Source organism: Hibiscus syriacus, unplaced genomic scaffold (genome assembly GCF_006381635.1).
Source record: "Hibiscus syriacus cultivar Baekdansim isolate YM2019G1 unplaced genomic scaffold, ASM638163v2 tig00013040_pilon, whole genome shotgun sequence".
Lineage (NCBI taxonomy): Eukaryota > Viridiplantae > Streptophyta > Magnoliopsida > Malvales > Malvaceae > Hibiscus > Hibiscus syriacus.
This window is the reverse complement of record NW_024062296.1, coordinates 510,275-582,363: the sequence shown is the minus strand read 5'-3', so window position 1 is coordinate 582,363 and position 72,089 is coordinate 510,275. Positions and strand designations below refer to the sequence as shown.

General features: G+C 32.3%; 2 protein-coding genes and 1 pseudogene across 2 annotated transcripts; 1 reads left to right on the top strand and 2 right to left on the bottom strand.

Moving 5' to 3' along the window:
- Positions 1 to 43,004: 43,004 nt before the first annotated feature.
- On the bottom strand, positions 43,005 to 44,886 carry LOC120205761 (annotated as a pseudogene).
- A 1,166-nt stretch (positions 44,887 to 46,052) lies between these two features.
- Positions 46,053 to 48,475, top strand: LOC120205796 (zinc finger protein CONSTANS-LIKE 14-like). Its single transcript, XM_039205598.1, has 4 exons — positions 46,053 to 46,879; positions 47,730 to 47,822; positions 47,968 to 48,203; positions 48,284 to 48,475. Exons 1-4 carry the CDS (start codon positions 46,112 to 46,114, stop codon positions 48,390 to 48,392), a joined length of 1,206 nt encoding a protein of 401 aa, XP_039061529.1. The 5' UTR covers positions 46,053 to 46,111; the 3' UTR covers positions 48,393 to 48,475.
- A 1,021-nt stretch (positions 48,476 to 49,496) lies between these two features.
- Positions 49,497 to 56,607, bottom strand: LOC120205774. The gene is made up of 4 exons (XM_039205587.1): positions 56,284 to 56,607; positions 56,022 to 56,124; positions 49,727 to 50,148; positions 49,497 to 49,575 (listed from the first exon to the last, which is right to left on the bottom strand). The coding sequence occupies exons 1-4, from the start codon at positions 56,605 to 56,607 to the stop codon at positions 49,519 to 49,521; spliced, it is 906 nt and encodes a 301-aa protein (XP_039061518.1). The 3' UTR covers positions 49,497 to 49,518.
- Positions 56,608 to 72,089: the final 15,482 nt, after the last annotated feature.

Below are 72,089 nucleotides of genomic sequence, written 5' to 3'. Positions count from 1 at the left end.
TGTATTGGTTACACTGTATTTATATTATTATGGCTTACTAAGTGAAAACTTAACATGTGCTGGTTTCACGCGTAGGTATTAATAATAGCAGAGTAAGGAGTATAGTTGGTATCATCAATCAAAGGTTTCCTCATCAGTAACTGAATGAAAAATATGTCTACTTTTGATATTATTAGATGGTATGTAATAGACTTATGATGATGCTCTGAAACATATGGGATTTATAAATGCTTGTAATAGTTAATAAGTTCCAACTTTAAAATTATTTTACATATTAAAAGTTAATGGATTCTTTATTATTATTACATTAAAATGGTTTATTTATAGAAACAAAATTTTTTCTGGTTTACAATTACAGAAATGTGTTAAAAAGTCATGTGACACCTGTGACTTGTGTACGAAAAAGTATATAGGAAATGAGTGTTACATTTATTGGTATCAGAGTTATAGGTTTAGCCGATTCTTGACTGAAACTAGGAGTATTTTACTTTAAAAGGGGGTTTACATGCCAATAAGATGTCAAGGTTACCGATATGGTGTCGTTAGAATATGATTGATTTCACCCCTTACTAACTTGTGTTGTTATCATTATGTATGTTACATTAGATGTTGGAATCTACAAATTCACGGAGAGTGATTGAATAAGAAGTCAGAGAAGGGTCGGGTAGCGAGAGCAATAAAGCTAATAGTGAACATCCGATCCAGTCTAAAAATACAAGTGCACTGCTACATCAGGGTACGCCAATGCCAATGTTTGGAGCTTTTATGCCAGCTCTCGAAGCAATTTGACTTGATTTCAACCTCCACCAACTCCCCCTACTCATCCAACACCACATATGATAATCCAAAAAGTGATAATAAGTTTGGGAAATCCTGAGTTTCAAGGAAAAGAGGATGAAGGTCGTATGGATGCTAATTTATGGTTAAACGATGTTAAGGTGATGCTTGAAACTCTTCACTGCTTAGATTCTGAAAAGTTGGGCGGAGCTATATCTTTACTTCGAGAATTAGCTCAAGTGTTATGGACAAATACTACGATGTACACACCACCTGAGCAAATGACCTGGCAGTTCATTCAAGATGAATTTAAGAACAAGTACATCAATGAGAAGTTTAGGCCGGTGATGCTACTGAAGTTTCATAATTTGAAACAAGGTGATCGAATAATATATGAGTACGAGACTAAGTATACTAAGTTGAGTCATTTTACTAATGAAGCAGTTCCCAATGACAAGGCTCGACGTGATTCGTTCATCGAGGCATTTAAGCCTAAGTTGAACGAGATGATGTTGGCTTTAAACTTGTCTAACCTGCAAGAAGTCATAAACCGAGCTAAGGCCTTTGAAAGAGCTCAAGAGGAAACTATAGTAGCGAAGAAGGATATGTTGACGGGAAAAAGAGTTGGAACGTATTTAACTTCCTATCATGCTAAGAGAGGTAAGGGTTCGAGTTCCCGATACAATAATAGAGATGGTTCTGTTGTAGATTCATATAAGAATAAGAAATCACAATCTTTTGGAGAAAGAACTACTTCATGTCAGACGTTTGGCAAATTTCACCGTGGAGTATGTAGATTGCTCAGTGGAGCTTGTTTCTAGTGTGGTGAAAATGGTCACTTTACTCGAAATTATCCTAAAAGATTCAGGGATAATCCAGTGCCAATTGAGAGATTAGTAGCAACTTCTAATAGAACTAGAGAAAGAGGTAGATCCAGAGGGCAATCTGAGTCAATTTCACGATAAGAGAATCGGGGAGTAGCCAAACTTTATAAGATTAAGACTAACGAGGATCGGGATGACCCGAAAATTTTAATAGGTACATTCCATCTTTTTGATGAACCTGTATTTTTTTGGTTGACCCTAGTTCTATGCACTCTTATATTAGTACAAAAGTTGATTAGAGCTATAACAATTCCTTTAGAACCAATCTTTAGTGAGATGATAGCGGTAAACCCTATAGGTTATAGTGAAAGGGTAACTCAGGTATGTAGAAAATCCCCGATCAAGATTTAAGGGGTTGTGTTCCCAACAAACTTTATGGAATTACCTTTCGATTATTTTTTAAGGATGTAGAAGGCTCAGAAATCATAGTGATCGGTGAAAAGGCTAAATCACCATCCAATGTGATATCAGCAATGACTACAAAGAGAATGATGTCGAAAGGGTGTATAACTTTTATGGATAACGTAATAGACAATCAAATGTTGGAAGCGATATTAGAGGATATTCCAATAGTTAGGGAGTTTCCAGATGTTTTTCCAGAAGAATTATCGAGTTTACCTCCAGACCATGAGGTGGAATTCAAGATTGATTTTTACTTGGGTACTGAACCTATTTCTATGGCTCTATATTGAATGGCTCCAACTAAGTTATGGGAATTAAAGGCCCAATTGCAGGAGCTCGATAAGGGATTTATCAGACCCAATGTTTCTCCTTGGTGCACCTATGCTTTTTTGTGAAAAATAATGATGGGTCTATGCGATTATGCATAGATTATCGATAGTTAAAAAAGGTGGCAATAAAAAATAATTATCCTCTTCTCAGGATTGATGATATGTTTGATCAACTAAAAGGCGCATCAGTGTTCTCTAAGATAGACCTTCGGTCATGATACCATCAATTAAAGATTCAATAGGAGCATGTTTTAAAGACAACTTTTCAGACTCGGTATGAACATTATGAATTGTAGTGATGTCATTCGGCTTGACTAATTATCATGTATCATTTATGTACTTGATGAACCGAGCATTCCAACCTTACCTGTATTAATTTGTGGTGTATTTATTGATGATATTTTGATGTATTCAAATTCAAGAGAGTAGCATGAAGCTCGCCTCTGTATTGTTCTTCAGACTCTTCGAGGGAATAAGTTGTATGCCAAATTATCCTAATGTGAATTCTGGTTAATAGAGATTGCTTTCCTTGGACATATAGTCTCTACAGAAGGAATAAGAGTAGATCCAAAAATGTCCAAGCTATAGTGGATTGGAAACCCCAAAGAATATTTCTAAAGTTTAGAGTTTATTGGGGCTTGCTGGTTATTGTCGAAGGTTCGTGAAGAACTTTTTCGATGTTAGCTTCACTGCTAACAAAATTGTTACAGAAATATGTACCTTTTATATAGTCAGAGAAATGCCAAGAAAGTTTTGAAATGCTAAAGAATAATGTAACAGATGCACTAGTACTTGTACAACCTAAGTCGGGTAAAAACTATGTAGTTTTTAGGGATGAATCTCATAATGGATTGGGATGTATGCTTATGGAAGAAGGGAAATTTATGGATTATGCCTCAAGATAGATGAAGACTCATGAGAGAAATTACTCGACACATGACTTAGAATCAACAGCGGTCGTGTTTGCTTTGAAAATTTGGTGTCATTATATGTACGGTGAGCGGTTCCATATTTACATAGATCATAAAAGTTTAAAGTACTTGTTAACTCAAAAAGAGATGAACTTGAGGCAGAGAAGATGGATTGAGCTTTTAAAATATTATGATGTAATCATCAATTATCATCCATGGAAGGCTAATGTGGTAGCTGATGCACTTAGCTGAAAGACTTTTGCAGCTTTACGAGCTTTGGATGCGCGTATATCATTAAAGGTAGATGGCGCCTTAATTGTTGAGCTTAAGTTAAAGTGGGAACGAGTAACTATGGATTTTGTTTCAGGGTTACCTTTGTCACCCAATAAAAAGGACTCAATATGGGTAATTGTGGGCAGATTTACCAATATAGCTCACTTCATTCCAGTTCGAATGCATTACTCGATGGATAAATATGCGGAGTTATGTATAAAATAAATAGTTCGGTTGTATGGAGGCCTATATCAATAGTGTCCTGTCGAGATCCAAGGTTTACTTCTAGATTTTGGAATTTTTTTCACGAGGCTTTGGGTACTCGATTGAATTTCAGTACGACTTTTTATCCAATGATAGATGGTCAGGCAGAGAGAACTTTCAGGTATTGGAGGATATGCTAAGAGCATACGTGATTGAATTCAAAGGATCATGGAAATGATATTTAGCTTTAGCAGAATTTGCCTATAATAACAATTATCAATCGAGAATTAAGATGGCTTTGTATGAAGCATTGTATGGGAGGAAGTACCGAACACCATTAAATTAGTTTGAGCTAAAAGATCGAGATCTAGTTGGCCTTGATTTAATGAAAAATATGGAAGATAAAATAAAAGTTACCCAAGATAATTTGAAAATAGCTTCTGATCGACAAAAGTCTTATGTTGATCTAAAGAGAAAATATATTGAATATCAAGTGGGAGATAAAGTATTTCTGAAAGTATCGCCTTGGAAGAAAGTGTTGCGGTTTGGGCGCAAATGAAAGTTGAGTCCGAGATTTATTGGACCTTATGGGATTTTAAAAATGGTTGGACCAGTAACTTATCAATTAGCTTTTCCTCTCGATATGGAAAAGATCCATAATGTTTTTCACGTGTCGATGCTTAGGAAGTACCGACCATATCCATCGCATATTATCACACCAGAGGAAATACAGATCCGATCATATTTGAATTATGAAGAAGAACTAGTGCGGATTTTGGCTCAAGAAATCAAATAATTGCGTAATAAGAAGAATCGTCTAGTTAAAATGCTTTGGCAAAATCATAAAGTTGAGGAAGATATTTGGGAAAGAGAGGAGGACATGAGGAAGCAATATCCACACCTTTTTGCATCTGGTACGTCTTATAATTCGAGGATACTTTTTCTTAAGGGGAGAATTATAATACCCAGAACATCGGGTCAGTGATTATAGTAGAAGGATTTAAAATTTGATTGGTTAATTTAAATCAATTAAAAGTACAAAGATTGATTAGGAAATTGTGTTTAAGGCTTATTAGTAAGAATTGAATAATAGAGGAGCATTATGGTCATTTAGGAGGAAATGAATTTAATATTCATTTTTAGAGATATTTATTAAGTGTTGTATAATGGAAAAGGGATAAATCTAACAGTGGTACTATTCTTCTTTTTTCTCATCCCCATATATTCTATTTCAAAGGTAAGATTTATGTAAGTTGGTTTTTCCTTTTGTTTTTGGGTTGGTTTTGAAGCCTTAAGTGATATAGAGGCTTAAGGAAAGTTTAAGGATGATTAAAACTAAGAGATTACTGATTTGTTAGTGATTTAATAAAATGGGGTTTTAAGTGATTTGATGAAATATTGTCAGTTATTAGAGTATAAAAGCATTTTGACTTGTCAAATAAGTAAATAAGAGATTTTGAGCCTTAAAAGTGATTCAAAACATGTTTGAAATTTTGGTGTAATTTTTAGTTTTGAGTGTTATTTTGAGATTTTGGATGTTATAAGGAGATTTATGGATGTAACTGAGTCTGGATAAGTGATAATTAGTTTAATGGTATGTTTGGAGATAAGAGCAATAGATTTAATGGGAATTTGTGTAAAATTCGAAGTAAAAGAGATCAAATATGGGTAAAGGTATCGATACTGAAAGAACAGTACCGATTCTATAAGGTTAAATTGAAGAATTCAGATGAACAATATCGATATTAGTTTAAAAAAGTATCGATATTGAGGTGTAGGTATCGATACCATGATGAAGGTATCGATACCATAATCAAAAATAAAATTCGAGAATGCTAGAATGGCATCTAAACCGAAGTGGGTATCGGTACCATAGAAGATAATTATCGATATTGTAGGATGGGTACCTATACTATTCAGTCTGAAAAGTTAAGTTATGATGAATTTTATTAGAATTCGAAAATAGTAGTACTTTGAATATTATTATTTTGTATCAATTTTAGAAAGTATACTAACATTTGTATTGTATTGTGACGATGGATACTTGTGTAGATCATAATCAAACTCTTGAGTCAAGCAAACAGAAAAGCAGGGCTAAAATAGCAAAATAGTCGGACATAATTAAGGCATAATAGTGAGGCATACCAGTTGAGTGCATTATTATGTACTTATACAAGAAGAGACTGACTTGCAATGAGTCAACCTCGAATGTTTTTATAAAAACATGTTTTACATTATTTTGAAATATTTTCATCGAGTTTATGAAAATGATGTTACAAATAATTTTAGAGTATGAACTGCTCTAAAATAGATGTATGTACTTCTATATTATTTTCACAGTTATCGATGTTCAAATAAATGTTTAATCTATAAATTTGACTTAAAGGCCCATTGTATGCGCATTGAGATTCATAGGTGCATTTCGACATACTTTGTGTATGATGGTTATCAATTGATTTTGTTTAATGCAAAAGTTGCATTTTTGTATGATGATTATCGATCGATTTTGTTTAATGCATAAGTTACATTTTCGTATGATGGTTATCGATCGATTTTGTTTAGTGTATATGTTGCCTTTTCGTATCAGTACTATATGTACTTTTGGCACTATGTTTTCACCCATGTCATTCATAATGAGTTTATGGATGACCATTTTGGTACTATGTGTGTGTCTATGGAATTCATAATGAGTTTGTGAATTACCATTTTGGCACTTTGTAATTCATGCCCCTTGCATTATCATTCAGCATACATTGGGAAAATAAAAAGGATAATTTGAAAAATTACTGATTGATAAGTATGATGGGCATACTAAATATATTTTCATCAGTTATGTGAAAGGAACTTGGTTTACTAAGCTAGTTTTTAGTATTATTATGATTTTTATGATTTAATTTGTATTTTGATAGTTTATGATATAATTATGTATTGGTTACACTGCATTTATATTATTATGCCTCACTAAGTGAAAACTTAGCGTATGTTGGTTTCACGTGTAGGTATTAGTACGAGCGGAGTAAGGAGTGTAGCTGTCATCATCAATCAAAGGTTGTCTTATCAGTAACTGAATGAAAAATATGTCCACTTTTGATATTATTAGATGGCATGTAATAGACTTATGATAATGCTCTTAAACGTATGAGATTTATAAATGATTGTAATATTTAACATGTTGGAACTTTAAAACTATTTTACACATTAAAATTTAATGGATGCTTTATTATTATTACATTAAAGTATTTTATTTATAGAAACAAAATTTTTATTGGTTTAAAAATACGCAAATATTTTAAAAAGTCATGTGACACCTGTGACTTGTGTACGGGAACGAGTACGGGAAATGGGTGTTACATGGAGAAAAGTTTCATCCGACCAAGCATCTCTCCTTGTGGAGCAACGATCTTGTTTGTTAAAAAGAAGGTTGTGTTGATAAGGTTGTGCATCGACTACATCCATCTAAGCAAGTTAACCGTCAATAACTCTTACCCACTCCCCAAGATAGAAGACATTTTCGAGCGACTGAGAGGAGTGTGCATCTTCTCAAAGATCGATCTGTGGTCAGGCTGCTATCAGTTGAAAGTCAAGGATGTGGATGTGTTGAAAACAACTTTTAGGATACGATACAGTCATTATGAGTTCCTAGTAATTCCGTTTGAACTCACCAATGCACTAATGACATTCATGGAATTAATGAGCTGAGTCTTGCACCTATTCTTAGATCATTTTGTGGTGGTGTTTATGGATGACATACTAGTATACTCTCGATCAGAGGAGGAGCAACGCCCAGTGGTGTTCATGGACTTAATGATTCGAGCCTTTCACCTTTACTTAGGTTGGTTTTTGGTGGCGTTTATAGATGACATCCTAGTATATTCCCAATCAAAGGAATAGCATGATTAGCATCTCCGTATCGTTCTTTAGATGTTCAGAGACAAACAGTGGTATGCTAAGTATGGAAAGTATGAATTTTGGCTTTCAGAAGTGATATTTTTAGGACATGTCATGTTAGGAGAGAGTATCAAAGTTGACCCCCAAAGATTCAAACCATAGTTGAGCGCGAGCCACCTAAAGATATGTCGTAGGTGTGCAGTTTCCTTGGCTTAGTCGGGTGCTATTTTCGATTTGTTCAAGGTCTCTCGATGATAGTTGCCTACTTACCAAACTGCTTCACTCCCTTCATTTGGAATAAGAAGCAACATGATAGCTTCAAAGAATTGAAGGTCATATTGACCTGAGTCTCGGTGTTGACACAACCAGAGTCAGGTAAGGACTTTATAAGTTTCAGCAATGCCTCATTGAATAGTCTTGTATGCGTTTTGATGTAGAAAGGTAAGGTGGTATCTTATACATCCCATGAGCTTAAACTTCATGAGAATAATTACCCCACTCCTGAATTAGAGTTACGGCAGTCATGTTTGCCTTGAAGATTTGGAGACACTACCTCTTTGGTGAGAAGATTCACATATTTATATATCACAAAAGCCTCGAGTATCTACTCACTCAGAAAGAGTTGAACTTCGATAGCGTGGATGGGTCGAAAAACTTAAGGACTATGACTGTGTGATAGATTACCATCAAAGAAAGGGTAATGTAGTGGCTGACGTGTTGAGCAAGAAGTACATGATAGATTTGTGAGCTCTTATAGAAAGTTTGAGTTTAACCCAAGAGGAAGGGTTTCTAGCTGACTTATGATTTTAACTGGAATTGATAGGTGATACCAAAAGGTTGCAGAGTTAAAATAGTAGGTTAAGGACTCATATTAACCAGGTTAGTCAAGATGAGGACCCAGGTTTGAAGCTTTGTGATGGTGATGCATTGTACTTTAGGGATCAATTATGTGTACCTGTAGATGTTGAGTTACACAGTAAGATTCTCTGTGAGGCACATTACAGTCCTCTCTTAGTACACCCAGGTAGAAATAAGATGTACTAGGAGTTTCATCAGTTTTTTTGGTAGTCGAGCAAAAAAAGGGATATGTCAGAGTTTGTCGCTAGATGTCTAGTGTATCAGCAGGTTAAAGTAGAACACTAGGTTCTCTTAAGATTACTTCAGCCCATTTTGATTCCTCAGTGGAAATGAGACAGGTGTTTCATGTTGTGCGTATTATAAATTAAGTAGAGAAAAATAAAAAGACAAACATAAACACTTAAATCATTCATTAAATCAAACACTAAATTATCCATAAATAAACCCCACTAAATAAGGTTCAGTTCATGGTGGGGTTTGAATCATCCATGAAAATAATCCAAACATACAACCCAAATATTAAAGGCATAAGGGTGGAGGAAACTTCCAACACGCACTGTTGATTACTCTTTGGGCCACCACGAACAACACCTTAGTGACGCTATTTCCTATCAGACTTCTAGCTCGTCACTCCCTTGAGCTTGGCTATGGAGGAACCCTTTGAAAATATGAAAGGAGAAAAAAGTCACAAGCTTTCAGCCGCCTCTAACTCTTGCTTAGTTCACTATTTTCCTAGAAGAATCCTCTCTTAATTTTTTTGGCCACCATTTTTATTTATACTAGGGTAATGTCCTAGGTTTTAGTACAAAAACTCCCATAGTATCATAAGGTACATTCCCCTCAGGTGAATATGGGTACAAAGGTGGCAGTGGTACCCTCCTAGATGGTTAGCAGAAAAAAACACTAGCAGCAGAAAGAATAGAAGTGTTGGACAACTTGCAACTCACATAAAAATATCTTCTTCATATTTTTCTTTTTATGATCCCGAAAGTCATCCAAAATTACCTTGGAAATTTTTCTTTCCTCACCATCTGGGAATGCTACAACAATTCTTCATTCTTACCCTTTACTTCATCAACTTGCACATCATCAATAAAACACAACCTTCCCTATAAAACGACACAATTTATAAAATATTATGCCACAATAAATCAAAACCACCAAATGCAATAATATGCTCCTAAACTCATCTATATAAACCTATATGTTCTTTAAGATAGCTAATAACTTAAGTGAAAAGACCCTAATTATAGCCTTTTTATGGAGTTATCACACCCCAAAACTTAAACTATTTCTTCTCCTCAAGCAATGGATAATAGTTAGCGAAAGAAAAATGTCATGGCAATGTTCAGTATCAGGATAGTCATTTAGGATAAAGTTTAAGCCATCAGAAATGTATTGGCTTCAACAAGTTAGACAATTGAAGATTTCAAGAATATAACCCTAAGACAAGGTCTTTTGCGAGTGTGTGCACATGACTATATCCAATTTATGCTTAGTCAATTTAGAAAAATTCTAAGGAAGTGTATATCTGCCATAGCATGTGTTTGAATTTAAGAACAAGTTCATTACTCCCATTCCCTTAAAATTTAATATTACTTAGTTAACTTTTTAAATAACACTGCTACGAGGGGAGTTAGCATATTACAACTATTATTCCACACTCTAGATGAACTAGAGTGAACATTCCTTCCCCGAGCTAGTTAGTCAGAGTCATCCTATGACTACTTTCATTCACTCATATGCTATAGGTGCCATTTATTGAAATATAATATCCAGGCAATTCCATAACAAAGAGGAGTGTCCCTCTATAGTTATGTCGAAGCATTTATTTATAATTAACCACATTTTACAAAATTAAGCAAGTTTAATTTAAGCAATTAAGTTCATTCTCATTAATACACAGTAAGGTAATCAAGCTTTCTTTCCAAAAAAAATTCTAAAATTTCTAAGCATATGGAGCATACAATCGTGTAACAATTAAAAGAAAAAACAACCAAGTCCTAAAGCAAATACTAATGCCACTAACACTATCATGTAAATGTTCTAATAAGAACACCGCCTCCCTTAAACTGGAGAGATGCATTATTCTCAATGCATAAAATAAACTAACATAAAACTAAGCCACATGATATGAAAATGCAATGCAAGGTACCTCAACTTATCTAAGATGGTGGTGGTGTCGTGGTGGTTGTGTTATGCCTTGTGTGCCTCTTCAACGGGGGTGTGCTCAGCTCTGAGTATGATGCATGCTCAGTGGGTGGAGCTTGACATAAACAAAAAATATCCAAAGATCACCCGATAGAGCTTCAAGTTGTTCCTTTTTCAGACTTAAGTCTCGACAGTAGCATCTAATCTTATTGCGACACCTACCATTATTGTTGTCTCTAGCTTGTTCTTATAGAACCCTAATAGTGCCAACATATTTTCTTTAATGTTTCCCTTCAAACCCTTTAGGATTTCATCAAAATCATTTTCAATGATACCTTTCTTTTGATAGAGTACCATGATTAGATTTGGAAAGACTAAACCACTCGTCAGTCACTTCAAGTACGTATGTGTTTGCTCCACAATGATCTTTCCCACATCGATTGAGTGTCTAGTAAGTATTGAGTGTAACATCATCATCCTAGGTAGCGAGATAGTGGTGTTGTGGGAAGCTGGTATCAACTTGTGCTTCATGAAATGGTTTCATAACTTAGCCCTTGGTTGAAGCCATTATCGATTCATTGATCGATGACTTACTTATGTACCATTCCGTTTAGAGTTTACAAAGCACAAGCGTTCCATAACACCTATATAAGTCTCGTAATAAGCCTCCTACTCAAGCTTTGTTTGTTGATCAATACCCTGAAGTTTAAAGTAACAATTAATGGCAGAAGATGAAAAGTGAACATTTTTAACTCGGAAAAAAATAGACCTTTCGTTTGGGTCAGAGATGTTTGCATAAACCTCTCTAACAAGAAAGACATTGATGTTTCTTGAGTTCCTTGCAAACTTAATCCATTTATGCGGGTTAACAACATCCATTACGTCTGGTCCTAAGTTACCATTGTTTTCACCGGAGAAGATAAACCATTGCTCAAATAAAATCTTTCGGTTCTTAAGCTTTGGAACCGTTCCTTCATCGTGTCATCCTTGAATTGTTGGGGAAAATAAGGGTTGGCATTTGCTTGACATGAACGAACCATGGTTGCTCGAGCAGAAAAAGAAGAAGGCAAAAAGCTTGAAGCTTTTTAAGCTATATGGTTTCCAATTTGCGAGAGAGAAAAGAGATAAAGTGTAGAAACTAAATAAAGGGGTAGAGAATAATGAAATAAAAAAATGATCGGGCTTTAATTTGGGAAACCTGTGGAGGTGGTTTGGTGGATATAAGAGGTAAAAGTAATAATGAGGAAATAAAAAAAATTGAAGTGGGTTTTGAAAATAAAAAAATAACCCCCCTTTTTTTATCTTTTGCAGCCCAAAAGCTTAAAGTAGGGTTTTGTCCTTTTTATCCCTGTGTCCTTCAGCCGCCACTTTTAATGGATAAAATAAAATATTTACTTAAAAGAATGAGAAAAATAATTAAAACAAAGAAAGAACTAAAAAAATGTGTTATTTACGAACATGAGTACAAAGATGGCATGTTTTTCCATAAACCAACATAAATAGGGACATCCCCAACGGAGTTTTAAATGCTATAAGATAAGCCCAAAGTGATTCATCATGATTTGGTGACCAATCTTTCCTTTTGGGGATCATAACTTTTTCCAAAATATACATGATCTCACACTTGGAGACTTCGATTTTCCCATTGGTTTGGGGGTTATATGCCATTGCAATTTCATGTCGCACCGCATAACTCTGTAATACCTTGGTAATTAACTTGTAGTCAAAGTGGGTGCCTTCATCACTGATGATAGCTCTAGGTGCACCAAATCTAGTGAAGATGTATTTGTGAAGGAACTTAAGCATAGTCTTTGAATCATTCCTTGGTTTCACAATTGCTTCAACCCACTTGAACACAAAGTCCACTACTAGCGAGATATATAAGTCTTCAAATAAATATGGGAAAGGTCCAATAAAATCTATGCCCCATAATTAAAAGCGTTATATCTCCAAAATGTTTTTCCAACGACATTTCATGTCTCATGGAGATGTTTCCTGTGCTTTGACATCTATCGCATGCCTTGTAAAATTCATGGGCATCCTTGAAGAGGATAGGCCAATAGAAGCCTGATTTGAGGACCTTGACAGTAGTCCTTGCACCTTCAAAGTAGCCTCCACATGAGGTCGTGTATTGTGGTGGATAAAGCTAAAATTGATGTGATCGAGAAGTTACCTCCACCAACCATAGTGAAGGGCATTAGAGTTTTCTTGGACACGTTATATAAAATTCTTTTTTGTCTTCTTGGGACACACCTTCGGATCATCTAGTTGGAATAATGCTTGAATAAGTATAATTCATGCCAAAAATAAAATATTGCATCGTGCATAAATTTCCTCTTTCCCTAGTTGTTCATATCATAAGGCAAAATACTACTGACAAGAAAATTAACAGTGTTAACGTACAACGAAATTGCTGTGGCATATACGGTTTTCTCATCATGGAATTTCTCTTTGATTTCTGAATTGTTCTCTAGCCTAGAAAGATGGTCGGTAACTTGGTTCCTAGAACATTTCCTATCTACAACCACTAATTTAAATTCTTTCAATAGTAGTATCCATCTAATAAGTCTGGCTTGGCATCCTTCTTATTCACTAAGTATTTGATAGCTGAGTGTTTAGTGTGAACAATAACTTTGGTGCCTATCAAGTATGCCCTAAACTTATTGTCCAGAAGATAAATTCTATTCAGATTTCACCAAATTGCATTTTCAACTTATTCACTAATTCTATTAATTCATAAATTGCACATATATGCATACATCACAAGTAACATAACATTTTAGGAGTCACCCCTTACAATAGTAACTCCTTCACTAGCTCATCACAAGCCAATGTTTTTTCGATAACATAAGTACAAATTAAATTTGCACTCGCCTAGTGTCCTTAGCTTGCAAACTTCCCTTAGGATTTCACATTCCATCCTTAAGCTTTTCCTTAGCTTTGATATCGTTTGATCTTGATTTCAAACACTCAATCTAAATGAACATCATTACCAAACATACACAAATTCAAACCAATTGTTAGAATCTTACTAACATAGGTATACTTTGGAAAATAAATTCCTAATAAATTTTTCCGATGCTTATTCGATACAATTTAAATGTCACAATTTAAATGTCACAACATAAATGTTGACCTTAATACTTCTGATTGATCATTCAAGTTCCATTTAATCCAAATTCACCTAACATTTTCACTTGAATTCCCAAACTTTCCATATTTGTGATTTAAACCTTAACTTTTACAAGTTTTCCAAAATAATCCAATTTCACATCTAAACATTTATTTTAATTCCCAAAATAGTAATTTCCATCATAATAAATCAACTATTAGGCAATTACACAATCATTCATAACTTTTACAAAATTGTTAAATTGGTCCCCCAAATTTTCAAAAATTATAGAATGGTCCTCAGAATTTTCTAAGGCTTGTAACATACTTCCTACATCATTTTCAGCCCTTATATAATTTTCCATAATTTTTTTCTCACTCAACAATACCATATCTGAATACTTTAAGCTTTAAAACTAGGTTTTCATGATTTTTCTTGATTTTGATTCGATTTAAGCATGAAATCAACATCCATTCAACTTTACAACATCTATACAAATCAAAGCCCTCATCAACTCTCATCAAAACACAAAGTTTTCCCCACATCATAGTTTGGCTGAGACTTAAAGAACAAGTTCTAGGAAGATTGAACATGTTCTAATCATCATACATGTAAGAATATGAATCTACAGCCTCAAAAACATCAATAATCATCATTAATTTCAAGAACCATAGTGTGAACACAAACCTTCATATTTGAGGATTTTTGAAATCAAGCATAAATTGTACTAAAAGATAGCGTTTCTCGAAGAACAAATTTCTATTTCACGGCATAATCCGAAATCCAAAGGAAATGACTCAAAAATAGAAAACAAGTTTTTTTCTTACCATTGGGAGGAGCTCACATCCATGTTGGTGAAGATGAAGAAATTCCTTTAAAAAAATTTCATCTTTCTTTATTAAATAATGAATTAAAAATTTATTAAATACTAAATTACCAATTTACCCTTAAAATTAAAATATCTATACTAATTTACCCTTAATGAACTTGATATTTACCTTAATACCAAGCCAAATAAACCTTATCATCTTACAAAGTCAAAGATGAACAAAATACTTTCCCACTTTATAGTTTTACCCTTGCAATTTCCAAAAATTATAATCTTGTCACTTTAATACAACGGTCCAAATTAAACATGGAATTATATCCTCAAATCCAATATTTTATATTATTTTCCATCATTTTAAAATGTAAAAATAATATTTTTAAGCCTAATTTATCATGCTTCAATTTTTTCCAACATTTCTATTCGACCCGATTTACCAAATTTTTACTAGACTTTATCACTTTAAGGCTTTTAATACCAAATCCGTAAGAAAAATCTGATTCCCATAGAAACATCATTCTAGGTGTAAACTACTCATTTACAGGGTCGTATTATATAACTTTTTATAATTACATTTTAGTCCTTACACTTTTCCAAAGTTTATACTTTGGCCACTTAACTTTCAAAATTTATAATTTAGTCACTAGCCAAATCCATTTTTAGAATATTTTTTTGGAAAATTACCACTTAGGTCCTTAAATGTTTCCCGATTTTCTACTTTATCCATCAAACTTTCAAATTTACATTTTGGTCACAAACCAAAATTTTTGAGATATTACAATTCTCCACCTCTTTAAGAAAATTCATCCTCGAAATTTCCAATATATACTTGATGTAAATAGACAATGATTTTTCTTTTTCACTTTTGATTTCTTTTTCAAACTTCAATAAGTACTAGTTATTTTTCATAAGTCAAATCTATCCGAATCTTTATTTCCAATCGATACCTTCTGATTATCGACACATGAAAAACATTTTGGATCTTGTCCATTTCCGGATTCACTTCTAGTTGATAAGTCACTGATCTAACTTCCTTTACTTTCCTTTACGTTTGAACCGTAATATATTTTATTTTTTCCAATGTGATAATTTAAGAAATACATCTTTATCACTTTTATGTAATTCAATCTCTTTTCGCTTCAAGTCTACTTAAGACTTATGCCGATCAGATGCTATCTTCAGATTATCCTGAAGTATCCTAACTTTATCCTCAACATTTTTAATTAAATTAGGACCAATAAGATCCCGACCTTTTAACTCGAACCAATTTAATTATGTTCAACACTTTCTCCCATATAAAGCTTCGTACATAGCTATGTTCATGCTCGATTGATAACTCTTTTCATACCTTCTTTTAAAATATTTCCTTGATAATATAAACATTCATCAGACTCAACCTTAAAGACTTTAGTTTCAACTTTTTCCACTTGTTCTATCTTCATCAAAAACAACAATTTTCATATTTTCTTTGAAGATACTTCAATTGATCTAGCAATATATGCTTTAACTTTATTCTACAATAAAAACACCATAATTCTTTAAAGACAATCACACATTCAAAACTCTCAGAATATAAATGTCTTTCAACTTTATCGTATTAGCCACCACATTAGCCTTTCCTATTTGCAGTTAATAAGCACTTCATCATTCTTTAAGGACTTTAATCCATTTATTTTCATTTCATTCATTCGAGTCAACACATACTTTTGACTTTTGAGATCCATATAGATATAGCGTCACTCACCATACAGATAGTGGTATTATATCAACAACGTAAACACAACTTTTTCCAACTCGAGATCATGAGTCAAAAAATTTCTTTCATGATTCTATAATTGCTTTGAAGCATAAACCAAAACTTTACCTCTTGTACGAAGACGAATCCCAAACCATTATGAAACACATTACTATAATTCACATAATATTTTCCAATTTCTAATTATATTGACCTTGGAGCTTATGTTGTTTTCTTTTAACATCTTAAAGTTTCTTGGCACTTAACAGTCTAATTAAATAACAAGTCTTTCCTCAATAGCTTGGTCTGATGGAACATAATCAATGAAAAGTTCTTTATGAATCTTCGATAATAACACCAAATCTCAAGATACTTTGAAATTCAAAAAATTCTTTGGAATTCATCTTTCAACTATATCTCATGTTTCCTTGATATATATATTTATCCCCTTAGCTGAGTCCACATTGCCAATGAATACAACCTTATACAACCAAAATTACACTTGGTCAACTTATCATGCCATTTTTCTCCCGAATAGTTGGAAAAACTATTCCAAACTAGACATAATGTTCTTCCCTGGTCTTACAACATATCAGAAAACATCAATGAACACTACCACCAATTAATCCAACTATAAATGAAACACTCAGTTTATTTCATCTATTAGTGTCGCAGGAACATTCATCAAACCAAACAGCATTATTGCAAACTCATAATGTTCATATTAAATTTTGAAATTGTCTTAGGAAGATCTTCTTCCTCATCTTTAACTAATAATATCCCTTTAGGAGATTCGACTTCGAAGACACCAATGCACTTTTCTAACTGATCAAAAGATTATCAATCCTCGAAATAGGATACTTGTTCTTCTTTGTTACCTTATTTAATAGACAATAATCTATACATAATTTCATATACTGGTCTTTCTTCTTCACAATAACACTAGTGCATCCCATATGACACGCTTAGTCTGGTAAATCCCTGGTGTTAAACATTCTACTAACTATTCCTTTAATTTTCTGCGCTCAGTTGAAGCCACTTGATACGGCTATAGAAATAAACGTAATATCATAAAACATTACTATTTTACTTTCTACATCTTAATCTAGAGGTAATCCATGTAACTTCTGCAGCTACACATTTGGATACCCTCGAACAGTTGGAATAACTTCCAACTTATCCTATAAAGTTTGAATATCCACATCCTTCACTAAGAATGTTTAACAACCTAGTAGTGATAACTCATAATAGTTACTGTCAAAATTTCAGTAGGAAACGTGTTTACTCTCTTTCCCAATCATTAATATCTCGAAACTTTTATACTTCTTTAAAATCAATCACTTTAAGCGATAATTCATAATGACATGCTAGGGGAAATCAATCCATTTCAAAAATTACCTTTGAAAGGTAATTTTACAAAGTCTATTAAAACTCAACACTTTGAATCTTTACCAGACAATTACTGTTTACAAATACTACTAACCCTCGCCGTCAAGTCTAAAGGTTTAAGAGCACACGCAACACTTAAGATCAATTGTAGTAGAATGTTTCATTCTTTCCTTAATACTCTACTTATCCATACACAAGGTTTTTCTTAATCCAACATTGGCACTTCCTATTGTTCCAAAGCATCATCTTATTTAGACTAAACAGGAGGAGGATGGTTAACAACAGTACTATCACTATTAACTTATTTTTGAACCTCTTACTTGATCACATTCTTCAAACCCTCAAATAGACACTATTTTTTACACAATATTTATTCACCTCTATAAGTAAGGAGAGGCATCAATCGAACCTTATAATCACTAAATAAGTAATATTGACATTCTAGTGGCATGTATACATTTTTAACACAAAACAAGCTCGATTTAGTCCTAGAATTGGCTAAACCTGTAACTCTGATACCAATAAATGTAACACTCATAACCCATATACGCGAACCAGTACGATTTACAAATGTCACAATAAAAATTCAAAACATTTGTTTAATTGAACTGAGTAAAATTTTGTTTCAAACTTGAAACAATTATTATAAAATAATTATTCAGAGAAAATCATAATTTTTATTATTAATTATATTTAATATTAATTATATTAAGAAATTTGAGACATTTCATTCTCGTATACATGCCAGCTAGAACATTTAAAACACAATAGGAAGTCATCATTGTTACCTGTAAATATTTCTTTATTGATTTATGCCAAGCTCAGCTCCTTACTCTTTTTCTTCCATTTTCCCTACGTGTGAAAATCTTCCACGCTAAGTATATAATTAGTGAGGCAATCATAATATTTAAAACAATGCAACAAATAACTTTAAATGAATAACCATATTCGATCCCATATGATCACTTTACCTGTATTCCAACCATGTGACCATATATTAACATGATATAACCGGATATCAAGTTTCTTACCAATATACTTGCCATTTATCACATAAGCTCGTAAGCTTATTTGCATGTTTACCATTTATTAACCATTAAACCATAGCCCAAAGTATAAATGTATGAGGACCCCCGGTATAGGAGACAAATATTGCACAATAGTGCTGAGGTCGAGCTTTGCTCACCTAATAATGCACCGTAGTGCTGAGGTCGGGATTTACCCACCTTTATACTGTAGTGTTTTGTACCGTGTCTTTGTTAGACACTTTGAGGGCTCCACTATGTGCCTTCTCTAGACACTCTGGTGCTACCTAATATGCAGTTGCTAGACTCTATGGCATGCCATTAATACCACTAACCCTCAATAACATACTTGGGCATATAGTATACTTTTATTTTATCCATCCATGGCAAATTATATCAATATCATTTAACAATGGGGAGTTCATACCCGAAATATCATTCATGATAAATATAATATATGTTCATGATAAAATCCTATGTAACGATCAATGATCAATACATTTTATATTCAACCTTTGACATATTTAGAATATGTCAAATATATGATAAATTACATAAAGATCATGTCAACCTAAACAAGGTAGACTTATCGCAAGTCCTACCCAATGATGTTTAAAACATCCATGTATAATGTTATGCATTGCACTCATTTTTACATTATATGCAAGTCAAAATATAAGCCTCACTAAGCTTTTACTGGATCATTTGTTTCTAATTTGTTTAAATCCCAAAATTTGGCATAATTTCATATCCTGGCAGTTTGAATTACCTTTAAAGAAATATTATTTTGTATTAATATACTCCTTTAAAAAATATTTTGTTATACCACTTGAAACTAGACTCAAATAAGAATTTATCCATATAAAGAACTCCTTCTAGTTCATTTTTTACAATTTATGGTTAATTTTCAAAGCTGACTGACAGAATCTGTTTTGTGCAGAATCTGCTGTCTCATTTTTTCTGTGCTTTCCTCGGTTAAAAATTCATATCTTTTTGTAGACACCCCGAAATCGGTTTCCGCTTATTATAAATAAAACTAGACTAATATATTAGTCCAAAGGAATAAAATAATCCTTTAATCATTCTTTTGTTGTGATTTTCTAAACTTATTGTCCAGAACATAAATTCTATTGAGATTTCACCAAATTGCATTTTCAACTTGTTTACTAATTCTATTAATTCACCAATTGCACATTTATGCATAAATCACAAGTAACATAATGTTTAAGGAGTCACTCCTTACAATAGTAACTCCATCACTGGCTTGTCGCAAGCCAATGGTTGTTCGAAAATATAAGTACAAATTAAATTTGAACTCACCTGGTTACCTTAGCTTGCCAACTTCCCTTAGGATTTCACATTTCATCCTTAAGCTTTTCCTTAACTTTGATATTTTTTGATATTGATTTCAAACACTCAATAACATCATTAACAAACATACACAAATTCAAACCAAATTTTACAATCTTACTAACATAGGTATACTTTGGAAAATAAATTCCTAATAAATTTTTCCAATGCTTATTCGATACAATTTCCATGTCACAACATAAATGTTAACCTCAATACTTCTAATTGCCACTCAAGTTACATTTAATCCAAATTCACATAACACTTTCACTTGAGCTCCCATACTTTCCATATTTATGATTTAAACCTCAACTTTTACAAGCTTTCCAAAATAATCCAATTTCACATCTAAACACTCATTTTAATTCCCAAAATAGTTATTTCCAACATAGTACATCAAATATTAGGCAATTACACAATCATTCAAAACTTTTCCAAAATTTTTTAATTAGTCCCCTAAATTTTCAAAAATTACATAATGGTCCTCAGATTTTTCTAAGGCTTATACCATACTTACTACATCATTTCCAGCCCTTATATAATTTTCCATAATTTTTTTCTCACTCAACAATACAATTTACGAATACTTTAAGCTTTAGAACTAGGTTTTCCTAATTTTGCTCGATTTTGATTCGATTCAAGCATGAAATCAACTTCCATTCAACTTTACAACATATATACAACTCAAAGCCCTGATCAACTCTCATCAAAACACAAAGTTTTCACCACTTCATAGTTTGGTCAAAACTTAAAGAACAAGTTCTAGGAAGATTGAACATGTTCTAATCATCATACATCCATTATTATGAATCTACAACCTCAAAAACATCAATAATCGTCATTAATTTCAAGAACCATAGTGTAAACACAAACCTCCAAATTTTGGGATTTTTAAAATCAGTCAAGTTTAGCAAGCATAAATGGTACCAAAAGATATCGTTTCTCACGTAGAACAAATTTCTATTTCACGACATAATCCGAAATCCAAAGGAAATGGTTCAAAATGGGAAAAAAAATCTTACTTTCGGGAAGAGCTCACGTCCATGCTGGTGAATATGAAGAAATTCCTTTGACAATTCTTCATCTTTCTTTATTAAATAATAAATTAAAAATTCATTAAATACTAAATTACCAATTTACCCTTAAAATTAAAATATCTATACTAATTTACCCTTAATGAACTTGATATTCACCTTAATACCAAGCCAAATAAACATTATCATCTTTTAAATTCAAAGATGAACAAAATACTTTCCCACTTTACCGTTTTACCCTTATAATTTCCAAAAATTACAATCTTGCCACATTAATACGACGGTCCAAATTAAACATGGAATTAAATCCTCAAATCCAATGTTCCATATTATTTTCCATCATTTTAAAATGTGGAAATAATATTTTCAAGCCTAATTTATCATCCTTCAATTTTTCCAACATTTCTATTCGACCCGATTACACTACTTTTTATAATTACATTTTAGACCCTGTACTTTTCCAAAGTTTATACTTTTATCACTTAACTTTCAAATTTTACAATTTGGTCACTAACCAAATCCATTTATGGAATACTTTTTTTGGGAAAATTACCACTTAGGTCCTTAAATGTTTCGCAATTTTCTACTTTATCCATCAAACTTTCAAAATATACATTTTGGTCATGAACCAAAATTTTTGGGATATTACAATTCTTCCCTCCTTAAGAAAATTCATCCTCGAATTTTCCAATACATTCCTGATTTAAATAGACAATGATGTGGCTTTTTCACTTTTGATTTCTTTATCAAACCTCAATAAGTACTAGTTCTTTTTCATAAGTTAAATCTATCCGAATCTCAATTTTCAATTGATACCTTCTAAGTATCGATACATGAAAAACATTCTGGATCTTGTCCATTTCCGGAGGCACTTCTAGTTGATAAGTCATTGATCTAACTTTCTTTCCTTTCCTTTACGTTTGAACCGTAATATATTATATTTTTCCAATGTGATAATTTAAGAAATAATTCTTTATCACTTTCATGTAATTCAATCTCTTTTCGCTTCAAGTCTATATAAGACATCTGCCGATCAGATGCTATCTCATATTATCCTGAATTATCCTCACTTTATCCTCAATATTTTTAATTAAATTAGGAACAACAAGATCCCGATCTTTTAACTCGAACCAATTTAATTGTGTTCGGCACTTTCTCACATATAAAGCTTCGTACGGAGCTATCTTCATGCTCGATTGACAACTCTTTTCATACCTTCTTTTAAAATCTTTCCTTGAGAATATAACCATTCTCAGACTTAACCTTAAAGTGTTTAGTTACAACATTTTCCACTTGTTCTATCTTCATCAAAAACAGCAATTTTCATATTTTCATTGAAGATACTTCACATGATCTAGGAACATAGGCTTTAAGTTTATTCTATAATCAAAACCCCATATTTCTTTAAAGACAATCACACATTTAAAACACTCAGAATATAAATGTCTTTAAGCTTTATTGTATTAGCCACCACATTAGCCTTTCATATTTACAGTTGATAAGCACGTCATCATTCTTTAAGGAATTCAATCCATTGATTTCCTTTTTGCTCATTCGAGTCAACACATACTTTTGACTTTTGAGATCCATATAGATATAGCATCACTCACCATACAGATAGTGGTATTATATCAACAAGGTAAACACAACTTTTTCCAACTCGGGATCATGAGTCTGAAAATTACTTTCATGATTCTATAATTGCTTTGAAACATAAACCAAAACTTTACCTCTTGTACGAACATGCATCCCAAACCATTATCAAACACATTACTATAATTCACATAATCATTTCAACATTCTAATTATATTGGCCTTGGAACTTATGTTGTTTTCTTTTAACATCTCAAAGTTTGTTGGCACTTAAACGTCCAATTAAATAACACGTCTTTCCTCAATAGCTTGGTCAGATGGAATATAATCATCGAAAAGTTCTTTATGAATCTTCGAAAGTAACTAACAAATCCCAAAATACTTTGAAATTCAAAAACATTCTTTAGAATTCATCTTTTAACTATATCTTGTGCTTCCTTGATATATATATTTATCCCCTTAGCTGAGTCCACTTGGCCAATGAATACAACCTTATACAATCAAAATTTACACTTGCTCAACTTATCATGCAAATTTTCTCCCAAATAGTTGCAAAAACTATTCCAAAAGAGACATAATGTTCTTTCCTGGTCTTATAACATATCACAAAACATCAATGAACGCTACCACCAATTAATCCAAGTATAAATGAAATACTCGGTTTATTTCATCCATAAGTTTTGCAGGAACATTTTTCAAACCAAACGACATTATTGCAAACTCATAATGTCCGTATTGAATTTTTGAAATTATCTTAGGAAGATCTTATCTCATCTTTAACTAATAATATCCCTATAGGAAATTAGACTTGGGAGACACCAATGCACTTTTCTAACTAATCAAAAGATTATCAATCCTCAGAAGATGATACTTGTTCTTCATTATTACCTTATTTAATAGACGATAATCTACACATAATTTCATACACTCGTCTTTCTTCTTCACAATAACACTAGTGCATCCCCGATGACATGCTTAGTCTGGTAAATCCCCGGTCTTAACCATTCTACTAACTATTCCTTTAATTTTTTTAGCTCAGTTGAAGCCATTTGATATGGCTATAGAAATAAGAGTAATACCGAGAAACATCACTATTTTACTTTCTACATCTTAATCTATAGGTAATCCAGGTAACTTCTGCAACTACACATTTGGATACCCTCAAACAGTTGAAATAACTTCCAACTTAACCAAGAAAGTTTGAATATCCACCTCCTTCACTAAGAAGGTTTAACAACCTAGTAGTGATAACTCATAATAGTTACTGCCAAAATTTCAGTAGGGAACTTGTTTACTCTTTTTTCCCAATTATTAATATCTAGAAACTTTTCGACTTCTTTAAAATAAATTGCTTTAAGCGATAATTCATCATGACATGCTAGGGGAAATCAATCCATTTTAAAAATTACCTTTGAAAGGTAATTTTACAAAGTCTATTAAAACTCAACACTTTTAATCCTTACCAGACAGTTATTGTTTACAAATACTACTCACCCTCGCCTTCAAGTATAAAGGGTTAAGCTCACACGCAACACTTTAGATCAATTGTAGCAGAATATTTCATTCTTTATTTAATATTCTACTTATGCATAAACGAGGATTTCCTTAATCCAACATTGGCACTTCCTATTGTGCCAAATCATCATCTTATTTAGACTAAACAAGAGGATGATGGTTAACAACATTACTATCACTATTAACTTGTTTTTGAACCTCTTGCTCGATCACGTTTTTCAAACCCTCAAATACACACTATTTTTTACACAATATTTATTCTCCTCAAAAAGTAAGCAGTGGCATCAATTGAACCTTATAATCACCAAATCAGTAACAATGACATTATAGTGGCATGTATATATTTTTTTTAACACAAAACAAGCTCAGTTTAGTCCTAGAATCGGCAAAACTTGTAGCTCTGATACCAATAAATGTAACACTCATAACTCATATACGCGAACCAATATGAGTTATAAATGTCACAGTAAAAATTCAAAACATTTGTTTAATTGAACCGAGTAAAATTTTGTTTCAAACATGAAATAATTATTATAAAATAATTATTCAGAGAAAATCATAATTTTTATTCATACTATTAATTATATTTAATATTAATTATATTAAGAAATTTCAGACATTTCATTCTCGTATACATGCCAGCTACAACATTTAAACACAATAGGATGTCATCCTTGTTACTTGTAAATATTTCTTTATTGATTTATGCCAAGCTCAGCTGCTTACTCTTTTTCTTCTATTTTCCCTACACGTGAAAATCATCACAAGCTAAGCATACACTTAGTGAGGCAATCATAATATTTAAAATAATGCAACAAATAAATTTAAATGAATAACCATATTCGATACCATATGATCACTTTACCTGTATTCCAACCATGTTACCGTACATTAACATGATACAACCAGATATCAAGTTTCTTATCAATATACTTGCCATTTATCCCATAAGCTCGTAACCTTATTTGCATGTTTACCATTTATTAACCATTAAACCATAGCCCAAAGTATAACTGTATGAGGACCCCGGTATAGGAGACAAATATTGCACAATAGTGCTGAGGTCGAGCGTTGCTTACCTAATAACGCATTGTAGTGCTGAGGTCGGGCTTTACCCACCTTGTACACCGTAGTATTTTGTACCATGTCTTTGCTAGACACTTTGAGGCCTACACTATATGCCTTGTCTAGACACTCTAGTCCTACCTATATGCAGCTACTAGACTTTATAGCATGCTATTAATACCACTGACCCTCAATAACATACTTTGGCATATAGTATACTTTTATTTGATCCATCCATGGAAAAGTATATCAATATCATTTAACATTGGGCAGTTCATACCCGAAATATCATTCATGATAAATATAATATATCTTCATGATAAAATCCTATGTAACGATCAGTTATCAATTCATTTTATATTCAACCTTTTATGATAAATGACATAAATATCATGTCAACCTTAACAAGGTAGACTTATCGCAAGTCCTACCCAATGCTGTATAAAACATCCATGTATATTGTTATGCATGCATTGCACTCATTTTTACATTATATGCAAGTCAAAATATAAGCCTCACTAAGCTTTAACTGAATCATTTGTTTCTAATTTGTTTAAATCCCAAAATTTTGTATAATTTAATATTTTGACAGTTTGCACTACCTTTAAAGAAATATTATTTTGTATTAATATACACCTTTAAAAATTATTACATTATACAACTTGAAATTAGACTCAAATTTGAATATATCCATATAAATAATTCCTTCTTTTTGATTTTGTACAATTTATGGTAAATTTTAAAAGTTGACCGATAGAATCTGTTTTGTGCAAAATATGCTGCCCCGTTTCTCTAACCTTTCCTCGGTTAAAAATTCATATCTTTTTGTAGACAACCCGAAATCGATTTCTTCTTGTTATAAATAAAACTAGACTGATATATTAGTCCCAAGGTATAAAATAATCCTTTAATCATTCTTTTAGAATTTATGGTGATTTTCTAAACCTACTGTCCAAAACATAAATTATATTCAGATTTCACCAAATTGCATTTTCAACTTGTTCACTAATTCTATTAATTCACCAATTGCACATATATGCATACATCACAAGTAACATAATGTTTTAGGTGTCACTCCTTATAATAGTAACTCTGTCACTGGCTCATTGCAAGCAATGTTTGTTCGAAAACATAAGTACAAATTAAATTTGCACTCACCTGGAGTCCTTAGCTTGCAAACTTCCCTTAGGATTTCACATTCCATCCTTAAATTTTTCCTTAGCTTTGATATTGTTTGATCTTGATTTCAAACACTCAATCTAAATGAACATCATTACCAAACATACACAAAATCAAACCAAATGTTAGAATCATACTAACATAGGTATACTTTGGAAAATAAATTCCTAATAAATTTTTCTGATTCTTATTCGATACAATTTCCATGTCAGAACATAAATGTTGACCTTAATCCTTCTAATTGACCACTCAAGTTCCATTTAATCCAAATTCACTTAACAGTTTCACTTGAGCTCCCAAACTTTTCATATTTGTGATTTAAGCCTAAACTTTTACAAGCTTTCCAAAATAATCCAATTTCACATCTAAATACTCATTATAATTCCCAAAATAGTAATTTTTAGCATAGTACATCAACTATTAGGCAATCACACAATCACTCATAACTTTTCCAAAATTATTGAATTGGTCCCCAAAATTTTCAAAAATTACGTAATGGTCCTTATATTTTTCTAAGGCTTGTAACATACTTCCTACATCATTTCCAGCCCTTATATAATTTTCCATAATTGTTTCTCACTCAACAATACCACATCCGAATACTTTAAGCTTTAAAACTAGGTTTTCATGATTTTGCTCGATTTTGATTCGATTCAAGCATGAAATCAACTTCCATTTAACTTTACAATACAAATCAAAGCCCTCATCAACTCACATCAAAACAAAAAGTTTTTCCCACTTCATAGTTTGGTCAAAACTTAAAGAACAAGTTCTAGGAAGATTGAACATGTTCTAATCATCAACCATGCTTGAATATGAATCTACAACCTCAAAAACATCAATAATCATCATTAATTTCAAGAACCATAGTTTGAATACAAACCTCCAGATTTGGGGGTTTTTGAAATCAATCAAGTTTAGCAATCATAAATGGTACCAAAAGATAGTGTTTCTCGCGTAGAACAAATTTATATTTCATGGTATAATCCCAAATCTAAAGGAAATGGCTCAAAAATAGAAAACAAATTTTTTTCTTACCTTTGGGAGGAGCTCACGTCCATGCTGGTGAAGAAAAAAATTGCTTTGACAATTCTTCATTTTTCTTTATTAAATAATGAATTAAAAATTCATTAAATACTAAATTACCAATTTACCCTTATAATTAAAATATCTATACTAATTTACCCTTAATGAATTTGATATTTACCTTAATACCAAGCCAAATAAACCTTATCATCTTCCAAAGTCAAAGATGAACAAAATACTTTCCCACTTTACAGTTTTGCCCTTGCAATTTCCAAAAATTACAATCTTGCCACTTTAGTACAACGGTCCAAATTAAACATGGAATTATATCCTCAAATCCAATGTTCCATATTATTTTCCATCATTTTAAAATGTGGAAATAATATTTTTAAACCTAAGTTATTATGCTTCAATTTTTTTCCAACATTTCTATTCGACCCGATTTACCAAATTTTTACTGGACTTTATCACTTTAAGGCTTTTAATACCAAATCTGTACGAAAAATCTGATTCCCACATAAACCTCATTCTTGGTGTAAACTACTCATTTACAGGGCCGTATTACATAGCTTTTTATAATTATATTTTAATCCCTATACTTTTCCAAAGTTTATACTTTGGCCACTTAACTTTCAAAATTTACAAGTTGGTCACTAGCCAAATCCATTTATGGAATAAATTTTTTGGAAAATTACCACTTAGGTCTTTAAACTTTTCCTAATTTTCTACTTTATCTATCAAACTTACAAAATTCATATTTTGGTCACTAACCAAAATTTTTTTGATATTACAATTCTTCCCTCCTTAAGAAAATTCATCCTCGAATTTTCCAATACATTCTTGATTTAAATAGACAATGATGTGGCTTTTTCACTTTTGATTTCTTTATCAAACTTCAATAAGTACTAGTTCTTTTCATAAGTCAAATCTATCTGAATCCCTATTTCCAATCGATACCCATGAAAAACATTATGGATCTTGTCCATTTCCGGAGGCACTTCTAGTTGATAAGTCACTGGTCTAACTTTCTTTCCTTTCCTTTACATTTGAACCATAATATATTATATTTTTTCCAATGTGATAATTTAAGAAATACTTCTTTATCACTTTCATGTAATTCAATCTCTTTTCGCTTCAAGTCAACTTAATACTTTTGCCGATCAGATGTTATCTTCAGATTATCCTGAATTATACTCACTTTATCCTCAACATTTTTATTTAAATTATGATCCACAAGATCCCGATCTTTTAACTCGAACCAATTTAATTGTGTTCTGCACTTTCTCCCATATAAAGCTTCGTACGGAGCTATCATCATGCTCAATTGATAACTCTTTTCGTACCTTCTTTTAAAATATTTCCTTGATAATATAAACATTCATAAGACTTAATCTTAAAGTCTTTAGTTTCAACTTTTTCCACTTGTCCTATCTTCATCAAAAACAACAATTTTCATATTTTCTTTGAAGATACTGCACTTGATCTAGCAACATAGGCTTTAACTTTATTCTACAATCAAAACCCCATATTTCTTTAAAGACAATCAGACATTCAAAACTCTCAAAATATAAATGTCTTTCAGCTTTATCGTATTAGCCACCCCATTAGCCTTTCCTATTTGCAGTTGATAAGCATGTCATCATTCTTTAAGGAATTCAATCCATTTCTTTCCTTTTCACTCATTCGAGTCAACACATATTTTTGACTTTTGAGATCCATATAGGTATAGCGTCACTCACCATACAGATAGTGGTATTATATCAACAAGGTAAACACAACTTTTGCCAACTCGAGATCATGAGTCTGAAAATTTCTTTCATGATTCTATAATTGCTTTGAAGAATAAACCAAAACTTTACCTCTTGTATGAACACGCATCCCAAACCATTATTAAACACATTACTAAAATTCACATAATCTTTTCCAGATTCTAATTATATTGACCTTGGAGCTTATGTTGTTTTCTTTTAACATCTCAAAGTTTCTTGGCACTTAACAATCCAATTAAATAACATGTATTTCCTCAATAGCTTGGTCATATGGAATATAATCATCAAAAAGTTCTTTATGAAAATTTGATAGTAACTAACAAATCCCAAGATACTTTGAAATTCGAAAACATTCTTTGGAATTCATCTTTCAATTATATCTCACGCTACCTTGATATATATATATATATATATATATATTTATCCCCTTAGCTGAGTCCACGTGGCCAAGGAATACAACCTTATACAACCCAAATTTACACATGGTCAACTTATCATGCAATTTTTCTCCCGAATAATTGGAAAAGCTATTCCAAAACAGACATAATGTTCTTCCCTAGTCTTACAACATATCAGAAAACATCAATGAACGCTACCACCAATTAATCCAAGTATAAATGAAATACTCGGTTTATTCCATCCATAAGTGTCGCAGGAACATTCGTCAAACCAAACGACATTATTGCAAACTCATAATGTTCTTATTAAATATTGAAACTGTCTTAGGAAGATCTTTTTCCTCATCTTTAACTAATAATATCCCTATAGGAGATCCGACTTGGAAGAACCAATGCACTTTTCTAACTGATCAAAAGATTATCAATCCTCGGAAGAGGATACTTGTTCTTCTTCATTACCTTATTTAATAGACAATAATCTACACATAATTTCATACACTCGTCTTTCTTCTTCAAATTAACACTAGTACATCCTAGATGACACGCTTAATCTAGTAAATCCCCGGTCTTAACCATTCTACTAACTATTCCTTTAATTTTTGAGCTCAGTTGAAGCCATTCGATACGGCTATAGAAATAAATGTAATACCAGGAAACATCACCATTTTACTTTCTACATCTTAATCCATAGGTAATCCAGGCAACTTCTACAGCTACATATTTGGATACCCTCGAACAGTTGGAATAACTTCTAACTTAACCAAGAAAGTTTGAATATCCACCTCTTTCACTAAGAAGGTTTAACAATCTAGTAGTGATAACTCATAATAGTTACTGCCAAAATTTCAGTAGGGAACATTTTTACTCTATTTTCCAATCATTAATATCTCAAAACTTTTCTACTTCTTTAAAACCAATCGCTTTAAGCGATAATTCATCATGACAAGCTAGGGGAAATCAATCCATTTCAAAAATTACCTTTGAAAGGTAATTTTATAACGTCTACTAAAACTCAACATTTTGAATCCTTACCAGACAGTTACTGTTAACAACTACTACTCAACCTCGCTTTCAAGTCTAAAGGGTTAAGCGCACACGCAACACTTTAGATCAATTGTAGCAGAATGTTTCATTCTTTCCTTAATACTCGACTTATGCATAAATGAGGTTTTCCTTAATCCAACAATTAGCACTTCCTATTGTGCCAAATCATCATCTTATTTAGACTAAATAGGAGGATGATGGTTAACAACACTACTATCACTATTAACTTATTTTTTAACCTCTTGCTCGATCATGTTCTTCAAACCCTCAAATACACACTATTTTTTACACAATATTTATTCACCTCTATTAGTAAGGAGTGGCATCAATCGAACCTTATAATCACCAAATCAGTAATAATGACATTCTAGTGGCATGTATACATTTTTTTTAAACAAAACAAGCTTGGTTTAGTACTTGAATCGGCTAAATATGTAGCTCTGATACCAACAAATGTAACACCCATAACTCAGATACGCGAACCAATACGAGTTACAAACGTCACAATAAAAATTCAAAACATTTGTTTAATTAAACTGAGTAAAATTTTGTTTTAAACTTGAAACAATTATTATAAAATAATTATTCAGAGAAAATCATAATTTTTTTACTATTAATTATATTTAATATTAATTATATTAAGAAATTTCAGACATTTCATTCTCGTATACATGCCAGCTAGAACATTTAAAACACAATAGGATGTTATCATTGTACCTGTATATATTTCTTTATTGATTTATGCCAAGCTTAGCTCCTTACTCTTTTTATTACATTTTCCCTACACGTGAAAATCATCACACGCTAAGTATACACTTAGTGAGGCAATCATAATATTTAAAACAATGCAACAAATAAATTTAAATGAATAACCATATTCGATACCATATGATCACTTTACCTGTATTCCAACCATGTTACCATATATTAACATGATATAACTGGATATCAAGTTTCTTACCAATATACTTGCCATTTATCTCATAAGCTCGTAACCTTATTTGCATGTTTACCATTTATTAACCATTAAACCATAGCCCAAAGTATAATTGTATGAGGACTCCGGTATAGGAGTCATATATTACATAATAGTGCTGAGGTCGGCCTTTACCCACCTTGTACACCATAGTGTTTTGTATCGTGTCTTTGTTAGACACTTGGAGGCCTGCACTATGTGCCTTCTCTAGACACTCTAGCGCTACCTAATATGAAGCTACTAGACTCTATGGCATGCCATTAATAACACCGACCCTCAATAACATACTTGGGCATATGGTATACTTTTATTTGATCCATCCATTGCAAAGTATATATATACCATTTAATATTGGGCAGTTCATACCTGAAATATCATTCATGATAAATATAATATATGTTCATGATAAAATCCTACGTAATGATCAGTGATCAATTTATTTTATATTCAACCTTTGACATATTTAGAATATGTCAAATACATGATAAATGACATAAATATCATGTCAACCTAAACAAGGTAGACGTATCGCAAGTCCTACCCAATGATGTATAAAACATCCATGTATAATGTTATGCATGCATTGCACTCATTTTTACATTATATGCAAGTCAAAATATAAGCCTCACTAAGCTTTAACTGGATCCTTTGTTTCTAATTTGTTTAAATCCCGAAATTTTGCATAATTTCATATCCTGGCAGTTTGCACTAGCTTTAAAGAAATATTATTTTATATTAATATACACCTTTAAAAATTATTTTGTTTATACCAATGGAAACTATACTCAAATACGAATCTATCCATATAAATAACTCATTCTATTTCATTTTGTACAATTTATAGTAAATTGTCAAAGTCGACCGACAGAATCTGTTTTGTGCAGAATCTGCTGCCCCGTTTTTCTGACCTTTCCTCGGTTAAAAATTCATATCTTTTTTTAGACACCCCGAAATCGGTTTCTGCTTGTTATAAATAAAACTAGACTGGTATATTAGTCCAAAAGTATAAAAGTAATCCTTTAATCATTCTTTTAGAATTTATGGTGATTTCTAAACTTACTCTCCAGAACATAAATTCTATTCAGATTTCACCAAATTGTATTTTTTAACTTATTCACTAATTCTATTAATTCACCAATTGTAGATATATGCACACATCACAAGTAACATAACGTTTTAGGAGTCACTCCTTACAATAGTAACACTGCCACTGGCTCATCGCAAGCCAATGTTTGTTCGATAACATAAGTAAAAATTAAATTTGCACTCACCTGGTGTCCTTAGCTTGCAAACTTCCCTTAGGATTTAACATTCCATCCTTAAAATTTTCCTGAGCTTTGATATTGTTTGATATTTATTTCAAACACTCAATCTAAATGAACATCATTACCAAACATACGCAAATTCAAACCAAATGTTAGAATCTTACTAACATAGGTATATTTTGGAAAATAAATTCCTAATAAATTTTTTCGATGCTTATTCAATACAATTTCCATGTCACAACATAAATGTTGACCTTAATACTTCTAATCAACCACTCAAGTTCCATTTAATCCAAATTCCATTAACATTTTCACTTGAGCTCCCAAACTTTCCGTATTTGTGATTTAAACCTCAACTTTTACAAGCATTCCAAAATAATCCAATTTCACATCTAAACACTCAATTTAATTCCCAAATTAGTAATTTCCAGCGTAGTACATCAATTATTAGGCAATTACACAATCATTCATAACTTTTTCAAAATTGAAGAATTGGTTCCCCAAATTTTCAAAAATTACAGAATGGTCCTCTGATTTTTCTAAGGCTTGTAACATACTTCCTACATCATTTTCAGCCCTTGTAAAATTTTCCATAATTTTTCTCACTCAACAATACCATATCCGAATAATTTAAGCTTTAAAACTAGGTTTTCATGATTTTGCTTGATTTTGATTCGATTCAAGCATGAAATCAACTTCCATTCAACTTTACAACATCTATACAAATCAAAGCCCTCAACAACTCTCATCAAAACACAAAGTTTTCCCCACTTCATAGTTTGGTCGAAACTTTAAGAACAAGTTCTAGGAAGATTGAACAAGTTTTAATCATCATATATGCTTGAATATGAATCTACAACCTCAAAACATCAATAATCATCATTCATTTCAAGAACCATAGTCTGAACAAAAACCTCTAGATTTGGGGGTTTTTGAAATCAATCAAGTTTAGCAAGCATAAATGGTACCAAAAGATAGCGTTTCTCGCGTAGAACAAATTTCTATTTCACGAGATAATCCGAAATCCAAAGGAAATAGCTCAAAAATGGAAAAGAAATATTTTTTCTTCCCTTTGGGGGGAGCTCACGTCCATGCTGGTGAAGATGAAGAAATTCCTTTGACAATTCTTCATCTTTCTTTATTAAATAATGAATTAAAAATTCATTAAATACTAAATTACCAATTTACTCTTAAAATTAAAATATCTATACTAATTTACCCTTAATGAGCTTGATATTTACCTTAATACCAAGCCAATTGAACCTTATTATAATACCCCAAATTTTAGTTAGTGACAAAAATGTAACTTTTGAAAGTTTGATGGTCAAAGTATAAAACTTGGAAGAAATTTAGGGAATTAAGTGTTAAATTTCTTGAAAAGAATCTTATTTCATAAATAGATAGTTTACTCTTGAGAGTGGGGTTTTATGGAATTATATTTTGAAGTTGGAATTTGGTAAAGAAAAAGTAGAAATACTATTTTACAAAAACATTTGAAGGATGTTATAAAATGGTTGGAAATGCTATTTTAATATTTTGGATCAAATAAATTTGGTCTAAAAATATGAAATTTTTCAGATTTAATCGAAACAATGGAATTTAGTGACTAAAATGCAAGTTTTGAAATTTCATGGGAAATTTCGAAAATTAAAGTCAAAATAATTCATCTTTGACTTTGAATTATGATAAGGATGAGTTGTCATGGTTTTATGGTAGAAAAGAAGATTCATTAAGGGTGATATGGTCTTATCCCAATTAAATGAGTATTATATTCCTTTAAGTGAAATATAATGTAAAATACTACGAAATGCACCCAACATATCATTTCACTTGTTCATCCTCTTCTCCAAATCAGCCGTGGGTTCTCTCTCAAGGTAAGAGAAAATTTTAAACTCAATTTTCAAGTAATTTACTTAGGATCTTGAGTAAGTTGTAAATAGAAAATTGTTATACGTGAAAATCTCTATCTTTTGGTACCAATATTGCATGGTAATCTTGTTGGTGTTCAAAGATCCCAATTTTAAGGGTTTGTGTTCATATAAGGGATCATGAAATTGATGATGGATCGTGATGTTTGTGAAGTAGTTGATTCATATTTAAGCATGTATGATGATTAGAACATGTTTAATCTTTTTAGAACTTGTTCTTTAAGTTTTGGCCATAGATGGTTTGATTGAGAAAAATTATGGGAAAATTATATAAGGATTGGAAATGATTAAGGAAGTATTTTACAAGCCTTAGAAAATTTGAGGACCATTTTGTAAGTTTTGAAAAGTTGGGGATCGATTCAAAAATTTTGGAAAATAGATGGGGTGTTATGTAAATGTTATATAATCGATGTTCTATGCTGGAAATTGTTGATTGGGAATTTAAATGAGTGTTATATGTGAAAATGACTATTTTGGGAAGTTTGAAAAGTTAGGTGATTTAAGTACAACATTTAAATGGTAATAATTTCAATGATGGAATTATTGGTATTAAGAATTTAGGTGGTAAAATGGTGAAGGACCATCTTGAGTAAATTGGAAAAGTTGGTTTCAATACTAAAAAGAATTAATAAATGTTAAAGTATTTTGTGGTGAATAGTTTGAAGTATGATAATGGAATATATTTTGGAAATATATATTTATGTTAGTACAATACTAACATATATAGGTATGAATCTATATTTTGTACAGATTGTGATTTACTCGGTGTTCAAAATGATTCGAGTATAAAAGAAAAGGGTTATTATGGACAATAGTGAGGCTTTAATTTTGGTAAATTATAAAGTGTCAAGGTGAGTGCAATACATGCATGATTATACATGGATATTTTATACATCATCAGGAAGACTTGCAATAAGTCGACCTGGTTTTATCAGCATGATATTATTTTATAAATTGACATGAAATTGATATGTCAGAGTATGAAATTATAATGCATTGATTTTGGAAAATGTGATATTTTACCATGAATGATATTTCGGGTATGAACTGCCAATGTTAAATATTGATAATATATTGTGCCATGGATGGATCAAATAAAATAGACTGTATGCCCAAGTAAGTCATTGATGGACAGGGTATAGTTGGCATGCCATAGAGTCTAGCAGCAGGCTGCATATTCGGGAATACACTAAAGGATACCTAGTGTATATGGTGGGCACAACCTTATGTGTCATATTCGGGACTGTACTTAAGGATACCTAGTACAGATGGTGGACACGACCTTATGTGTCTTACTCGGGATTACATTACGGTGCATATATTTAACTCGTGTACCAGGGTCCTCAGGGTTATATATTGGGCTATTGTCTATGGTTTATGGTTTTATAGATTACTGGTTAATAAATGGTAAGCATGAAAATTAAGCTTACGAGTTTATGGAATGAATGGCAAGTATATTGGAAAGAATATTTTTATATTCAGTTATGATATTTTGATCATGGTAAAATATTGGTTATGCTATTAGCATGGTTTATGGCATTTGATTTGAAATTGAAATTCATGCATGAGTTGTATTGCACTGTTATTGTTTTAATTGCCTCACTAAGTTTATACTTAGCGTGTGATGATTTTCACGCATAGGTAAAAAGCTTGTAGAGGAATAGAGAGTTCAAGGCGACTTCAAGCATCAAGAAGTATATTTCTATATCAGTAAGACACCCTAAGATGTAATGTAGACTTAATTAGTGGCATGTAATTATTAATGTTTTATTTGCTTTGTTAAAAAAATTTAGAAACAAAATGGTAATTTTATGAGTTTTGTGTAATGCTGAAAATTACTATAGCAGTTACTGTAGCGTATTGATGCACTGTAGCAATGCATCGATGCACAATATTAATTCGATGTTTTGATGCATCGATGCATTGTTCACGTCACTGTAGCACATCGATGCACTGTTCACTGTCCACGAGTATTGTTTACTGTTCATCACTATTCATAAAAAATAAAAATAAAATCTTTTGAATTAAATTTGCTATAGCAAATTATAAATTATATGATATGATATTTTTATAATATCAATTACTATTTTAAGAAAATAAATTTTAAATCGTTTTTAAAATAAAATGGTTTTAATATTCGAGTGACATCTATAATCTTTATAGGTATAATTATATGGGTTATGGGTGTTACACTTGTCATCTTCCAAAGTCAAAGATAAACAAAATACATTCCCACTTTACCGTTTTTCCCTTGTAATTTCCAAAAATTACAATCTTGCCACTTTAATACAACAGTCCAAATTAAACATGGAATTAAATTCTCAAATCCAATGTTCTATATTATTTTCCATCATTTTAAAATGTGAAAATAATATTTTTAAGCCTAATTTATCATCCTTCAATTTTTTCAACATTTCTATTTGACACAATTTTCCAAATTTTTACTAAACTTTATCACTTTATAACTTTTAGTACTAAATTCGTACGAAAAATCTAATTCCCACAAAAAATTCATTCTTGGTGTAAACTACTCATTTACAAGGCCGTATTACACAACTTTTTATAATTACATCTTAGTCCTTATACTTTTCCAAAGTTTATATTTTGGCTATTTAACTTTCAAAATTTACAATTTGGTCACTAACCAAATTCATTTATGAAATACTTTTTTGGAAAATTACCACTTAGGTCCTTAAACTTTTCCCAATTTTCTACTTTATCCATAAAACTTTCAAAATTTATATTTTGGTTACTAACCAAAATTTTTAGGATATTATAGAGGTTGGATTTGAACTCTAAGGGGTAAGGTAAGGTTTCCCGTAAAATTTGGGCCCAAACAACCATTGAATACAACGGCTGACGATCATTGATGACGGACAGCGCACGACAAGCACCGACCAACAATGATAATGATTGGCCGGGATTCTGAGAGAAGCCAAAGCTTCTATGTCTTTATTCTTTTGAGAGAAGGTGCAAATGAAGCATAAAAATGGATTTTTAGGTTTAAATTCTCAGCTCATGGGTCGGTTTAACCGGGGTTAGACTTGCATGTTTTGCAGCCTTCGTGATAAATTACCTCCTAGTCCTCTCAGGTTTCAGAGTAAATTCAATTTGATCCATATTCCATATAATTTACTTATAATTCTTGTAGTTATTCCTTCTAATTTCAATTTTAATGTAATTTAGTCCCTAAATCTAATTGACTTTAATTCATTAGTTTTAATTTTGCCCTTTAATTTTATACTATTTTTATTTTAATACATACTAACAAATTAATTTTTTTATTACTTTGCAATTTGAGATGTTATTTATTATAACTCTTTTTATTATTTATTTATTTTTATTAGTATATTCTCCAAAAGTAAGTAAACAATTTTCTCTTTAAATTTCAGTTCAAATTTTAATTTTTGCTAATAAGACAACCTATAACTGTATTAGTACGAATTTTGGGAGTTACAGGATGTTAATCATTCTTTAAATGTAATCGACTCATGATCCCTTCCAAATACATTTCTAGTAAGATTTAGATTCAGTAAAAATGTTGGCTAGTGACCAAAATGTAATTTTCAAAATTTAGGTATTTTGGCCCCGTAAATGAATAATTCACCCCGCAAAAATGATATTTTCTTTGGAATCATATTTTTGGTCCATAATTTGTGTTAAAAGCAATAAAGTGTTAAATTCTGGTAAAAATTTATTGAATTAGAATTTTGAGAAATTTTGAAGGGTGATAAATAAAGGTTGGAAATACTATTTCCATATTTTAAAATGATGGCAATTAATATGGCTCAATGGATTTGAGATTTATTTTCCATGTTAATTATGGACCATATGATGAAAATGGCATGATTGTAAATTTTAGAAAAATGCATGGATAAAATTGGAAAGAGTAAATTTGTTCATATTTGACTTTGGTTGATAAATATGAACATGTGATATGGTTTTTTTTGTAATTATCAAGTTTCATTAAGAGTATAATTATCATTTCCCATTAAATGAATGTTAAGTTATTAAAATGACAAATATCTTAGATTTTTAATTAGATTTATCAATAATTTTTTTTTCATGAAATAAGCCATGGCAGTGAACATAATAAGGTATGGGGAGAAATTTTATTTTTTATTTTCAAGAAAATTCATTAGGTTTTTTGATTAAAGTGTGAAATATAAAATTGATCTATTCGAAATGCTCTATCATTTGGTACAATTTATACATGCTTTAAATGATAATTTCATGAATATGTTGGATGAAGGGGATGTTAGGGTTTTATGAATTGATGATAAATTTTGATGTTGTCAATGTTTCCAAGCTTGTATGCTAATTAAAACACTTGAAATTAAGCTCAATAAGGTCCGGCTGTAACCTAGGGTTTTGAAGAAAAAACTAATTGGGATAAATAATGTTAGGGGTCTAATTGTAGAATCTTGAAAATGTTGTTTAGAGGTTAAATTCATGCTTGAATCAAAGTAGAAATCATGAAATTATAAACCCTAAAAATTCAGCCTTGAGAATAAATTACGAAAAATTATGGAAATTTTTTTCCTAAGCTTAGAAATGATATTTCAAAGGTTCTACTAGCTTTAGAATGTTATTTGGACCAATTTGTAAATTTTGACAAGATTAGGGACTTATTCATAATTTATGAAAAATTATGGACTAATGTACAATTGTGCAATAGCTAATGTACTGTGCTGAAATTGAATGTTGGAATGTTGAATTTGATATTAGAATATTGATTTGGATCAAATTAGAAGTTTGTATAATTATGAGGACCAAATCACAAATATATAAAAGTTGCGAACTTAAGTGAAAAGTGTAATTGTTGATGTTTCTATGTGTGAATTAAATGATTAAATTTTTAATTATGTTAATTGAAGCTTGAATAAAAGTTAAATGGAAAAGTACCATTTTGAATGAAATGAAAAAGTTGAGATGAATTCTAAAAGAATTCATAATTAATGGTTGAAATGTAAAGTTTAAAAATGGTATGGGAAGTATTGATGAATTTGGATAAAAAGGGAGTTGAATGGTTAATTTGAAGTATTAACGTCAGCATTGATGTAGAGACATGAAATTAGTATCGAATGAGCATCGAAAGATTCTTAGAAATTTGTTTTCTATTGTGATTCTATGTTAGTAAGATTCAAACACGTTTTTTGAAACATATTTGTCTTGCAAATGATATTCATTTTAATTGTGATTGGAATCAAGATCAATAAATATTAAAGCTCAAGTATGAAACTTGAACTACTAAGGAAGGTTTGCCAGTTAAGTATACCAGGTGAGTGCATATTTAATTTGTATCTATGTTTTCGTGCAAACATTGGCTTTCGATGAGCCAGTGACGGTTATGTTATTTGTGATTCATGCATATAGTTTATTTGATAAGATAATAGAATCAATGAATAAGCTAAAGATGCAAAATAGGGAAATTGCCTAAAATGTATGATATGAACAGTAAGTAGAAAATCACCATAAAAACTCTACATAAATGATTACAGGATGATTTTATATAATTGGATTTGTATATCAGTTTATTTTTGTTTAAAACAAACAACTATTGATTTTGAGAAGTATACAAAAAGTTATGAATTTTTAATCGATGATAGGTTAGAAAACAAGATAGCAGATTCTACTCAAAACATCTTATGTAAGTCAAATTAGAAAATTCACTATAAATTGTACAAGTTGAACTAGAAGAAGTGCCTTACATGCTTAGATTCGTATTCAAGTATATTTTTTATTGGAATAAACGTAATAATTTTTTAAGTGTGGATATTAATACATAATTATATTTCTTTGAAAACTGTTAGCATATGATGTTTGTCATAAATTATACTTTTATGCTACTCTTATATTATATGTGATCTTAAATGTTTGAAATGAGCTAACTCTATTATCTTGTCACGATAATTATGATATTTATCATATAATGAAAAATAATGTTCAAATTTCAAACAGGAAAGTGATAAGTGATGTTTCCAGGATATCTCGTGTTATGTGAAAATGGAATATTTAGGGTATGAACTGCCCAATGCACTTTTATATGATATTTTGATATATTAGTATCAAAGGATACTCCTGATAAATGAATGGTATATGATTCTGACATAAAAGGCCATTGTATATGCATTGAGAGCCTTTGGTAAAATTGACATGCCATGAGGTGGAGTGTTTATCGACCGATATTGTTTAGTACATTTGTGTACTCCAGTATTAGTGCATATGCTTTATGTGGCAATTTGACTACATATTGTGCACACTCATTGACTTGATTATGAATAAGTACATACTATGAACTGAAAATATATGACAGGTACATATTATATGTTTGCAATGAAAGCATGTGTCCTACTGAATACTAGGTTTGACATAATATGCCTTATTTATGAAATGTTGATGTTACATGTTATATGTTGATAGAAATGACTTTAATAAGTCTGTTTTACATGTTCATATATATTTTATATGATATTTGTGGTACTTTGATTATTATGATGTTTCATATTTTGATACGTCTTACTTTATTTTATATAGTTATGAAATTGTCTCACTAAGTGTATACTTAGCGTGTGATGATTTTCACACTAGGTAAAAGAAAGCAAATGGAGTAAGGGGCTGAACTTGGCATCAATCATCGAAGACTACTTATCGGAATCTGTAATGACATCCTACCATTAATATGATTTTCTAGTTGGCATAGATAAATGTAATAAGAGTCTAATATTTTAATATGGTTACATTTGGAAAGATCAGAAAAAACTCTGATATGTCTACACTACTTGAGTGATTTTGTCATAGAGTATATTATGGATTGTAGTAAGTAATATATATATATATATATATTTCAATGTATATTATAGTATAATTATATTTTTTTTATGAGCATAAAGATAAATTTCTATTTAGTCAGATGTTATGAAGTTTCATTTATAAGAAACAATATTGAAATGTTATGTTGCTACCTGAAATCGTATATGATAAATACTTTTAAATATTACTTTTTGATTTTACGCGAATAAGTAATTTTGATGAAGTGTGCTAAATAGTATTAATCTAAAGAAACAAAATTTTGATCGATTTTCTAATATGGAATATGTTATACATGTCGTGACATCTCTTACTCGTGTTCGGGGTATGTCAGTCACTCTTGTTCGGGGTCGAATACGTGAAAAGGTGCTACAAATGTAATATTTAGGTATCCAACCTTACCTATCTCAAAGGAAAGTTTTTCACTTAAGTCGTGATTCGATCCAAATTTCCAAAGACTGTTTCGATAGCTAATAGAACAATTTTCAAAGTTTCTTGCCTAGTAAATTATTTTAAGTCCTCTGGACAATTTGTAAATTTTCCGAGCATGATGTTAAGCAATTCGAGTGATTTGTAAGCAAGATGATAAGTTCTTTGGATCATCTATAAGATCCCTAGCCATGATGTTTTATCAAGAAAGAATGACTAGTCACCCTCAAAAGAGCGGTGTCATCTGCAATTTGAACTATTCGAAGAGAGAAGGCAATCATCCAAACGCACTCAGACGTCCTTCAAAGAATTAAAGTAGATTAACTAAATAATAATCGTATATAAAATTAAAATCCTGAAATTAATTGAATTCCAACCAGAATGTATCCCTCGGTATTCTTATGCATACAAGTAATAGCTCACAAACCGCAGGGGCTTCTCTCGAGCTACCATTTCGATGACACAGAAAACAAAAAGCTCCTTTCATGTCAACTCACGAGTCAAGTTTAGTCTAGGATTTCCACAATCACGTCTCATCCATAACTCACTTCCCTCACATCTAATGCAATGCCGAACGCATTTCAAATTAAAAGAACAACAATAATAATCATGACCATAAAAGGTACTGAATTTTCAAAATTGTCACCTCATCACCATATATTACTTCTTCCACTTCTACCATTACTTGTTTCAATCCAGTTTACTAGGCCTAGGAACTAGGACTCGGCTAAACTCATTTTTCATTAGAAATTTCCAAAAACATGTTCTAACCATAATAATTTTTTAATGAACAAGAACAACGGAAAACCCTGTCTAAGTGCAAACAGAAAGAAAGGCTCGTGCATTAAGTGCAGGCAGGCTATTTATTTTAGCTATTCTCAGCTCAACTACTGTAGTTAGCGCTTCTTCTTGCTTGCTTTTGCAGCGCTGGATTTTTATGGGGTCGCAATCAGGTAGATGAACAAAACCACAATTGAGATCACAGAAATTTGAGATCCATAATTAGCCAGCAACCTCTGTAGACAGGGAGGGTTTTTATATTAATTTCAAGGTATAGATCATAGGTAGTAGCTTATGCATTCCATAAATCAAACTATGAGAGGCAAAGGTTAAGAACTAGATGGTCATATTATTTACTCCTGAAACAAATATGGCAATGCCTGCAAGCAATTCCCATCCATTCAAATTTTAGAAGCATATGATTATTTCAACAAATATAACAGGAAACATTCATACCTTAGCCTTCAATATTTAGTCACCACCAAAGCGCGTTCCAAAAGTAACAAACACAAAAACAAAGATTTAGTAACATTGAAAAAAGGGAAAAAAGATATTGAATAGCTATGGTTCATTGATTACTGCTATTCCAAACAAAACTTACCCACTCAAACTTCTTCTCCGGAGGTCTTTCAGCAAGAACATCCAACGGCAAAATTGCAGTTGAATAAGCCTCCTAAAAACACAACAAACTAGAGCATTAGAACTTATCTCGACAATTTCTTTTCTTTTCCCTTACATTTTAAGAACAGATTCTGCAGTTATCTCAAACCTGTAAAGCAGCTTTTGTGGGAATGCGGAAAGTAATTACTGCTGGGGCACCATAGAACCTTCCTTGCTTTTTGGCCTCTAATTCAAATGAATGAGATAGAAGAGCTCCACTGCAGAGTAAAGTTCAGCGTTTTAATTGATTTAATCCTGGAAGAACATATTCAATAGAATTAAACAAAAGAAAAACTCACGCGTCAAGTTTCTCTATCAAACATGTCTTGGGGCCAGCTATCATCGATCACACTCACATCATATGCTGTCCTGAATCATTGGGTTTCCCCCCCCCCCCAAAGATTGCTCCTCATGTTAGATAATATCCCAACAACACAAAAATACAAGAGAAATCCAAAAATACTCCACTTGTGAATTGGCAGGAACATCAAAAGAAGAGAAAATAGACAATGCTTCTTACAACCACTCCAGAGTTGCCATAATTTCCAGCAATATAATTCAAGCATTATTTTGGATCATATAGTAAAACTAACCTCCAATTAGAATTGATAGTCAACTAGGTTAGAACAGAACTTACATGAATTGGAAATATAACAATAATATTGAATATACATGGAACATGCAAAACTTTAGAGCATAAAAAGTTTTGGAAAATGAAAAGTAAGAGTGCCAAAGTATTCTCTAGGCGTAATTATCAAAAAGGAATATATCCTTTCTTTTTCAAAATTTATTGAGATGACAGTCAGATTTACTATTTCATTTCATTTCATTTCATTTATCCTAGATCCAAATAACTAAAACAATAAATGAAATTAGTTTTGCATCCACTTATTCTCTTGAATCACCTCAAAATAAAATGCAATCTTTTCTCACATAAAATCATCTGCTTATCATGCAAGGCTTAAAGGTAATCGAATACATACGAGAAGGATAGACTGAGTTCAGCTCAAAATTGAGGATCGATTCAGAATGATAGGTAAATCTGGATAAAATTAAAGGAAAAAAAAGATAGAGAAACGCACGAGAAGCCTTGGTTGTAGATGTCGATGGAGACGGAGACGCGTTCGGAGCCTGATTTGAGTCTGGTCAAGGATTCCTTCTTGTGAGCGATGATGAACGGGGCGTCGCCTGTGGCGGTAGCTACTGATACAAAGAACAGAACAATCAATGCCTTCACCAACGGATTTCCGATCAGCGTTGCCATGAGCGTGCCGTTGCGGATTTCTCTTTTCTTCTTCGGATTGAGGTTGCTGAAGACTTTAATAATAATTAGTGTAGGTTTCATGATCTTGAGCTGACCAGTGACATTGAAGTGATGTACGCTACGCCGTCGTTGCTCTTTTTTAAGAATAAATTACGTATTTAGTATCTAAACTATTAGTTTGATCTGTTTCAATACCAAAACTTTTACATTTTTAAAAATCATACCTAAAATCTAATTTTTGTTTCGTTTTAGTACCTTGCTATTATAAACTTAACGGCTAATTTGCACTTTGGCACCTTTTTTATAGGTGAATTACATTGTTCATCACTTAACTATCTTCTCACTCTTATTTTAATCACAAAAGTTTAATTTTTTTAATTTAATTACTTGACTTTCAAATTACACATAATTTAATCACTCTAACTTTCAATTTTATTTTTAATTATATATTAATAAAATAATAAAAAAAAATGTCATGTCACAAAAATTATTAATAAAATAAATTAGAGTGATTAAACTAGGAGCAATTTGAAAGTTGAGTAGTTAACTTTAGTACCAAAATAGGAGTGAGAAGATAGTTGAGTGATAAATTATCTAATTTACCCATAAAAAAGGCAATCACGTTGAGTTTTTAACGTTGAGGTACTAAGATGAAGAAAAACTAAACGTTAGATATAATTTTGAAAAAATAAAAAATTTAAATATTAAAACAAACTAAAACTGAGAATTTATATACTAAACATGTAATTTACAAAAAAATAAAATACGTATTTAATAACTGGTTTTGACTTGGTAATGGTAAATGGTCTTGAATGGATATTTGTTGAATTTTTTATTATTTAATTCATTGAATATTTTTAATAGTAAATAAAAATATTATTTTTAGAGGGCCTAAAAGAATAGGGACTAAAAGAAGAATTAGATAGCCCGTTAAATTTCAGGCCAGCTAAGCAGAAAAAGGGATGATATTCTTAGATCGAGAAGGCAAAAAAGGTTGATTAAAAAAAAATAGAAGGCAAAAAGTTAAGATATTTTACTCCAGTGGACTCACATGTCACCCTATCCCTTCCATCCTGGCATGCTTATCATGTTCTTCCTTCCTATATAGTATCAAAAATATCTACTCCAAGTACCTGTACTTTTGTTTATAAAAATCACTTTTGCGCTTTTGGAATCTTTCTTCAGAACTATACTCGTGCTTAGGGGCTGCAGCTCTACGTCTCACGTTTTCCTTATTTCTCAATTCGAAGATCTCAACTTTGATGATGAATAAGAACTCAAAATCAAAACCAAGAAGATCCATGCTGTTGTTATGTCACTTCTGCAACTCAAAGCCTGCAGTTCTGTATTGCAGCGCCGACTCCGCAAGTCTCTGTTTGTTCTGTGACCAACAAGTACACTCCGCCAATTCCCTCTCTCTCAAGCACGTTCGTTCCCAGATCTGCGACGGCTGCAAAGCCAAACCGGCTTCTTTTCTTTGCTCCGATGATAATCTTATGCTATGCCATGACTGTGATCGGAATTCACATAACGCCGGAGACTGTCCTGGTTCATCTACGCACCAGCGTTCTCCGGTTGAAGGTTTCTCAGGTCGTCCTTCCGTGGTTCAACTAGCTTCACTCTTCGGTTTTGATTTGAAACCCAAAGATTTGATGGATTTGATTCCTGGGTTTTCTTTGTACGAGCGAGAACTGACGAATATTGAAGATTTCATGTTACCTGAAGAGAATTCTTGCGTTTCATATGCTTTGCTTAGCTCCGTTAAGCTGGACCATGAGGTGTATAGGCAACTCGTCGAAATGGGGAAGCGGGATTTGGTGAGAGTAAACGGCGATGGAGATGAACAGGGGAATACTACAAGTGATGAGCACGAGAATTTAGCCAGTTTTGAAGTTGAAAACGGGGATGATGAAGAATCTCAACAGCAACAGCAGACCCCCTTTACCTCTCTGCTAATGTTGAGAGAAAATGATTATATTGATGAAGCATTGCTTATGTGGGGCTCCAACTCTTCCAATCTGCCATTCCAGGTATGCATCAAATCTATTTTTAATCAAATTATTTTCTTCTTTGATGCATAATGTAGTTATGAACATTTATTTGCAGCTTCACAGAAATTATTTGTGCGTGGTTATTAAAATCATCCTTTTCCTTTTAAGTGCTTTTGAGTTGTTGAACATATTTGTGATAGCTAGGTTTCAAATTGCTGAGATAATTACTAAATTTGGGTCAAAATTAGGGGCGTTTATCGGGTGAGTTGATCATGAGTTGAGCTTTGTTCGACTCGATTTAAAATCTGTTCGAATTCATGCTCAACTCAATACTCTCGATAAGTTTAATAAGATTTTGCTAGACTCATAGGCGTTAAAAAAAAAAAAAAACTCATTGCTCGTTACACTTTCTAGAATTTTTGCATTGTTTTTTAAATATATGTAAAATATAGTAATTAAACATAAATTAACAAATTTAACAAAAATATATCAAAATAGTGAGTTAAGCAATCTCAAAGTATAAACTCTAAAGTGACAATCCATAAATACGTCAAACTAATATATTACAAGTTTATAACCAAAGTAACAATCATAAAAAGTTTAAAAATACATGATCAATCATAAAAAAACAACATTATTATAAACTTCCAAAAAAAAATAACTTGTTGTTCACAAACTTATTGAGTTGAGTCGGGCCTTGCTCGACTTAACTTGTTAAGGCATCGAGTCGATCTCAAATTGAAGTCGAATAAACTCGAATCGAGCATTGATCGATTCGAATTCGATCTACTAATGAGATGTTGAACTCAATTAGCACCCCTAGTCAAAATAACAACTCTTTAGCGTAAACCAACGACTCATGCTTTATATATTAACAAGTGTCTTTCAGATATGGGATTTTCAATCAGGGAGGTCAAAAGATAGTGAAGAATCCGGTACAGAAGATGCTGGTTTTGTTCAAGGCGGTTCCTCGTGTAGAAATGTATGTTGTTTAAGCACAGACATACATTGCCATAGCACGGATATTTGAGATCCTTATAACATGTTATATACTTGCCTTTATGTTTGGTATTGCTTCAACTTTGAAAGCTGGTGTATAGATATAAATGGCTTATTGTGAACTGCAGAACGGCTGCAATGAACCATTGTCGACCTATATACCGAAAACTGAAGAGAGTAACAACAAACCTGTAATGGGATCATTATCCGATACCAATCCGGTCAAACTCCTAACATGTGATACCACTAGACATGTCCGAGACGGTAGCGAGTCTGTGAATTACGAGGTGAAAGCTAAGGTAGACATGGCTCAAAATCGAGACAATGCAATGCTACGCTACAAGGAGAAGAAGAAACATAGAAGGTATGATAATAATTAAGATGAGAAGATGTTTTACTCTGGTTGGTATTTCAATTGATGTGGTGAAAACATAACATTGACAGATTTAACAAGCAAATACGGTATGAGTCGAGGAAGGCCAGGGCTGATACTAGGACGAGAGTCAAAGGCCGGTTTGTGAAGGCAAGTGAAGTACCCGATGTCACACTGTAAACGGCTGCCTTTATCGTTTTGGATAATATGTCCCCTATCTGTCTGTATATACGTCTTCCCTTCCTCAACTTTTGGAATTTCGATTGCTGTAGGTTTTTGAATGTTATGGAAATTACAGAGTTTATGCTTTCATTGAATGCTCCTATATCAAATGGTGGTATTTAGTTGTGCTTTGGTTGAGTTTATGCTTGTAAGCTATCTTTATTCTCTCTTTAACCACAGCTATGATGAATTGAAGAATTTGGTCTCTTTTGGTGATTACAAATTGTGTTGGTGACTAATTGGCTTCATACTCATACATAACTTTGTTGGTAGATATAACTTCACCTGCGTGCAATTATCAGATATATTTAAAAAAAATGAATTTACTGATAAATTAGACTGACCATTTACAATTTTCTATCAAACTCGATCATTCTTTACTTGGTAATACAAGAAAATTGGGTACAAGCTCCAAATAAACCAATGAAAAATTCAAAAAGAATATATACATATTATTTTTTTTTTACAAGTCTACTCTAATGTTGAAGAGTATTTTAAATGCCGTTTTTTAGTCTTATATTAGGTTGTCTTCCCTTAAACTTTCCCTTAAAAGATGACCTTATGCTCACCCTATCCAATAAATAATTACAAACAAATAATGTATATTGTACCTGACCTTAATGTTATTTCCATTTTCTTCCCCCCCCCCCCTTCAAAAAAGATGGTATTGAATGAGAATAAAGGAAAGCAATGCAAGGCTCCCCTGTCCTAATGTTGTTATACATGGAAGCAGCTGTTAGGGACACGTACTAAGGGGATATATGGTTGGTGGATAAAATACAGCCTCAAAATCTGTTGAATTTGAGCTTTTCGTTTTAATCCAAAAAATATAGCCTCATGTTTCATCAAGAACTAGGGAATTGTGTTTTCTTTTCTCCTGGATGGCAATACTATGCAAGTTCTGGACAGGGATGAGAAGGGGCGAACCCATGAAATTATTAGTGATTAAAGGGTGTATATACAGTTTATGAGGGTTTGTTCCATTTCGAGATGAGATGACTGAAATGAAAAATGCGATAACTATATATGTGAACAAAGTCAGCAAAACAGAGTTTGCTTTTGTTTGGGATGTAAATTAGATGATTCAGTTGCGGATATCAAGGTATCTTGGATGATCTGGATAATGGTACTCCACGTTCAACTGCCATTTACACAATCACCTATGTTAGAATACACAGGATGCCGTTTAATCTGAAGATACCTGTGTGCGTAGAGAGTTAAATACAAATGCAAAAACATGGCTAAATGCTTAAATTAGTGTCAAACCTTATGAAATTGGAAAACTGCATTACCTTGCCTTCATCAGCATCTGAGTGACGTTGAGGGAACACGACTCTCAAGTCATTGTATAAATAGAATTGATCCCCGTCCCTGTCAGTTTTGGTCTTTCGTGTAACTGATCCCAGATCAGATTTACATCTCAGAAATGACTTGGGTGAAGGGCATAGAAATCTGAGATGAAGAGCATAACGCAGTGAACCAATGCTATTAGTATTTTCATTAATCATAGCATAACAATGGGAAAGTTTGCCGTCAGTTTTCTGACATGCACCGGTACAGGTGTAATCCTTGCACTGGTCCTTATTGTAGCCAGTCAGTTGTATCGGTTTCGGTAAATTCAAGCCACTTCTTTCTTTTCCGTCTCTATTGTAGCATAAAGGAGAGTTTATGTGCGGGTTAGCGTCACCATGTCTTGGACTTTGGACGATAGCAACTTAATACCAAAAATAAACCAAAACTCAGTCCTTCTATTGCATTTTAGCCAGCCATGTTTAGAATTATGATAATTATTGAAGTGCAAAGATAAAAGAAATATTGTGTATTACTAGTGAAGCATTCAAACCAAAGTCTCATGAGGCTAAACAGAGAAAAAAAAGGATGATGAGGAATATAATCCAAATTACCTTGGTACTAGCTGGCATGTCACTCAGATCGTAGTTTCAAAGAAAGTGTGACGAAGTGTTTTCTCTGGATTGCTAAGAACCTGCATATGAATCCACGAAGAACAAATGGGATTCATTTCTAACATAACTTACAGAACAAATGGGATTCATTTCTTTGGATTACAAACTTTAGAAACTTACAGAAAAATCTCACAAGGTAAGATGTTTGCACAATTTTAAAACAAAGAAAGAACACTCAATAATGAATACAATTGAGCACAAATGGTGCTCTTGAAAGTTAAATGAATATTGAATGGATTTTGGCTTGTATTGCTCAAACAATAAGTTTAAGGCTTTCTCTCTTTGAATTCTTTCTCAAAACTTGTTTTTTTTTTCATCAACCACTTCAAGACTTGTTTAAATACCCCTTGAATGAATTCTGAACGTTGGGGATGATCATGAAGTCAATAGAGCCGTTGTTGTATGTTTTCCACTTCAAAAATCTGTTGGGAGCGTATGGGTATCGGTACTCCTTCATAGGGGTATCAATATTATCTATATAAAATTCAAATATTTCGATCGTTGCAAACTCAGAGGTATCAACACCTCTCAAGGGTGTATCGATACTTCTATGTAAAGAGGTATCAATACCGGTCGTGGTATCGGTACCCATTTTGCATTACGTTATTTCTTGGAGTCAAAATTAAAAGAGGCGGTACCAGTACCTTTAGCTAGGTATCGGTACTACTTTATATAGGGGTATTGATACCCTATACCCTGTAGGGTATCAATACCTCTTTTGTATTCGATGTTTGAGGGGTATCGATACTCGTTAAAGAGGTATCGGTACTTCCCTATTAAAAACTCAATTTTGACTAGATTATGGTTCGAAATACTTTGTAAAAATTATTTCAAAAATATTTTAAGAGTAAAACAGAATTTTTCATTTAAGTAAGGAGTAAAATTTGATATTTGAAAACTTGGAGTAATATTTGTGATATTCGGTTAATTGAATCGAATATAAAATCTTAATATTCATTAACACTTTATTTGTTATATCGAAACATCAAAATGTTTTCAAAAGTTTTCCTTAATCAAACATTGGCACTTCCTATTGTGCCAATACATCATCTTATTAAACTAAATAGTAGAATTGTGGCTAACAACATTACCATCACTATTAGCTTATTTTTGAACCTCATGCTCGATCACGTTCTTCAAACCCTCAAATACACACATCTTTTTCATACACTATATTTCTCACCTTTATAAGTAAGGAGTGGCATCAATAGGACCTTATAATCACCAATTCAGTAGTATTGACATCCTAGTGGCATGTATACACTTTTTAACTCAAAACAAGCTCGAATTAGTCCTAGAATCGGCTAAACATGTAACTTTGATACCAATAAATGTAGCACTCATAACCCGTATACACCAATCAATACGAGTTATAGATGTCACATCAGAAATTCAAAACATTTCCTTAGAATTTAATTGAGTAAAATTTTGGTTTCATTCAAACCTCACTAGTTTCATAACTTGAAAATTATTATAAAATAATTATTCAGAGAAAACTAGTAATATAACATTTTTGGTTACCAATTCAAGACCAGTTTCAAGCAATGATAAACATTTTTGTTTTGTTTTATAAAATAAATAAGAATATCTAACACGTTTGACGTAAAACCCAAATTAATTTTTTAGCAAAGTTTAATATCATAATATTTATTCATACTATTAATTATATTTAATACTAATTGTATTAAGAAATTACAAACATTTCATTCTAGTGTACTTGCCAACTAGAATTTTTAGAACGCAATATGATGTCATCATTGTTATCTGTAAATATTTTTTTGATGATTGATGCCAAGCTCAGCTCCTTACTCCTTTTCCTTCTTTTTCCTACGCGTGAATATCATCACAAGTTAAGTATACACTTAGTAACACAATCATGTAAATATTCAAAGCAATGCAACATATAAATATAAATGAGTAATAATAGTCAATGCAATGTGATCACTTTACCTACATCCCAACCATGTTACCATAAATTAACATGATATAACCGAATATAAAGTTTCTTACCAATATACTTGTCATTTATCCCATAAGATCGTAAGCTAATTTTCCTATTTATCATTTATCAACCAATAAACCATAGCCCAATTTAAACCCTGAGGACCCTGGGTATTCGAGTCAAATAAATCCCCCGTAGTGCTACACCTGCACTAAGCTTACACTATAGTGCTAATCCGGATATGACACATAAGGTTGTGCCCACCACCTGCACATAGTGTCCTTACACACTAGTTCTAATATAAACCTGAAGCTGTTATACTCTATGGCATACTAACTTTACATGTCCTTCAACGATTTACTTGGGCATATAGTATAATTTATTTCATCCATGGCGTCGTATATCCATATAACTAACATTGGGGCAATTCATACCCGAAATAAAATTCATAGCAAAATATCATATTTATCAGTGATCAATTCTTTGTAGCTTTACACTTTGACATATCAAGGTTGTGTCAATTTTATGATAAATAACATAATATCATGCTGATACAAACAAGGTAGACTCATCGCAAGTATTCCTAATGATGTATAACACATCTATGTACTATATCATGCATGCATTGCACTCACCTTGAAACTTTGTATACAAATTAAAATATAAGTCTCACTAAGTTTTAACTTGATCCTTTTCTTCTAATTCGGTTAAACCCCAAAATTGGTGATAATTTCATAATCTGGCAATTTGCACTACCTTTAAAGAAATATTATTATGTATTAATATAAACCTTTAAAGGTTATTCCATTTATACCAATGGAACCTAGACTCAAATACGAATCAATCCATAAGGCACTCATTCTAGTTCAATTTTTACAATTTATGGTAAATTTTCAAAGTTGACCGACATAATGTATTTTGAGCATAATGTGCTGCCCTATTTGCTGACCTATCATCGGTTAAAAATCCATATATTTTTGTATACACTTCGAAATTAGTTTCCATTTGTTCTAAATAGAACTAGACTGGTATAGTAATCATAATATATAAAAATAATCCTCTAATCATTTTATTATAATTTATAGTGATTTTCTAAACTTACTATCTAGAACATAAATTGTAAGCAGATTTCACCAATTTGCATTTTTCAACTTGTTCACTAATTCTATTAGCTCACCAAATACACATATATCCATGCATCACAAATCACATAACATTTTAGGAGTCACTCCTTATCATAGTAACTCTGTCACTGGCTTGTCACAAGCCAATGTTTGTTCGATAACATAAGTACAAATTAAATTTGCCCTCACCTGGTGCCCTTAGCTTGCAACATTCCTTAGAATTTCTTTCAAGCACTCAATCTCTAAATTAACATCATTAACAAACATATAAAAATTCAAACCAAATGTTAGAATCTTACTATCATAGGCATACTTCGGAAAATAAATTCCTAACAAATTTTTCGATTCTTATTCGATACAATTTTCATGTCACAACATAAATATTGACTTTAATACTTCTAATTGACCATTCAAGTTCCTTTTATCCCAACTTCACTTAAGCTCCCAACCTTTCCATATTTTTTTTAAAACCTCAACTTTTACAAGCTTTAAAAAAATAATCGAATTTCACATTCTAACTTCAATTTCAACACTCAAACATTAATTTCTATTATTGTACATAAAATATTGAACAATTACACAACAATCCATAACTTTTCCAAAATTACCACTTTGGTCCCTCAACTTTTTAAAAATTATAAAATGGTCCAAAAAATTTTCTAAGGTTTGTAGAATACTTCCTACATTTTTTCCACCCCTACATAATTTTCAATAATTTTTCTCATCCTCTATAGTCAAGGTCGAATGCTTTGTATGTTCGAGATTAGGGTTCTCATGATTTTACTCAATTTTGATTCGATTCAAACATGAAATCAACTTCGATTCAACCTTATAAAACCTCTACAATTAAACTCTAACTTAATTTCATCAAAATACATCTTTCTCCCAAGATTAGGGTTAGGCAGAAACTTCATATGTTCATATGATCATGTACACGTGATTTTAATCATCAATCATGCTTGGAAATTATTGTACAACCACAATAACATCAAAATATTTCATCAATTCCATAAAACCCTAATTTGAACATAAACCCTAGAATATGGGATCTTTGAACACAAACTATATTAACAAACAATAATGGTACCAAATGATAGCGTTTTTCGAATTGAAATTTTTTCTTTTCACGACATACTCCAAAATCCAAAGGAAATTGCTCAAAAATGAAAAAAAAATTCTCTTACCTTGTTCATGGGGAGAACGAAATGTTGGCTAAAAATGGCTAAGTTTTCATGAAATGTCTAATGAATTTCATGTTAATTTAACCTTTATTTAAGCTTAAATGAATAAAATATTCATTTAATGAGAAATGTCCATTTTGCCATTAATGAAACTCGATATTTACAATAATACCAAGCCACATAAGCCTTATCATCATTCTAAGTAAAACATGGACAAAATATTTTGCCCTTTACAACTTTGCCCATGCCATTTTCAAAAAATTGATATCTTGCCATTTAAATCCAACTGTCCAAATTGAACATGGAAATAAATTCTCAAATCTAATGTTCCATATTATTATTGTAATACCCCAAATATAAGATTAGTGACCTTATTGAAAAGATTTAAAATTTGAAGACTTATTTGTATAAATGATAAAAAGATAGGAAATGATTGGAGTTGTGTTTAAGACCAATTTATATAAATAAATGAATATACAGGATATTTTGGTCCAATAAGGAGAAATGAATTTAAAATTCATTCATTCTTAGGCATTTTCAAAAGAAAAAAGGGAAAGTTAAACCAATAGAGTTATCTCTTTTCTTCTTCCCCGTACAAGGACCATACTCCATAGCCAAAGGTAAGATTTAATTTAACTAGCTCTTCCTCTTGTTTTTGGGTTGTTATTGGAACATTGAGTATTGGTATCCACCATATTCACCAAAAAAGCTTAACAACCTGGTAACAGTAGTTTTTTAGCAAACACTGTTAATATCACATTGGGCAATGAATTTGCTTTTTTGCCAACCACTATAATTGCATAACCCTCTGGATCTTTCAGAAATAATAACTTCATGTGACAATCTACCCAACCATAATGCGGAGATAACCAATTCATGCCCAAAATGATCCCGAACTCATCAAATAACAATTCTATCATATTTGTAGGGAATTTAACCCCTTGAATCTTTATCGGGCAATTTCTGCATATCCACTTCATTTTGCACAATGACCAAGTGGATTTGTAGCTATCATATTACTATACTATAATACCTTTTTCTCTAACTAATTTTGAATTTATATAGGAGTGCATATAACTAGGATCAATCATAACAAATACAGGTTCATCATAAAGATAGAAAGTACCTGTTATAATCTCTAAATCATCACGGTCCTCCCAGTCTTGATGTTATATACTCTATATTTAGCACGTGCATCGGGCTGAGAAACTGACTCAGAAAATCCTCTTCCTCTGTCTCTGCCTCTACCTCTCTAAGATATCGCTACTGATCTTTTAGTATGAATAGATTTCTCTCTAGCCAACATGGGACAATCTCTGATAAAATGGCTAGTATCTATACATCTAAAAAAGCCCCCAAAATTGCTCGGTATATACCTGGGTGATTCTTGCCCCAGCTCTGACAAGGTGGGTACTGACTTGATCTACCTAATCCTACAGCTGATGATTGATATTGTCGCCCTTTTCTAGAATTATCTCCCTTACAATGAAGCATTAGGTTCAGATCTATTTTGATAACGGGAATTTGATCATCTACCTCGCTTTGACTGAGACGAGGTAGAAGATGCTTCGGTCTCTTCAATGTTTGATTTCTCTATTCAACTATTCTATCAGGCTGGGATAGTGATCTCTCAATTACCTTGGCTCTGTTAATCACCTCTTGTAATGTAGACATATTAATATCCAACAAATACTCTCTCAGCCCTGATCGCAGACCTTGAATAAATAGATTACAATTAACTTTTTCATCTGGGGTCATCTCTGAAGCAAAGAGGATCAATTTGTTGAATTCACATTCATACTCATACATTGTACGGTTTCCCCACTTTAAGCTAAGAAATTCTTGTTTCATGTCCACGATGAACTGGTCTCCAATATATTTATTCTTAAATTCATCTAAAAGAATTGTCAAGTCACTTGTTCTGTAGGCATATTCATTGTAACATTTGTCCACCAGAGTCATGTCTTTCCTCTGAGCAGTGACACAGCTCCATCTAAATTTTATGCATCAGTGCAGTGGAAACCATCGAGCATAATCTTTACATCATTAAGTCACAGGTCTACTGTTACTGGATCCTCATCGGCTTCACCTTTGAATTCAGGAGCTCCCAAACTCTTTAACTCTTTAGCAGTAGAGAATCAGGGAGCTGGAGGGGCGAGTGGCTGAAGTTGTACTAATATAGCATCCAATGTCTGAAAATTTAGAAATACTCTTGATTTTGCATGACCCCTGTTGTGTTGGTGCTCCTTGATGTTCAGGTTACGTGAGAGGTACATTATTCACCTCATTACTCCTGCTAACAACTCATGTCAGAACCTCCTAATCGGTTACCTGACGTAAACCTCAAGGTTTTGATATCTAAAACAAACATATTTCACAAATACTTTAGTAAGGGGAAACATAGATAATTAAAACACATAACTATACCATATCAATAACTTCGACATCCTAGTGGCATGCACAACTTTTTAACATAAAATACCTTCGGTTTAGGCCGATAATAGACTAAACCTATAGCTCAGATATCAATAAACGTAACACCCTCAACACGTAAACATATCTATTTATGAATTAAAGATGTCACATTAACTTATAATTACTTACTAAACAAAATCGAGTCAACATTTGAACTTTTTGAAATTTATTCATAAATATTCATTTTTCGTAAAATTTATTTATCGCATAACATAAAGTTTAATATGTTAATCATAAAATATGATCCGATTTCAAACAGTAATTAGAGAACTCACTACTGAATCACATTTAAAATAAAACTGTAACATCCCAATTTAGGGGCTAAATTTTTGGAATTATAAAATATTGCATTTAATTAGTATTTGGAAGAAATTGAGGATTAAATTATAAAATTTCAAAGTTTACAGATCATTTTAGGAAGTGCAGGAAATTCAGTGACTAAACTCATAGTTTAAGTATTTTCCTTTTTGAGAGAATTATAAGTTCTCTTCCCCCGAATGTTTCTCAGAACAATTTTTCCATTTCCTCTCCCCCGGTCAACGATTTTATGCTACAATTTCTCCATCGCTCGACCACCGTTTGACGAACCAAAACCACCATCGTGTTTGTTACCGACCGGTGAACAAAACCCCTCAAAACTCTCGTTGTAAATCGACGTCGTTTGTCATAAATATCAATAGGAAGTATCGTCGGTTCTAACTCAATATCCGTTGGTTTTTCATTGATTCACGTCGATCCAGCAACCCATTTTCGACACCTCCAGCATCATCATGTTCCTTGTATCGTTCTGAGTTCACCGGTGTCCTCTGTGTCTCTGTCGTCGCCGGCAAGTGAAGCGGTGAAAACTCAAAGTTTACGACATTTTGAAATTGAGCTCTCCACCATTCAAAATTGTGAACCGGGCTTTCTAGTGTCTCAAAATGCCATAAAACATTTTTAGAAAATTTTCGGGAATTTTTCGGACACTGTAGCACTGTTCACGCGCCACCCCGTGAGAGTGGGCTTCGTCTGGCATCTTGGTGAACAGTTGAGCCGAGCCGCTGATCCGAGCCAAGCTGACTGACTCAACCTGTGCTGAGTTAACTCTGCTAACTCAAGTCACTAGATCAACTCATTGACTTTGACCGAGTCAACCTGTAAACCGTTGACTTTGATCGGGTCAACCCTTTGACCGTTGACTTTGACCAAAAATAAAAATTTTGAAAAGTCATATTTTATGTTTTTCGATGTCCTGAGTTCGATTCTGCAGTCCGTTTCATCAAATTAAAACTCGACAAGAGGTTTTTGACTGATTAATCACTAGATTCAATCAGTTTTTTGCAATTAAGCTTCGTTTTTAATGAAATTTCTGTTGATATGTATCCAAGGAATTATTGGAAGTTGATATCAAGATTGAGGACGTTCGAATGGAGTTTAAATGGTCGATCAGTATGGCACGAAAATTGAGGTAATACATTACTACCTCTTTATGTTTTATAGAACATGTTAATGGAAAAATACATGGATGTATATGGTTGAACTTTTATGCCTGTTTGATTATGGATGAATTTGAACCGAATATAGTAAAAGCGATAAATTATGAGAATACTTCAATTAGGTAAAATTACAAAAATACCCTTGTATTGTAAAAAGATAAGAATTGACATTGGAAGTTGGATAAAAGGTTTGTTAATGAATAATTTACAGTTTAGAGATTATCCAGAAAAATGATTAACCCTAGGGTCTCCAAATTATGTTATCCTTGTTAAGAGTTTAACACCAAAATTATCTGGTTATGAAATTATGAAAATGCCCTTGAGAGGTAAAAATAGTCCAAGTTGACTCTGAATGAGAAAGTAACCTGAGAATGTGTATTTAAACCGATAAATTACTTATTTAAATGTTGAGATCCTACTTTTGTATGGAAAATTCCTGATAATTTGTTAGTAAAATCTGAGAAGACTTTTAACATGGAAATCTCCGAGTTATGAGTAAATACCTGAAGAATAATTTATCGAGGGTGTTCTTCTATCAGAATTGTTCGAAGGGAATGAAGTAGATGATAAGTCTGAATTAAATAATAAGATCGGATGAAAGGAAATGATTTAAATACATTGGATCTGTAAAATAACCAAAATACCCCAGTAATGGAAATGACTCGAGAATATCACCAAGCCCATGAATAAATGGATATCCTCAAGCTTTGAAATTAATGGGAAAACATTGAGCATTAAAATGACCAAAATACCCTTATGGACTAGACTAAGTAAATATTTTAGATTACTTAAGGAATTCAAATAAACATAGGTGTTATACTACCCTTAAAAGTAATAGAACATAATTTAAATGAGTAGGTCAACCCTAATGTTATGTCAATTCCTGAATGGCATAGATATCACTTGAATGTGTGATCATTTTCTCAAGTTTGGATCGATGATAATTCTGGAAGTACTGGCTCAGCTCAACTCTAGAGCGCATTCGATACTAAGAAGTGGATATTCATGAAACAAATTAACCACGAATACAAGAATGACTTTATCATATGACTAAATTGAACTAAAAGGAAGTACAATATGTATATGAAATTCAGAAGCGTCTGAATTACTTTGGAAAACTCTGAAGTAACCGAGATAGACTTGATTACTAAATGAATTAAGTAAACTTAATGACAGAGAATTTAGTAAGTGATTGAATGAGTCTGGGAAGACCAATGAACTTAGATGATGTACGGTCCCTATGGGTTATGAACCAAGAATCAAATACGTCATCAATTCTTGATATTGTTGTAATGTGGAAAGAAAGTAAAGATTATGGTGATACATGTTCGATTCCTTAAGGTATATTTAGCGATGATTCTGAAGATGGTCAATGGACAAGAATAGTTATTATTAAAGAGTGAATATCCTGGAAGGGCATTGAATGGACTTATCGACATGCATTAGTCTGGGAGTTGTGTAACTCGGGTTGTTTGATAATCCGATCGATCGACATAAATTGTAAATGTCTTGAACCTTCATTTCTACATTTTCATCTCAAATCACTTTGGTCATGTCTTAACACGCAAGTAACACTGAAGGGAAAGATTATAAATACCCCATTTGGTTCAATTGGGCTGAAATCCTATGAATTCAAAGTGTAATCCTGAATACCCTTGATTGTTTGGGTAATGGAATCACTCTTAGTAAATCTAAATCTAGAATTATTCTATATAAAGGTTCCTAAACATTTTTCTGATGCACATGAATCATAGTGGAATTCTAAAGTATCAACTTTAAATGCCTGATTAGATCGGTTAGTAATTGATTCTCTTCAATAGGACTTCGTTCTTGGAATCCAATAAATTGCATAAGTTTCTTGTTATCCATACTGATGACTACAAAATACCTCTGAAAAATACTTGGATCCTCTAGTGTGTTCCATATGTACTACATGATCGCTTTATATGTTTTGAAATGAGTTTTAACGCAAGTATTGATTTACTGGTTTATAAACCATGGCAACATGGTAAGTGTTTTACAATTATGGTTTTCATCGAAAAATATAAATTTTTCCTGATTTAAGGAATCATGAAAATTATTGGTTTATGAACTATGGTTTTATGTTTCACTAGTTATACTCGAGCTGCTTTACTCGAATATTATATGGGTAGACTGGAGGTACAGCTCTGATCAAACTAGAAATTTGTTTACGGACCTAAGGCGATCCTTGGGTAGGCTTGCAGGCCCCAAGGTACTCCCTTGGGTTAATCATTTGAATACTTATGGTGTACAGGTGGAAATTGGTTATACGATTTATTTCATTATCACTATTATGACATATTATTGGTTCACGATCCAGGTATTATGATTTACAACTAAACTGATTTCTATTGGATTTTTATATGGTTAGGATTTTGAAGTAGAAAGGCACTGCTCTGATCCAGCTGGTAAGACCTTACGGACCGAATGATACCCTTGGGTAGGCCCATAGGCCCCAAGGCATATCCTTAGGTTGGTTTCCTTTGCTGTGTGCATAGGATAACCCTACGGATCTAAGGATACCCTTGGGTAGGCTCATAGGCCCCAAGGCATATCCTTAGGTTGGTTTCCTTTGCTGTGTGCATAGGATAACCCTACGGATCTAAGGATACCCTAAGGTAGGCCCAAAGCATATCCTTAGGTTGGTTTCCTTTGATGTGTGCATAGGATAACCCTATGGATCTAAGGATACCCTTGGGTAGGCCCCAAGGCATATCCTTAGGTTGGTTTCCTTTGCTGTATGCATAGGACAACCCTACGGATCTAAGGATGCCCTTGGGTAGGCCTATAGGCCCCAAGGCATATCCTTAGGTTGGTTCCCTTTGTTGTGTACTTAGGATAACCCTACGAATCTAAGGATACCCTTGGGTAGGCCCATAGGCCCCAAGGAATATCCTTAGGTTGACTCCCCTTTTGCTATGTACTGAGGGCAAGCCTTACGGATGCAATTATGGGGAACTGCATGATGGAGTTTGGTTGGAGGGTTCCACAATAGTTTTAAAAGATTTATATATTTTCACTAGTTTTGATTGGAACACACTAGACAGCCTATTTGACCTCATGAAAACGTGATACTATGAATGCTTCCTATGAACTGTGATATTCATGGCTTATACTCGATGAACTACTAATGGAACCTCAGATTATCCCGCAAACTATTATACGTCTGATTCAATAAGGAAATTATATGGCTTTCCATTTATCTGCATGTCATGTAGCATCAGCTGGTAGCATTGTATTATTGAGCTTCCTAAAGCTAACTCTATTACTCACCATTACAGGTTAAAAGAATCGTATCAGTGCATCTATCAACATCTGCAAGGGAGTTCTTTCGGAGTTGCTTACAGAGTATGGTACAAGTGATTAGGGGACATATAATTATATTTGGTTTTATAAATGAGTCTGGAAATCTGTTTTATTTTTGTGTACTGATAAATCATTTTATGAGTTACATGTTTTAAATAAAAGTTTTTAAATTTTCTGAGATTTTTACTGTGGGTCGCTCCGGTGGCCCTAATGTGACACTCCAGATCGGATTGTGTTATCTGCATCGGTCTGAGGGGGTTACAAAAACTTCCTAAAAGATACCTACATAAAATCCATTTCAATAGAACTATAATCATAATTTAATAATTACTATTCATGCAAAATATTAGCTATGTCAAACAAAATACATACAATTTATACTAATCTATATAATACAACTTGATTTATAAACTAATTTACCAGAACAACAAACATATATTTAATATACATGCCAACTAGATAAGTCAAATGTGGTAAATATCATAATGTTACTAGAATTGGTGTGATCCACAAAAATTGATGTCTACTATGCTCCCTACTCCACTGGTTCATATTTTCCCTTACCTATACATGAAATATTCATACGCTAAGTAACAACTTAGTGAGGCGTTATTTATAATAAATAAATCATAATGAATAATTAAATATTTCTTACAGAAAATGTCTTAGAAAAATATAATAACATATAACAGATCGAATAATTATGTCTTTCATCAGAAACCTGAAAATATTATCCATAACACCCATTTCCATATTCACAGATAAAAACATTCAAAAAAAGATTTATTTTCAACGAATCAGTCATTCTTGCATATAACATTTAACAGATAACCTAATGTACACAACTGAGAATACTAGATACCCAAGTCAGAATGAGTGTGTACACAATATGCAATTGTAACTGCCAGAACAGAACGCACCCTTGGCGCCAAAATGCACAAATAGTGCAAAATATATGAACACAAAAGTACCAGAATGAATTTATAACGCAAAATATAGAATCACTCAACCTCATAGCATGCCAATCGTATCACTAAATCTCAATGCACATACAATGGGCTTTATAACTTATACTAGATTTCAATTGCAATTAAAAAATAACCATAACATAAATCAGATCGATTGGGCATTTCATACCCGAAATAATTCTTAAACCATTTCAGAAAATATTATAAAAGAATAATAAAATTCATATTCAATTTATTTCAAGAACATTAGAATAAGTAAGAATGCACTCACCTAATTTGCCTCACTATCAAACCTTTTACATCATTATTTCTTTCTAATCACGTATTTTATTCTTCACCTATTATTCTCTTTGACAAGAAAATTTATCAAAAGCTTGACAACATCAAATAAACAACACGATATGCAAATCATAAGTAAGTATTAAATTAACATAATCAAAATCCAATAATTAAATCCCTAAATATAATTCGATATAAAATCTCTTCACTTTTCCATAATAACTTCAACATTTCCAATTTGACAATTCAATTCCATAAATATTCATATTTCTCACCAAGCCACTCAATGTCATAAACCTTACAATTTAGTCTCCATTGTTGAATTATTTTAGAATTCATATTAACTTTTCAATTTTATTCAAAACGGTCCTTCACCATTTCACTCAATTTAAGCCCAATACCAAAATTTACATAATTGTAATAATATAATCAATCAAGTACATTCAATTTTGAAAACTTGCAATACAATCCTCAAAGTTTCCATTATTTTTGAACTAGTCACTAAACTTTACCAAATTTGCATTTTGGTACCAAATCAATGTTCAAACATAAATTTCAACATCAAAATATCAATTTCTATCATAGTACACTTACAGTTAAACATTTATACTTCAATCCAATAAATTTCTAAAAACTTGTAAAATGCACCCTTAACTTTCACAAGACTCCAAATTGATCCAAATCAACTTCTAAAATTTGTAGAATCATTCCAATATCAATTATAGACCATTGGAAAATTTTGAATAATTTTCCCCTATTAAATAATCTTGATCGAACCTATCAAAGACACTAGAGGTGGATTTTCATTCAACTTCAAGCATGAATTCAACTTCCTATGATCAAATTCATGCAATTCCAATCATCCTAACATCAAATTCAATCTAAATTCTATAAAATTCCAAGAACCCTAGATGTGACTGAAACATATATATCCAATTTTAGATGATTTAATCATCATACATGCTTGGAAATTAGTCTAAAACACCAATAACATAAGATTCAACCTTCAATTAATCTTCATGAAACCTAATCATGAATATCATCATCCAAGCATGTTTTGCATGAAATATTTATACCAAATGATAGAGATTTTTAAGTAGATTAATTCTCTACCTAATAGCTTAATCCAAAATCAATCAAATAATCTTAAAAATTGAATACAAAAATCTTCCCTTAGTATCTATAGAGTTTCGGCCAAGCTTGAAAAAAGGGTTGAAAAATTTATTTCTCTTCATTATTCTAGTATTATTTGCTAATAAACTTGTCTTAACATAATATAATTGAATTTAAAATTCAATTAATATAAAATTATCATTTTGCCCTTATTGAAACATGATAATTTCAACTTGCCTTTGCATTATTATCCATTTTAATATTCACAGTCAAAGATGAACCAACAAAAATAGACTCTGCACCTTTATCCTTTGCAATTTTTGAAAATTGCAATTTAGTCACTAAATTTCACAATTTTGACTTAATATGAAAAATAGACCTTAATTACACTCATCCATATTAAATTTCAATGTTCTAATTTATGGAAATAATACTTCTAACATTTTTCCATCATCCTTCAAAATATTCGTGAAATTTTGATTCGATACGATTATCCAAATTCTTATCGAACTTTATTGCTTTATAGCTTTTAATACAAATCCTGAATCAAAATTTTGATTTCCAAAAAAATCAATTTTGGAAAAAAAAACTATTCATTTACGAGCCAAAATATATCACTTTTAAAAATTATATTTTTGGCCATTGAACTTTCTCAAAGTTCATTCTTTAGCCTATAAACTTTCAAAACTTAAATTTTGGTCACTAGTTAAAATTTGGGGTATTACAAAATGTGACCTAGATACTCAATTTAATTATGTTCAAAAAATAATATTTTGATCTATTTGCATAATGTTTGTTCCCGTTAAGATTTGGAAAAACACATTTAAATGCTACAGATGTTCTTATAGAGTAGTAGTGTACACTAAAATGCCATAAAAACCACTAGAACAAACTTTCTGAGATAAGGATTAAATAATCATTCATAAGTGACTAAAATGTGGTAGGAGCATTGGTAAGGTCGAAGGGCATTACCTTGAACTCGGAATGGTTGTGATGATTTCGAAATGTTGTCTTGTAAATGTCATGGAGTTGTATACGAATTTGCTAGTATCTCAAGCGTAAATTAATTTTTGAAAGAAAAAAGTTGTACCATATAATTCATCCAAATGGTCTTCAACTATCAGAATTTGGAATTTCTTCTTAATAGTGTGACTGTTCAAATGTCTGTAATCAACACAAAAATGTCAGGAGTCATCCTGCTTTTTAACCAGCAAACAATGAGAAGCAAATGGACTTTTACTCGCTTGAATTATGGAAGAAGACAACATTTGAGTAATTTGTTTTTCTACTTTAGCTTTCTGATGATGAGCGAAATGATAGGGTCTTAGGTTGACCGGAGATGAACCTAGTTTAAGTGTAATTGGATGATCATGGCTTTAATAGGTGGCAAACCTGTAGCTTCTTCAAAGATGCATTCATGCTCTTGGAGTAAGGGTTGTAACTCAATAGGAACTATTGAATCAGCACAATCAACATCCAGGACATATAACTCTCCAATTAAGGAAGGATCATTTGCTGTCAATTTTTGTAATTTCCTCCCTGTCACAAAATTCCAATTACAATCAATAGTCTATCCTAGGATAACCATCAATTGACAATTTTTCTGAAAGTTTAAGGTCATGTCATTGAAATCCATTAGGGATACACTAAATTGCTTCATCCAGTCGACCCCAAGGACCATGCACTCCCACGAGTTGAAAGATACAAAAATTATGACTGAAACTGTATCCTTGCATTGTCCAGCTCACCTAATTAGATCTGGCCAAACGGAATAATTTTTAATCATTAGCAACCGTGATCACCAAAGGTTGAGTTGAAACAAGCTCTAATCCTTTCTTAGCCCACTTTAGGGTAGGAAATTGTGGGTATTCCCGTTGCAAATCAAAATACTTAGTGCTCTACCCTACTCAAGCCTTGGATTTGTAATGTTGTGTGGCCAATATTTCATGTTAACGCACCGACTGAAATTTCCAAAAGCTCATCAGTGGGTATTGGTTGATCTTCAACCGTGTCTTGTGTGTTCTCTCCCACTCAATATAGGATTTAGGTTCCCCTGGTTGGTAGGTAAAACATGATTTTCTTATATCACAATCAAAATTATTGGTTTCTTAGCATCAGCTTTAGAAGGTTCATGGGTCTTTACCTAGTCATTGTCTAGGCTCTCTGGTTCCTGCCTTCATTCCTTCTAGTCAGTTTACTCAGGATTCAATCAAAAAGACCTTGGTTAGTACGTATCCTGGATTCTAAACTGCTAATTCAATTATCTTGATTCTTTCACCACTTTGGAGGGCTAGTCTCATCGGTTAATTTCTTCACCAACTGAGCCAAATCCTCGATTTGCTTTTGTATCGCTGAAAGGTCAGTTGTGTCCCCCATGGCTGGTTTTTCTTTGGCATAAGCCATAACAATTTTCCAGGAATGGAGGCTCTTGATACCAAATTGTTATGAACCTAGTAGAGATGAAGAATTATCGAGAGGTTTTAAGAAAAAGAAGAAGAAAGGATTTCAAAGAAATAACACTTCATTCATTCATTTCATGATTTTCTCCTCTCAGTACAATGTTTTATTCATTCACAATGTACCAATCACTATGAATTACAGTTGACAATATGTTCTAATGGTTGAAACCATCTGTACATGTGTCATGGAAGCTTCCCCCTGTTGGTTTATTCTTTTCATCAGGTCCATCGTCTATATCATCGGTAGGTATGGTCTCTTTTTTTTTTTAATGAACACATACTCGCCACATGCGTCCATTCCCTCCAATTCCTCATTTCCAATACATAGCCCTAATTCATTATTCTCAATCCCTGCTCATTTTTCGAATCCCCAATTCTCTTGGTCTGCTCTTCTTTTCTTCTCGTCTGATTGTGAAAGATAACTTTTCATCAAATGAAAACGTAGAATTATGAGTCAATCTCATCAATATGATTTGAGTCAAAATAATAGGGGGAAAATGCAAGTCAGTTATTTATATTTTTACCCTTGAATGAAAAAAATGAAGCTAAGCAGGATTCTTAAACAGTATATTCAAAATGACAGAAGGAACAAATCATAGATACTGAAAAGAAATAGTAGAGTCTCCACATTAACTTGCCTTTATCATTGCCTTTAAATAAGGTCACTTGACTTTGGGCTTACCATTAGCATCAGGTACATCTCCTTTCTGCAAATAAAATTTAAAAATAACAATAAAATTGAAGAAAAAAATTCCATGATTGAAAGAAAAGAGAATCCAAATTTCACCATTTTTCAGGTTAAGTGGGCAATAAATTTAGCAAAGATACACAAACTAAAGCTTTGAGTACCGTAAGTCATGCAAATGAAAATGACATTAATAACGTACATTGGCTTTATGCTCCACATCGCTTTTCCTCATCCTAAGAACCACTGGAAAAGATTTTATAAAAAATAAAATTACTAAACCCATCTCAAATGGTAAGCAAATGAAATGAAAGAGTCTATATATTCAAACCAGAGTAATGAAGTTCCAATCAAAAGCAAGAAATGAATACTCAAAATCAATACAAATAGGATCGGACCTGAACTGAGTGAAGATAATAGTTGTTGAACAATCTTTCAGTCTCCTTAACCCTAATATAAGCACTTTCTTTGGCATCTCAATTTGAAACATTACTACCATCTAAGCCAACCTCAATTTTAGCATCTCGTTCTACCATTTTTTGCCATTTTCTTGTTGAACTCAAGTTCAATGGGGTGAAATGGCATATGATGAAGCTGTTGAATCTCAGTTTAAACATTTTGTAGTTTTAGTTTCTTCTTAACACTGTCAGTACCCACATTATTATTATTATTATTATTATTATTTGCACTTCTTCCACAATCCTCATCCATAAGCTCCAGTTTTTGCTTAGCCAAAAGCTCATTATCGGCTTTTTGTTTGGCTGCAGCTTGTAATCTGGCACATGTCCTCCGTTGTCCTTGGGCACTGCACCATTCTCCACCTGAATCTTAACCCCTTTGGGCTCTGTGAACAGAACTCTGGAGAGAATGCAATGATTGAACCATCATATAGACAAGTCTAGAATAGAAGAATGCGATGCGATGACCAAAATGAAGGTAGAAATGTATAGAATAACTGAAATATAGAGTCAGGATATACATGCACGTTGTAGCATATCCTACGACTTCATTTGAGTTCATACGGTGTCTGTCACGTATTACGATTTCTAAGGCTTAACGTAGTTATGGGTGAAGGGAATATATACATACTAATATTTATTTTATTTAATATTTTTTACATTTATAATTTTATTTAAATTTAACCAAATTTTTGAAGGAAAATTCAAATTTAAAAGTCAATTGATGCGGTGTATGAATTTATTGAGTTACACTCACTAGATTGATTAAAAATAAAAGAAACCAAGATCTTTAAAGATGATTCCAAATTGGATTAAATACACCTTTGCCCCCTAAACTACACCATTTTTCCCGAGTTAGCCCTTAAAGTATTTTTCGGACTCATTTGCCCTAATATGTTAACTTCATTAAAAGACACGTGGGTAAATTACATATTTAGTAACTCAACTATTTGTACGGTTCTATTTTGGTTCGTAAACTATTTTTGTTTTCAAAATCGTCACTAAACTTGAGTTTTTGTTTCATTTTCATCACCCAATTCGATTAGATTTATTTTTTAAATTTACAATATATAAGAATTCATTTATATCACATACGTTTTTACTCAACACATAAATTTAATTTATAATAATAAATAATATTATAACATAAATAATATATAATATGTTTAGTTGTTTGAAACTAAAATTTTAATAAAATAAATATTAAATAAAAATATTACATTCCTACAGCTTCAACCTTTCCGCATGTATATGGTAAATAAATTAGAAGTGATATCATTCCAATTAAAAGAAACCAACTGAAGCTTGAACATTACTTAACTTTTCTATTATTGAAGAAGAGCAGTATAATGCGCTAGGTTGAATTTCTACTCAAGTTTAAAAGTAAACTAGAACCGTACAAATCCTCTATCTAATAATTAGAAGAAAAGTCCATTACATTATGATGTAAATCAGACCACCTCAATCGTTTTATGTCAATAGATCAGAGGAAAACATAATAAACTCACCAAAACATTTTTTTTTTTGAAAGTCACCGAAACATTAGAATTAACAATAACACAAGATTTTTCGTTGGTGATAATACAAACATTTGCACCGTACCCTTCCTTGAAAAGCTTGTCCCATGTATCCTTTGTTTCTTTCAAGGAAAGACTACATTCACGAGGCCTTTTGGAATACTTAGTTCTATTACAATATTTATTAGGGAGAGGTGGTGGTTTTGGAATGTTAGAGTTATAGGATGCAAAGGGAATAGGAGCTTTCAACACATGTAAAATATCAGTTGGATTTGTGTTGTGTGTTGTGAGTGCTATAAATTGGATGCAAATTATGAGCAAGTATACACAGTCGCACAAGTAGTAAAGAGTGAGTGAGTATCGTTTCCACGAGGATTGGAGGAGACTGCAAGTTAAGTTAAAGCACGAATATTAAACTACCCAAGTATTGTTAGTGCGGTGGTATGCACAAATGAGAATGTTGTGACAAAATGGAACGTGTGTGGATGTAGGTTTAATGGAATTCTGGAAATGTTATGGTGATATGGCAGTGTAGCAAAATGGAATTGTCATGACAACTGAGATATTTTTAAAACGTAAACAACTAAAAATGTCAATACAAAATGAGCTGAGAATTCAAAAATAAATTAGCAGACTTAATAATCATCACACGACAAGCTACTATGAAAATGAATGGTGGGATTTCTAAAGAATCCTAAGCTTTGCATCTCAGAATGATTCAAGCTTCTATGGTCCCTTTGTTTAACAGGTTTTACAAAGAGTGTCCTTATCTTTCTCAAGTCAAGGGAACCTGGCAGACACAATTGCCACGATAATAACTCTCGGTGTGACAGTGACATCAAACCTATCGAAACTGCACTACTCCTTTTAGTAGATGAAATCATAGCCTTATCTCTAAGGTGGATTATGTTCTAGTTGGCAGCTAAAACCCATTGCTCACGTAGATCCTCCCATAGTTTCTCTCGAACATTAAGGATCTATAATCTAGTTTCTCTCAAACACTAAGCAATATACTTAAAAACAAGACACTCTCACGCCTCCTATAATCTCAAGTAATTAAGCAAAATGAGTAAAACAAATAGATGAACATAAAAACTCAATACATTCATTAAAACAGGCACTTAGTCATCCATAAAAACCCATATCATATGAGGATTAGTTCATGGTGGGGTTTGAAACATCCATGGCAATATTCCAAACCATTTAACCTAATAAATCAAAAGGAAAAATAAAGCATAAGGGTTGAGGACACTCCCAAGGTACATTGTCGGTTGCTCATCGAATCACCATGAACGACACCTTAGCGAGCTAGCTCCTCTTGGATGCCTAGCACTCCACTCCCTTGAGCTTGACTATGGAGGAGACTCTTGAAAAGACGAAAGAGGAAAGAAAGTTGGAAGCTTTCTAGCCACCTTGCTTAGCTCACTATTTCCCTTAAAGAATCCTCTTTTTCATTTTGTGGACATCTTTTCTATTTATACTAAGGGAATGTCCTAGGTTTTAGTGAAAAAATTCCCTTAGTAACCTAAGGTATATTCTCCTCATGTGAAAATGATTGCAAAGGTGATTGTGGTCCTCTCCTAGGTGGTTGGTGGTAGAAAACACGTGACTGTGTACATCTGGTAGCTCCAATGAAAATATCTTCTTCATGTGCGACTTTTTCTGTGTACGAGAGTTGTCCTAATTTGCCTCTATAATTCTTTCTTGCTTGTCATCTGAAGATGCTACGACATTCCTCCAATGTCATCCCTTGCTTCATTGACTTGTACATCATTAGTAAAGCATAAATATTCCCCGTAAAATAGCACCAATTACACAGTAATATGCCACGACAAAGCCAAACCAACAAATGCAACTATATGCTCCTAAATGCATCTAAATGATCCTACATTTAGTCTTCTTACGGAGTTATCACAACCCCAAACTTAAGCTATTACTTATCCTCAAGTAAAGGATAATAGCTAGCAAAAGAAAAATGTCATGGCAAAGTTCAGAATTTTCACTACGCATTTTAGTCGCTGAAATACTAGCCTTAACTCTAAGGTGGATTAGGTTCTAGTTGGTAGCTAAAACTCGTTGCTCACGTAGATCATCCCTTAGTTTCTCTCAAACATTAAGGATCTATAACCTAGTTTCTCTCGGACACTAAGCAATATACTTAAGAAAAACACTCTCATGCCTCCTACAATCTCAAGTAATTATGCATAATGAACAAAAAATAGATGAACATAAAAACTCAATACATTAATTAAAACAAGCACTTAATTGTCCATAAAAACGCACACCATATAAGGATTAGTTCATGGTGGGGTTTGAAATATCTATGAAAATATTCCACACCATAAAACCCAATAAATCAAAATGAAAATAAAGCATAAGGGTGGAGGACACTCCCAACGACCGTTGTCGGTTGCTCCTTAAACCATCACAAACGTCACCTTAACGAGCTAGCTTTTCTAGGATGCCTAGCAAGTCACTCCCTTGAACTTTACTTTGGAGGAGATCCTTGAAAAGACGAAAGAGGAATGAAAGTTGGAAGCTTTCTACCAGTCTTGCTTAGCTCACTATTTCCCTAAAAAATCCTCTTCATCATTTTATGGCCACCTTTTCTATTTATACAAAGGGAATATCCTAGGTTTTAGTGCAAAAATTCTCTTAGTACCCTAAGATACATTCCCCACTCGTGAA

What these genes read in the sequence shown, in the direction of transcription:
- LOC120205774 (XM_039205587.1), bottom strand. Translation starts at nt 56,607, where the DNA reads ATGACTCTGGTGGACAAATGTTACAATGAATATGCCTACAGAACAAGT. An exon ending in AGGTGATTAACAGAGCCAAG is followed by an intron (nt 56,125 to 56,283) that starts GTAATTGAGAGA and finishes CTTCATTGTAAG; the next exon opens with GGAGATAATTCTAGAAAAGG. An exon ending in CAGATGCTGATGAAGGCAAG is followed by an intron (nt 49,576 to 49,726) that starts GTAATGCAGTTT and finishes TGTAAATGGCAG; the next exon opens with TTGAACGTGGAGTACCATTA.
- LOC120205796 (XM_039205598.1), top strand. Translation starts at nt 46,112, where the DNA reads ATGATGAATAAGAACTCAAAATCAAAACCAAGAAGATCCATGCTGTTG. An exon ending in CTTCCAATCTGCCATTCCAG is followed by an intron (nt 46,880 to 47,729) that starts GTATGCATCAAA and finishes AGTGTCTTTCAG; the next exon opens with ATATGGGATTTTCAATCAGG. An exon ending in GAGAAGAAGAAACATAGAAG is followed by an intron (nt 48,204 to 48,283) that starts GTATGATAATAA and finishes TAACATTGACAG; the next exon opens with ATTTAACAAGCAAATACGGT.